Here is a 72,089-nt window from a genome sequence, read left to right on the forward strand (position 1 = left end):
AAACCTTAAACGTTGAGCAAATGAATGAACGTGCACTTCTGTACCCCGATCCTTCGTCATGAATTTGCAAGATAAAAAAGGATAACCAAAACAAAAATCAAAAGGAATTATTAACTTAAGAATTCAGAAGTAAACCTAAATTAAAAAAAAAAATCCAAAACCACCGCTCCATTTTTGTATTGAAAATTCATTTGCTCCTCTTGAAAGCTTATAGTCAAGTTTATGACGCCACGTTGTTGGAATTTTGTACCCATTTTTTTTCTGACGGTTTATTTCCTCTTTATAACCATTCCGCTCTGTTTGCAAAGCTAGAGACGTAGAGGAAATACTGATCATTATCAACAACAAAAATAGTGTAAGAACTTTTTGATATGTTCCTTTAGAAGATTTCAAAGTGCCGAAAACTTTGTGTAAGGTAAAAAAAATTGGTGTGTGAAAATGCAATTGACCACTTCTTTACAATGAAAAGAGACAACATCGAAGGATATGTTAGAGATTTCTTCTAAAGAGGTGATACAAACAAACAACCAAATAATTAGACTCTGCAACTTTGATAAATTGATCACCTATTGAGTAAGCCTATGAAGCCTATGAAGCCAAGAAAATGGATAATTGATTTTTTGTCATAAAATATAGCACATCAAATCAAACCTTGGTTTGAGGAGAAACAAACTTCTACATTTAAAAAAAGTCATGAGAATCTTCCATTGCGGTCCAAGAGAAACAAACTGAATCAGTTTTAGATACTTGCAAGCCTTCAGCCAGAAACAATGCGTTGTTTAATTTGGTGTACACGATTAAATAACAATAGCAAATTCAACGGAGAGATTGAGAGGAAGAGTTACCATCAGCATCGGCAGCAGTCATTTCGACATTCCCAGGATGAGTGACCCACTGGGAAGTTCTCGTGCGAGTTCCCAGAAACAAAATCGTGAAGGTGTGGTCGGGGCCCAAAGCGGACAATATTGTGCTACAATGGAGTCAAGTCAGGGATGTGACAACTAAGACATTCATTTGTAGTCAAGAAAACTAATTAATACGGTTTCGAATTTGGGTAATTTTTTAGTAAACATGATTTTGAGAGGAGATCTAAAAAATAGGCGGTTGGATCGTTGAAATACACTATAAAGGGCCCCTGCAAAGTGTGTAAAAAATATTGGGTGCCTGCTGTCCTAATCTATTAATTTTAGGGTATCTTTACTTACAGAAGAAAGAAGAAATCAGACAACTTAAATTAAGGGAAGTGAGAAAAAAAAATGGGGTCAACTTGCCCTCCCTAATTAACATGCTTCTTGAATTTTAGTATTTGATTATAGATTTAAAGGGGAAACAAACACATTTTAATTTTGTATTTGTTTGTAAACACATGAGAAAGTTAATAAATAAAATTATTTTCATACCGCATTTCGTATACGGAACAAATAGACTAATAAAACGATTCAAATTGTATTTCTTGTAAGTAAACATGTTGTTAAGGGAGTGTTTGGTTTTTTTTTTTTTTTCACACAATTTTTTACTTTGTGCACGTCCCTATTAAATTTTGGCTTTTGAGTTGAGAAAAGTGAATCATGCATGAATTAAAGAGATTGTATAAATTATTTCTCTAGCTTTGTTGTTTTTAATCTAACATTTTATTATGGGTCATTGCTTTATGTTAAAATGAAGCTTTTAGGGGAAGGGATCTCGATTTTTTTATATAAAAATGGGGATTAGAAATAGGGCCCACACCGCATCAAAATTTAACGATTTGAACAATTTATTTTTCAAGTTACACCTCATTGATCATCCTTACAAAATATTAGCCAAACTGAAAATATTTAAGGCATCTAATTAAGTTTAAAGAAATTGACAAATAATTTGTTCTCTAAGAAAAATTGAAATTTCATCATGATAATTAAACAGGCGGTTTGGATCCTTGATGTGACAACTCGTCCCTAATTTTACAATTTTATAAATTTCAAATGAGTGGTTTGACGAAAATGCCCTAGAAGCGAGATTTTTGACTTTTGCTGACCGTTGTATCGTAACACGTATGAACCATCCTCTTAGCATATTGTCATAGTACTCGTCCCTACGAATGCGTGGGCGTAAACGGAACCAAAATTGTAGCTACAGTTAAAATTTTGAGGAACTACGAATGTGAAGGACGTTTTAGTATAAATTTCTGTTTTGTCATTTGTGGCTTTGTTTTGCGAGCCAATAGGACCCACCCATATGGGTCACCTCTCCTCTTTGTCCCTGTGACTCCCTTCTTCTTGGAGCACCATCTCCCTTATTTTAAAACTCTCATTTCTCTCTCATCTAACTCTCAGCTTTCTCTCTCTCTGCAAACACAGAGAAACCGGTGACCCACACAACTTGCCACTCCGACGAGCTCCTTTGCCACCAGTGATGACCACCTCGCCATAACCTTATCCTTCCTCCTCCTCTCAAACTCTCTACACTCTCTTCCCTCTGTGCTTGCTACACGTGAACACTGGAATAAATTCGGCTGCCACCACACCACCACATTTGATGTCTCTCTCTCCCTCCTATGTTTCCTCCCTTCCACTGCGATGCACGTATGCACAAAAACATAGACCACTGCATAGCAGCAGTAGCACACCTAACCTTGCGAACTCCAGCGAGATCCTTCATTCTCTAACATTAGAAATGGCACGGGGGAAATTTCCCCATATTTTCCGACGAACTCGGGAAAGTTGCAGTTGCTTTTCTGACCCACTCTGGCCACGTTCGAGAGTTGTAATGGTATACTTTGATTCCTCGTCCTTTAATCTTTGATTTGGTATATTAGGTGATTAGGTTTAACGAAGATTTGTGGTTATTTGAACCTTGTTCTGTCCCTTGGTGAAATTTCCAGAATCCGACTGTTGTAGTGGCAATCGACCTATAATCCAAGCCCAGATTTGGCCCATACCCATTTCTGAGTTGGGTTTGGAATATTCTTTGGAATATCCATAATGTTGGCTTTTTGGAATTGTTTCGAAAACTCTCTTAGACTAATTTCGATGCTCCTGATGTGGTAAAAACTAACACACAAATTAAACCCTATATATTATGCAATTGTAGTACGAGTAAGTAGGGATTGTTCTATTCTGGGGATTAGAAGGGATGCTAATCTCCACATATGAAATATATGCATAGAAATCGATTTCTAGTTATTCTTCCTATAAACCATGAATGACAATACCCCAAATTAACTGCGAACAACACTAATTAACTCTAAGATTTTCCTAAGTTCATTGAATTGGACTCAGCGACACAACCAAATTATTCTTCTCAAGTTCCCTAACTATGAAAAGCATGATAGAGATACATCTCAAAGATCATTAAGTTCTGTGAAAATCATAAGCATTGACAAAGCATTCGTAACTATGAAAAGCATGATACTCCTGCCAAGAATTTACTTAACTCAATCATGACTAGTGACTTTTACTATTTGCAAATATAAGTTCATAACGATTAGGTGAAATTCCCTTTTCAATGGAGGTCCTAAATACATCCTTCTTGATAGGTGTTGAACGTTCCTGCCCTATATTTTTAATCACATTAATGGAAAAACAAGAACGAACATCATTAGGATACTTAACAGATTCAAAAACATTAAAATTAATCACATCGCCATCAAACTCCATTGTTAAAGCTCCCTTGGACACTTCAATCTTGGTTTGGGCTGTTGATAGGAGCATTTTTATGCGACTTAATTGGCTTGTTCTCATGCATTTATTTTGTTTTTCCTTAGTTAGTTTAGTGTTTAAAGTCATTTTCGTGTAATTTCAGGTTTTAGTGTCAAAGTATGCAAAAAGAAGCAATTTGGAGCATTCTAGAGCATTTTTGGGCCAAGATTGGATAGTGCAAGCATGGAGGCATGAGGATGGACGAATTTGAAGGCTTGAATTCAGTTAGGGAGCTGCAAGGGGGCCTAAAAACCTTATTTCTAGAAGGCTTTATCTATTCACACATGGTGCCTAATTTCTGTATTGGAAGAACAAGCCGTCCTAGCTTGTCACTAGCCGTCCTAGCTTGTCACTAGCCGTCCTACCTTGTCTCCTAGCCGTCCTAGCTTGTCTCCTAGCCGTCCTAGCTTGTCACTAGCCGTCCTACCTTGTCTCCTAGCCGTCCTACCTTGTCTCCTAGCCGTCCTACCTTGTCTCCTAGCCGTCCTAGCTTGTCACTAGCCGTCCTAGCTTGTCACTAGCCGTCCTAGCTTGTCTCCTAGCCGTCCTAGCTTGTCACTAGCCGTCCTAGCTTGTCACTAGCCGTCCTAGCTTGTCTCCTAGCCGTCCTAGCTTGTCTCCTAGCCGTCCTAGCTTGTCTCCTAGCCGTCCTATCTTGTCTCCTACCTTGTCCAAGCTACACACATATATCCTTTAAGTGTTTCATGTATAGAATTTCTGGTACAAAACCTTTTGGTTTCAACTAAGTTCTAAACCTTTCCTAGCCCTATAAATAAGGCTTTGCAGCAAGGCACTAAGGGGATCACTCATTCACCCAATTTTCGTCCATTCATCTAGCCACACCATTCTACACATCCTAAAATCCTAGAAACACAATTCCAGCCAAACACTACACCTTGCCGTGCCTATCCTCCATCCAATTCCATAATCCCTGATCCTAAAACACATCCCAACCACCCCATCCACCTTTGTGTCGTAGCAAGGAGAAAGAAGGAAGGACTCTTGGATGCTCAAGCTTCGTCGTTGGTGCATTCTAGGTGTAATTCGTTTTATGATTTCAATGTTTAATTTATTTTCCTTTCATTTTGCTATGAACATGAGTGGCTAAACCCCTATTGGTTAGGGGTGATTTCAAAGCCATAACTATGTGTGCAAGTTGATTTGATAAATTCCAGTTATGAGTTCTTGAATCGTGAATGCAATTGGCTTAACTGTGCGAGTAATAACGTATTTGTGTTTGTTAATTAGGGGTCGACACTTAATTGGCTTGCATGAATATGATGCTAGAATATAAGTTTGTTTCACATAATTGTCACACACTTATATTCACAAGTAGTGAAGGTTGCTAGTCACAATCGCGTTAAGTTCAATTCCTAGCATAAGTGTCATGATGTCATAGTCACAAGTGCTTTGTCAATGCTTATAGTTTTCATTGAACGTAATGATCTTTGATTGTATCTTTATTATGATGTCATGTAAGGAACTTTTGAAGAATGCTTTGGGTTGTCGTATGATGTCATCCAATTCAATAACACAAGGAAAACTTGAGAATTAACTAGTGATGTCACGGTTAATTTGGGGCATTGTCATTCATAATTCTATGAAGGAATAACTGGAAATTGAGTCATTTGCATACTTGTCATGTGTGGAGAAAGAACCCCTAACTAGTCCATCATCCATTAAAAACCCCAAAAACGTTTCAAAATCAGTTTTACTTTGCAATCTGTTTTCTCAACTTTAATTTCGTCCAAATCAAATCCCCCTTTACTTTGAAGTCTCAATTTAGTTAGAAATTGTTTTGGTTCATGTTTTTAAGTGTTTTGAGTCAAGTTTTCAACCAATTTCGTCCAAATTAGTGTAGGTGCTCAAAACTGCCCAGAAAGTGGTTTTTAGGCAGTTTTGAGTCTTCTAGTTGCTGTTTTGAGTTTTTGTTTTGTTTTAGTGTTTTAACTTTAGTTTTTCATTCTTTGAGTCCAAATTAGTGTTTTTTAACTTTGTTTTGGAGTTCTTAGGTCAGTTTTCAAGAGTTTAGCAATCCCTCCTAATCCCCGGTTTTGAACGATCCCTACTTACATACTTTGCTACAATTGTCAGAAGAGGGTTTAATTTGTGTGCTTAATATATTTCGCATCAAATTTTTGGCGCCGTTGCCGGGGATTAGCAACTTTGCTAATCCCTTGGATTATTTTATTTTCGTTTGTTTTATTTTATTCCAGATTCTTAATCTTGTTTTGTTTCTTGTTTTAGGTACTAGTTTATGACTCGGAGTTCTCATCCGATTCGTGAACATATCTTGGACTTTGTTTATTTTTCTTTTGATATTTGATTTAGTTTTATTTCTTTGATTTCAGGTACTAGAGAAGCAAGACATGGCAATTGCTAATCTTCAAGCTCAAATGGCGAATCTTACGTGTCAGTTATCACAGTATGCTGAAGGGTCCACAATGCAAAGTGTCCCTACATTTGGTGCTCCTTATAGGCAAGAATATCAAGCAAATCTATGTCCACAAAGAAGTTGGGAGAATGTCAATACCTGGGGTTATGAAGATCATAATCAATCAAGGAACAATTTGTTTTCCAACATGTACAATTCAGATTGGAGTGATCATTCAAACTCTATGTGGTGGGAATCCCAAAAAGTTCAACAAGAAGGATATTGGCAGCCATATGAGGAGTTATATTCAAGCCCTATGCAGCCACCACAACCTTATATACAACCTGCCCAAACAAATTCAGGTGCGTCTTTGTATAATGATACGCTTATTAAGTTACTCACCAATTTGTCTCAGGGGCAAGAAAATCAAAAGAAAGCAATGCAAAATCGAGACAAAAGGTTGGACCACTTGGAAAAGCAAATTGAGCAGATAGCGGAGTTCGTAGGACAATTTCAATATCAAGGCAAACTCCCTAGTTCAACCATTGCAAATCCAAAGGGAGGATTTGAAACTGCCAAGGAAATCATCTTGAGAAGTAGCAAGGAGGTTGGAACAGACCCTCAACCATCAAAATCACATCACAAGGACGATGAAAGATTGCAATTTGAGGAAGAGGAGTTGGACAAAGCCACGGCAAGGGTGGAAACACCTTTGCCGCGGCCACCTCAAGACCCCAATTCGTCCACCATAGGTAAGGTTGTTCCAAATTTAATTATTTCTAACCCCATTCCACCGAATGTCCCTATTCCTTGCAGATTCATGAATTCCAAGGAAGAAGAAAGTGAAAAAAACATCTTGGAAGCCCTTCCAAAGGTGAAAAGTAGGGAATATCAAGAATTCATCAAAGAGGATGTTCTTGAGGCAAACAACCCCAAAGAAGTTGAATTTTATGACACAGGACAAGGACCAATCCTCACACCAAATTTGGCCGAGTGCAAAGTCCCTGAAACGTTCAAAGAAGACGTGTTTATCCTTGAGTTCTTATTGGAGCACATAAGTAAGCCACCTCCTCCAATTTCAATTTCGTTTTATACTAATAGGTTGTTGATGATTCAGGCAGCCAATCTTGAATTTAAACCATTACCGGATCATTTCAAGTATCACCTCCCATTCAAAGATCACCTCCATGCCGTGGGCCCTAGTAAGGAGTGAATGAGGTCTTCGTCCGGCTGTACGACGTTAAAGCAAGCGCTACTTGGGAGGCAACCCATGCATTCAACAAAGGAAGACCTAGAAAGCACTCCAATTCCAGATTTGCGTTCCTAAACTCTTCTCTTTGTTGCTATTTCGTTTCTGCCATGTTAGGTTGTTAGATGTTGTTTTGTTTGTTTGTTTGTTTGTTATTTGTGTGAGTCTATGCTTGAAACATTGAGGACAATGTTTGATTTAAGTGTGGGGGGGTAACCAAAGTGTTTTGATGCAAATTCGTAGGGTTTTGTCACCCATAATTTCAAATGTTGTTTCTTGCTGTTTTTAGGTGTTTTTAGGCTGTTTTGGTGTGTTTTAGTATTTGTTGTTCTAAAAATCCGAAAATCCCAGAAAAAAAAAAAAAAAATTGTTTTGAAAACCCAAAAAGAGTTTTTTAAAGTTGTTTTTGTTTGTTTGTTTGTGTCTTAGGGTACCTTCCAACACAATGATGAGGATTTGGTTTTTAAATACATGGCTGTTAAAGAGAGTGATTAACATGGATGAAAGTTTGATTTACTCTATGTTTATGCTTGGTTGTGGTTATAACTTATGAATTCACATGCAATCATAAAAGAAAAAAAATCAGTTTTTGTAACATGCTTGAAGGAAGGAACTCAAATTAACGCTACAATCTTGTGAGACTTGAGCCTAAACGTTTATTTGGAGAGTTAAAATCTGTGCATTCTTTGTTTTCTAAAATCGTTGCATGATCTCATTATTCTTTGCTTGGTTGCTACTTAGAAGGCGTTTCATCATTTAGTTCCAAACACTAGAAGTCATGCCCATTTCATTCAAAGCATGGTATTGATTAGCATAACACATATTCAAGATGAAGTTGTGTAGTGACCACCACTTTAGCCAAAAAGCCGTGTGCCCTACTCCATTATATGTTTAGGTGTTAACCCCATTGAGCCTTGTTTAGCCTTTTCTTTGTTAACCCACACATTACCCTCACCTAGCTTAGATTAGGACTATCCATACCCTCGTTCTTAAAGTATAGTAAGCATGATTCAAATGGAATTCCTTTATGGCAGAAACCAAGTGTGGGGGAAGTTTTTATTTTGAGAATTATGTGCCATAAGCACGGGTAGAAAGAAAAGAAAAGAAAAATTTGTGAAAAAAAAAAAAAGAAAAAAAAATGAAAAAAAAAGAAGTATGAAAAGAGTTGAACAACATGAGAAACAGAGTTCCAAGGTGTTGTTTGTTGAAGAAAGGGTCCAAAAAGTTGAATTCGGCCCCAAGAAGTTGTTTAAAGTCTTCCCCTTGTGTTTTTAAGTTAATTTCTGCAAACTAAGTGAATTCGAAGCTTAATTTCATTACTTTGCTTACTAATGCTTGAAGAACGTTTGTTTTCCCTATCCTTTCTTTGTTAACCAATACCCCAAGCCCCGTTGCAACCCTTAAACTTCTATCTTGAGTGTTATGTGTTTCAATTTGTTGAGTTTGAATTTGGTATGAGCATATGGTGTCAATGGTTCTCGCATCTAAGTAGTAGCATTCCATTCATGAGATCATATCTAAACATGCCTATTAACTCCGGAAATTGCGTTCTTTGTGATACATATATGTGAGCATTCGTTTTTATATCTACATCAATTCTCTCACATATAACTAGTATAGGGTGTGTAGTTAGAAAATCTGAGTGAAAATAGAGTGCAAATCTATTAAGGATTGAGGGAATTCTCTAAGGCATGTTACTACATTCAAAACATTGTTTTAATTGGTTAATTGTGAACTAGTAAGTAGTGACTATGATTAAGCATGTGCTTAAGTGTTAAATTGACTCAAATCTGTGGGAATGATAATCTTTAACATGTCATGTGCATTGGAAATCCCTGAGGCAAACGTTGGAAGGTTTAGATTATGTTTGTTTGTTTTGTCTTGTATTATTTCTTTGTTTTGCTCGAGGACTAGCAAAAGCTAAGTGTGGGGGAATTTGATAGGAGCATTTTTATGCGACTTAATTGGCTTGTTCTCATGCATTTATTTTGTTTTTCCTTAGTTAGTTTAGTGTTTAAAGTCATTTTCGTGTAATTTCAGGTTTTAGTGTCAAAGTATGCAAAAAGAAGCAATTTGGAGCATTCTAGAGCATTTTTGGGCCAAGATTGGATAGTGCAAGCATGGAGGCATGAGGATGGACGAATTTGAAGGCTTGAATTCAGTTAGGGAGCTGCAAGGGGGCCTAAAAACCTTATTTCTAGAAGGCTTTATCTATTCACACATGGTGCCTAATTTCTGTATTGGAAGAACAAGCCGTCCTAGCTTGTCACTAGCCGTCCTAGCTTGTCACTAGCCGTCCTACCTTGTCTCCTAGCCGTCCTAGCTTGTCTCCTAGCCGTCCTAGCTTGTCACTAGCCGTCCTACCTTGTCTCCTAGCCGTCCTACCTTGTCTCCTAGCCGTCCTACCTTGTCTCCTAGCCGTCCTAGCTTGTCACTAGCCGTCCTAGCTTGTCACTAGCCGTCCTAGCTTGTCTCCTAGCCGTCCTAGCTTGTCACTAGCCGTCCTAGCTTGTCACTAGCCGTCCTAGCTTGTCTCCTAGCCGTCCTAGCTTGTCTCCTAGCCGTCCTATCTTGTCTCCTACCTTGTCCAAGCTACACACATATATCCTTTAAGTGTTTCATGTATAGAATTTCTGGTACAAAACCTTTTGGTTTCAACTAAGTTCTAAACCTTTCCTAGCCCTATAAATAAGGCTTTGCAGCAAGGCACTAAGGGGATCACTCATTCACCCAATTTTCGTCCATTCATCTAGCCACACCATTCTACACATCCTAAAATCCTAGAAACACAATTCCAGCCAAACACTACACCTTGCCGTGCCTATCCTCCATCCAATTCCATAATCCCTGATCCTAAAACACATCCCAACCACCCCATCCACCTTTGTGTCGTAGCAAGGAGAAAGAAGGAAAGACTCTTGGATGCTCAAGCTTCGTCGTTGGTGCATTCTAGGTGTAATTCGTTTTATGATTTCAATGTTTAATTTATTTTCCTTTCATTTTGCTATGAACATGAGTGGCTAAACCCCTATTGGTTAGGGGTGATTTCAAAGCCATAACTATGTGTGCAAGTTGATTTGATAAATTCCAGTTATGAGTTCTTGAATCGTGAATGCAATTGGCTTAACTGTGCGAGTAATAACGTATTTGTGTTTGTTAATTAGGGGTCGACACTTAATTGGCTTGCATGAATATGATGCTAGAATATAAGTTTGTTTCACATAATTGTCACACACTTATATTCACAAGTAGTGAAGGTTGCTAGTCACAATCGCGTTAAGTTCAATTCCTAGCATAAGTGTCATGATGTCATAGTCACAAGTGCTTTGTCAATGCTTATAGTTTTCATTGAACGTAATGATCTTTGATTGTATCTTTATTATGATGTCATGTAAGGAACTTTTGAAGAATGCTTTGGGTTGTCGTATGATGTCATCCAATTCAATAACACAAGGAAAACTTGAGAATTAACTAGTGATGTCACGGTTAATTTGGGGCATTGTCATTCATAATTCTATGAAGGAATAACTGGAAATTGAGTCATTTGCATACTTGTCATGTGTGGAGAAAGAACCCCTAACTAGTCCATCATCCATTAAAAACCCCAAAAACGTTTCAAAATCAGTTTTACTTTGCAATCTGTTTTCTCAACTTTAATTTCGTCCAAATCAAATCCCCCTTTACTTTGAAGTCTCAATTTAGTTAGAAATTGTTTTGGTTCATGTTTTTAAGTGTTTTGAGTCAAGTTTTCAACCAATTTCGTCCAAATTAGTGTAGGTGCTCAAAACTGCCCAGAAAGTGGTTTTTAGGCAGTTTTGAGTCTTCTAGTTGCTGTTTTGAGTTTTTGTTTTGTTTTAGTGTTTTAACTTTAGTTTTTCATTCTTTGAGTCCAAATTAGTGTTTTTTAACTTTGTTTTGGAGTTCTTAGGTCAGTTTTCAAGAGTTTAGCAATCCCTCCTAATCCCCGGTTTTGAACGATCCCTACTTACATACTTTGCTACAATTGTCAGAAGAGGGTTTAATTTGTGTGCTTAATATATTTCGCATCAGCTGTTTTCATGAAAGGTCTTCCAATTAAGATTGGCAATGGTGTCGAGTGGGCTGAATCCTCCATCTCAAGCACATAAAAATCTGCTGGAAAAATCAAATGGTTTACCTGCACCAAAACATCTTCCAAAACTCTTTCGGATATGCATTAGATTAATCAGCCAATTGAATAATGACACCATCATTTTTAAGCTCTCCTAGATTTATAGATGCATAAACAGAATATGGCATGACATTAATGGAAACACCTAAATCTAGCATAGCATGTTCAAACCTTGTATTACCAATAACACAAGGGATAGTGAAACTACCTGGATCTTTGCATTTAGGTGGCAGCTTTCTTTGCAAAATTGCAGAGATATTTTCACTTACATGTACCACCTCCTTCTTCGGAATCCGTTTCTTTGTTGTACAAAGCTTCTTCAAAAACTTAGCATACTTCTGAACTTGGTTTATTACATCAAGAAGTTGGATATTAACTTGTACCTTCCTGAAGGTTTCTAAGATGTCTTTTTCACTCTCTTCTTTCTTTGATTGCATAAACCTACGGGGAAAAGGTACATTTGGTGGAATAGGGTTAGAAAGAATTAAATTTGGAACAACCTTACCTGAATTGGGTGGCGTAGGGGCTTTAGAAGGCTATGGCAAGGTTTGTTCCTTCCTTGTCGTGGCCTTGTCTTCTTCCTCTTCTTCGAGCAGCAGCTGTTCGTCCTCTTTTTGACTTTGTTTTGACATTTTTGGATTAGTTCCAATCTCTTTACCACTTCTCAAAGTGATAGCTTTAGCAGTTTCAAAACCTCCCTTTGGATTGACAATGGTTGAACTAGGAAGTTTGCCTTGTTCTCTAATTTGTCCCATGAATTCTATGATCTGTCCAAGTTGATTTTTCAACTCGACCATCTCTTTAGCTTGGTTTTCTAGATCCTGAGTCAAAGAAGCACAAGAAATATTTAGTGCTTGAAGAATTTTAACATGATCCATTGACATACTTGAATTTGGTTGGAATTGTTATGGGGGAGATTGTGGTGGCTGCATAGGTCTTGAATAGAACTCTTGAGGTTGCTGCCAATATCTTTCTTGTTGAACTACATAAAATTTGAATGATCTCTCCCACCTGGATCGTAAGTGTTGGAAAACAAGTTGTTCCTTGATTGGTTATGGCCTTGATAACCCCAAGCATTGACACTATCCCAACCACCAATCTCAATTAATTGAGGATGTTGATTAGTTTGATATCCTTGCCTAGGACACACCAAATGTAGGGACACTTTGCATTATGGACATTTCGATATACTGCGACATAAGAGAAGTAAGATTCACCATTTGAGCTTGAAGATTAGCAATTGCCATGTCTTACTTCTCTAGTACCTGAAATAAAAAAAAAAAAAAAACTAAATCAAATATCAATAGTAAAATAAACAAAAAAAAAAAAAAAAAAATCAAAGTGATTAGCAATTTTACTGATCCCCGGCAACGACATCAAAATTTGTTGTGGTAGAAACCAACACACAAATTAAACCCTATATATTATGCAATTGTAGTACGAGTAAGTAGGGATCGTTCTATTCCAGGGATTAGAAGGGATACTAATCAACACAAATTAAACTTATAAAACTGAAAACTAAGTTAAACTAACATCAAAACAATGACTGGGGGGATTTTAGACGAATTTAATTAAAACAAAAGTAAAGTGTAGCACGTAAATTAAGTTATGAATGAGATATGGATGAAATGATAGCTAAATGATTCTTCTCCACACATGAAACATATGCATACAAATCGATTTCCAGTTATAATTCCTATAAACCATGAATGACAATGCACTGAACCACACTAATTAACTCTCAGATTTTCCTAAGTTCATTAAATTGGACTCAGCGACACAACCAAATTATTCTTCTCAAGTTCCCTAACTATGAAAAGCATGATAGAGATACATCTCAAAGATCATTAAGTTCTATGAAAATCATAAGCATTGACAAAGCATTCGTAACTATGAAAAGCATGATACTCCTGCCAAGAATTTACTTAACTCAATCGTGACTAGTGACTTTTACTACTTACAAATATAAGTTCATAATGATTAGGTAAAATTCCCTTATATTCTAGCTTCAAATCCCTGCATGCAAACTAAGTACGCATCTTTAATAAACATACAAGAATAAGTTCTCTATAAAGCAGATAAGTAAATCGCATTCATGTTTTATGAAACAATAACCAGATATAATCAATTTATATAAAACATATGATCATGGCTTCAAATTCACCTCTAGTTAAAAAGAAACTTAGTTACACATGTTCATCCTAATTGAAAAACAATCTAAAATAAACATTGAAACTTAAAACAAAGATAGAAAGAATTCTGAAAATTCCAGCAACTTCAATGGAAGAATTGTAGGCGCGGCACCCCCTAAATCATTGCAAGAATTTCATATATATAGGGGGAACGGCTAAATCCAAGGAGGAAAGTGAAGGAAAATTTGTGAAAAACAAGTTCATTTGAGCAACATCAACAACATGCAATTTAACAATTAAAAGGCGGAATCATGTTTATATGCACTCAAAAACAAAACTTAACCCATGAACTTCAAAGCCTAGTAGATGGGTGAACTAAGACTCAACTCAAAACAAAGTGAGTTGAGAAATCAATACCTTTGTAGATTCCTCTTTGCATAAGCAAAGGCTAATCACCCAAAGAGAGGGCCTTCATTCCTTGCATCTTAGATCCATGGATTTGTATGGATGAAAAAGTTTCTCCAAGTTCCCAAAATTGAGAACCTCTAATGATTCACCACCAAGGCATAATGAAGAAGAAATGAGTGACCTTGGAGGAGTTTGATTGCTAGATGATCCCTCCAAGGTGGCCGAAATTTTAGAGAGAAAGGAGAGCTTGTGTTCTCATCCTTTCCCCAAAAATTACCATATGTCAATTTGAGGCTATAAAGTCCTTTATATAGTCCCTTCAAATAAGTGACCTAATGGACCAAAAGCCCTATTCTTCTAACATGGCCGGCCTATAGGTTTCATTGGGCTTTCAAGCCCTTTGTTTATTCAAGTTGTCATACAACTTGAGTTAATGGGCTTGACATTCAAATCCCATTGGGCCTTGCGGCCCAAAACTAACCCGAGGTCTTTAACGAACTTATTCGTTTGATTAATTAACATATTAATTAATCCTAGCCTTAGATAAATAATTAAACCATTTAATTATTCTTACTCATCTCCGTTGTTTCTTCAAACTCTACCTTACTCGGTGAACGATCCATTAGGTTCCTTTTAGCGAGGCAGTGGGCGATTAAAAACTCTTTCTAATCGATTGTGAATTGAAACTTACTTTCAATTCTCCCGTTAGTGATTATACACGTTTAGGGCTTCCACAAACCATGGTTGACGCCTAGCAGCATGTCATGGTTACCCAAGCTAATCAGAAGAGGTGGAGAACCTATTCAGTTTTAGGATTACAAATGCAATACGGTCTTTCTCTAATACAATACTCTTGACCACATTGTTTGGTTTGATAGTTTATTCATGTCTACTATCCAATGTGAATCTTGTACTTATATGATTACCTTGAATGTGATCTGGAACGCATTCCAACATCTCATTCATACTCTGGCCAGAGATTCTAAATCATATCATAGAGTATTCTCCCTCAAACAGTTTGAAGGTTAGAGATCCCTTGTTGCGCATTCACTTGCCTCCATGGCTAAGTGGCTTAACCCCGACGATGCCGTGGACACCCTGATAGAGTGACTTTGACATAATCAAAGATCAAGTACCTAACCACAAGACAGCTGTGATGCCTCAGGTCAAAGGACTACTTTGCATTATTCCAACCATGAGTTCTCATGTGACATGAATATGAGAACTCCTCGTTGATCGTGTTCTGTGAACTCATTCTCTATTGAGCACCTACATGCTTGTCTTGGTGTCACTCACACCAATGACTCGAGACTAGTCACTCTCCCTGAGAGAAGACACAGCACGTACTGATCTTAACGGACTGTCAATGCCCAATTGGCAATCCTATGATCAGGAACGTTTAGGATGTGTCTACGAAAGAATGGTCTCATGAATCTAACTTCTTTAGATCGCATTCTCCCAATCACATATTCCTTGGACTTATCGTTTAAGCATATAACATTTATATGAGACGGCTCAAACAATAATGTTTGCCCTTAATATTAAACTAGATTATTTTAACATGTGAAATGTCCATAAAGTATCATCATATGATTGGTTTTAGGGCACATTTCCAACAATCTCCCACTTGCACTAAAGCCAATCAGCTTAGTCATCAGTGATGATACCTCTTCTGTAGTCATTTCATAAATGGCTGAGTAGTAGGCCTAGACAATGGATATCTATATGTTATCCATAGAAGCAACCTTGAGAATAACGACGTCACCATTATACATGATTCTTAATCATGTGGTTCAGTCTCTCATTTGAGTTCGGACCTTGATGAGACCTTGATTCCCTGGCTTGAGCTATCGCCCCATTAGTGTCATACACTTTCTGGTTAGAACCGAATGGAGAGTTCATAAATGAACTTTCCCATCCAAACAACAATGTTGTAAGCTTCTATATGGCAATATATTTTGCATACATGATGGAACACATTAAAGTCATTACTTTTAACGTTTCCACCCAAATATCTCTTTAGTCATAATAAAGAGATATCTCATTATCACTTCATTCATAATGAAGAGATATTCTATGATGGATTAGATTCATAATCTAATACATTTACGCTTCCATTACGTTACTCTAATTCTTCCTCATTCTTGAGGAATCCATCCTTAGTATTTCTTAAATACCTAAGGATTCACTTGACAGTTGCCATGGTTCTGATCCTGGGCTTGCACTGATATCATCTTGTACCTGTTCTAGGTACAACTTATATCAATGTTTTCATACAATATGTAATACATAAATCACCTTTCTGCGTATGTATAAAGGATTCTATTTACGCATTATTTCTTTGGGAGTCAAAGGGTACATTCCCTTTGAGAAGAACAACTTCCTAGTCTCACTATAATTGTCATTCTAATTGAAGTTTATCATAATATGAGAAACTTCCTAGCATCTCATTGTCTATTTTAGGGATTGATATAATCCAATTATATCTTGAAATCTATCATTATAGATTTCCATCCCATGTATATAGACTATGTCTCCCATATATATTCTATCATTATAGAATGTTTAAAGTCATAACTTTAACGATGAAGAATTTCTTTCATTTTCTAAATTAATATATATCATGTATATATATTCAAATTTAGGAATATGATCAACTCCCACTAATCTTTTGTAAACCTAGTAAACAAAAGATTCATTTACATCTTTATGAGAAATCAAACAATTGATCTTTTCTCATAAGACGCTTATAGCTCCCACTAGCTTGCTAAGATCCATGATGGATGGATCTCTACAACTAACCTGTCTTTGTGATTTATAGTTTTAGACATATATTATCAAGACTATCTTAATAATGGTTTCGGAAACCCATATTATGTCCAAACCATTCAACTAAGACGGTTTATAAATCCTTCTGGACTACCTTGGAGCTTGTGGTATAGGAACTAGGTTGTCTTAGAAGTATATATCATATATATATGGGTAATTGATAATGTCCAACGAACTAAATCTTATTCATGTTCATTCTTCTCCTAATGGAGAAATTCATTATCTTACGATGCTACTTTCCTTGATATTTTTCAAGGAAATTAATCTAAAGTGTTACTTTTACCTTGGATCAAATCTAAGGAGGTAAATACTTTAGACGTCTTACTCATCTACTTACATTTCTTGAATTCTTTGAAACCTTTTGCAAAGTATTCGGACTTGTGTTTATTCAAAATAAACTATAGTCCAACCGAGAGTGATCTTCGGTGAATGTCATACAACATGAGTAGTATTATGTTGTGGACAACTGCCACTAACATCTAAGTGAATTAACCTCAACAACTTTGTGATTCTTTCTTCTTTCCAAAAGAATAAAGATTCGAACATTTCGCCTCTATACAATTTTAACAAGAAGGCATTGGATCCGGATCTAACGATCCAAAGCATCCATCTATTACCAACTCGTAATTTATGTTTTAGAGGTGTCACAACTCAGTTGGGATTAGTCACTCCCTTGCAACCTTTTGGGTTTTAAGCATCGTTATATTCTTAAACAGTTAACACTACCACATCATCTCTACTATAGAGACAATTAATTAGATTACCATAATCTAATCATTCATTAATAAAGAACAATGTTTTGTCAAACAAAACATTCATCCATCTCTGCAACTGTGACGGAATTATGTTCCTTTAAAATTGGGACGTAAAGACAATCTTTGGTTTTTCCAATTTCTTTGGTAGTTCATATGAGGAAGTAAGTACAATCCGCTTTCGCAGAGATCTATATTCGATTCACGTTTGGAATGTGAAGTACTTTCTCTTCTCGCATTAATCTTCTACTTCTTATTAGCACACTTTTACAACAATTGTAAAACATAGTTACTAATACAGAATCATGCATTCAAGTAGAAGAACCACCTGTTATGAACTTTTCAAGAACATTTTACAACACCTTCAAAATGTGTGTTCTTGACACTTGCAAGACATTTCTTGCAAATACCCCTTCCAATGTCCATCCTTTCATAAAGAAAGTTTGTTCCCTTGGAGTTATTTTGCCTTCTTCATTTGACTTCCCTTTTGACTACAATAGTCATGGTCCCTAAACTCCCACTATCTCTCTTGAAACTTATTTCAAATGTGTTATACACATCAAACGATTTGGAGAGCGTGCAGTTATTGTTCACTATATAGTTTACAATAAACTTAGTGAACCATTAGGATAGGGACACAAAGGTGAAGTCCTTGCCTAGTTTCCGTCTCGTTAAGTGGTTTAACACTTCAACACTCAATGATTCAAAATCATCATAAGTCCATATAAATGGACTATTTTTGTCAACCAACCATTATGTTCTAAACATAATAACAAACTTTCAAGAGTTGTTCAAGGCAACTCTCATTTCTTCATACAACAATTTGTAAGTGAAGAATCATGGCACATAAAGTGTCCATGCCCTTGTGCTTTACTTCTCAAGTTCCTTGTTCGTGTAACAAAGAGACAAGCACTAAAGTTTGTGTTGATTAAGGGTTGTTCAAAGCAACTCTTATTTCTTCATACAACAATTTGTATTTGAAGAATTATGACATTAAAAGTGTTGTCCTTCTCATATTAGACTTATCTAACATATTCTTCCAATGATACATTATCAATAGGAAGATTGTGAGGATGAGACTACTTAGTTACATCTACAAGCCATTAAAGACAATCTATGGGATTGTAGAACTAAGTCCGGAAATTAAAGCATTCGGCTTTTCTTTGTCAAGTTTTGGATAGCGTTTGCAAATATATTGGTAAACAAATACATAACGAATATAAATTGATTGATTTTAAGCCATTTGATTCGGGTCTTTAAATCAAATAGCACCACCCACTATTTTTGGCAAATTCCATATCCCTCATCGGAATTCGAGAGTTTTGTTGAACTCTTAGCAGGGTATGGGAGACTCACCATTACCAAGCCCACCTCAGAATTATATCATTTTGGTTAGCAAAAATAATGATGAGAGAATAACACTTTAGTCATTTACAACTCTTGTAATTACCCATCTTGTTTGGCCTCTAGAGAATGAATGCCTCATAATTATATCATGTTGGCACCATTGCACTTAGTTAAGTTATTCCCACCATGCTTAGTTTATGTAGAGGTTCAAGCACAACCTCAGAATTATATCATGTTGGTCATACTCGTTGTCTACACTCACCTCATCATATGTTTATGGACTCCTCCTGGATGTAAGCACATACTTTGTACTTCCCCATTATAGGGTGAAGCCGGTGCATGAGTCACAAACGATTGGAGCCCACCACGGTGGAAGGCCTACGAAGAGCTATTCAAAGCATCTCTCGCTTATCAACTTAATAATGGTTTGTTGAGGGTTTTAGGTCTCATCACATATAAACATACATTTTAATCCAATTAAAACATTTTGGTCCTATTACAACTATTGGTCCATTTGATTGATTTAGTTGTATATAATACTCCCACTAAGCTTTTAAAACGGTTTTTAAAGCAAGAGTATATGATACTACTAACATAAGGTTTGCATTCATTGATGGACTATATAGTTGCCTTAGGGCCTTAGGATGACTATGAACCTTTGATTCGATTCAACACGAGCCTAGTGTTGAATCTCGGTCTAGGGATGGTGATTGATTTTAGTTACGCGTTTAATCACATTAAGGCGTGTTGTCTTATTGGGCGTTGGACCCAACTACTCCAATTTCATGCATATCGAATAAAACAAGAAAGGAGTACTTCAAAGTAAATAAGAGCTTATGCTCTTTTACAACAATTGATCAAATCAAATTACTCTAAAGTAAAGAAGAGCTTATGCTCTTTTACAACAATTGATCATATCAAATTACAACCAAAATTTAATCTACTCATTCCCATGGTTCAAACAAATTTGAAACGGCCTTTCACATAGCTCAATTATAGTAGGCTTAGGTTCATAATCACCCTTTCTTTAATTAATTAACGCTTTAACTAATTAAACTTGAATGCAACATTTTCATTTGGTTTTTGTATCCATAGAATTGATTTAAATGGAGCTAAATGAAATGAAAATCCAATTCTCATTTAAAGAGACAAAACAATTTTGTTCTCTACCTAATTTGGGCCAAAATGCTATGACCTCAACTTTTGGGCCATTTTGCAAAACTTAAACTTTTGGGGTCACTTTGTAAAAACACAAAACTCCACTACTTCATGTAATTACAACTAGAACCCAAAAATTTCCACAAAAGCTAAAACTTCATTAAAGGAGCAAAACAATTTGTCCTTTTAGTGATTTTGGACCTTTACGTAAAAACGTAAACTTTTGGGTCAAAGTACAAATACACAAAAGTATCAAAACTTTATGTAATTGCATGAAAGCCCCACAAGGACCCTAATTGAGTAGGGTGGCCGGCCATTGAAGCAAAGTATTAAAAAAAATTTCAAAGTTTTTGTAAGTGGGATGTGTGAAATGGAATAAATCATTACACACCTACCCACTAAAATTTCTTTAATTTTTCAAAATAAATATCTAATATATTTAAACATAAGAAATATTTCAAAACAAAAACTTTATGAAATAAATCAAAACTTTGAATCAAAACACCAAACCTTTTGTTCTTGGCAAGAACATATCAAGAACAATGAAGAACATCCATGAAAACCCATACGAGCTCCATGAACATTCTTCACCCAAAAACATACCAAAACCACTCAAACTTAAGGGAAATATCATACAACCATACTAGGGTACATAGGGGATTCCAAAAGTCACTTTAAAACACTTTTAACAAGTCAAACAAGAACCCAAAAATCCACCCTTTGGATTTGGCCGAATTTCCCCAAAAAAACATGGCACCAAATTTTAGCTCCAAAATTCATGCTCATATGAACTACATCTACAACATTTGAGATGGCAAATTTTCTAACAAAATTTACATTCAAAGAAGCAAGAATAAAGCTTGTAACAATTACAACATTCAAATCACAACCTATGAACTACATAACCCAAAAGGATTCACCAACTACTAGACTTAGGCTCTTGATACCACTTGAAGGAAAATTTGTGAAAAACAAGTTCATTTGAGCAACATCAACAACATGCAATTTAACAATTAAAAGGCGGAATCATGTTTATATGCACTCAAAAACAAAACTTAACCCATGAACTTCAAAGCCTAGTAGATGGGTGAACCAAGACTCAACTCAAAACAAAGTGAGTTGAGAAATCAATACCTTTGTAGATTCCTCTTTGCATAAGCAAAGGCTAATCACCCAAAGAGAGGGCCTTCATTCCTTGCATCTTAGATCCATGGATTTGTATGGATGAAAAAGTTTCGCCAAGTTCCCAAAATTGAGAACCTCTAATGATTCATCACCAAGGCATAATGAAGAAGAAATGAGTGACCTTGGAGGAGTTTGATTGCTAGATGATCCCTCCAAGGTGGCCGAAATTTTAGAGAGAAAGGAGAGCTTGTGTTCTCATCCTTTCCCCTAAAATTGAAAATTACCATATGTCAATTTTAGGCTATAAAGTCCTTTATATAGTCCCTTCAAATAACTGACCTAATGGACCAAAAGCCCTATTCTTTTAACATGGCCGACCTATAGGTTTCATTGGGCTTTCAAGCCCTTTGTTTATTCAAGTTGTCATACAACTTGAGTTAATGGGCTTGACATTCAAATCCCATTGGGCCTTGCGGCCCAAAACTAACCCGAGGTCTTTAACGAACTTATTCGTTTGATTAATTAACATATTAATTAATCCTAGCCTTAGATAAATAATTAAACCATTTAATTATTCTTACTCATCTCCGTTGTTTCTTCAAACTCTACCTTACTCAGTGAACGATCCATTAGGTTCCTTTTAGCGAGGCAGTGGGCGATTAAAAACTCTTTCTAATCGATTGTGAATTGAAACTTACCTTCAATTCTCCCGTTAGTGATTATACACGTTTAGGGCTTCCACAAACCATGGTTGACGCCTAGCAGCATGTCATGGTTACCCAAGCTAATCAGAAGAGGTGGAGAACGTATTCAGTTTTAGGATTACAAATGCAATACGGTCTTTCTCTAATACAATACTTTTGACCACATTGTTTGGTTTGATAGTTTATTCATGTCTACTATCCAATGTGAATCTTGTACTTATATGATTACCTTGAATGTGATCTGGAACGCATTCCAACATCTCATTCATACTCTGGCCAGAGATTCTAAATCATATCATAGAGTATTTTCCCTCAAACATTTTGAAGGTTAGAGATCCCTTGTTGCACATTCACTTGCCTCCATGGCTAAGTGGCTTAACCCCGACGATGCCGTGGACACCCTGATAGAGTGACTTTGACATAATCAAAGATCAAGTACCTAACCACAAGACAGCTGTGATGCCTCAGGTCAAAGGACTACTTTTCATTATCCCAACCATGAGTTCTCATGTGACATGAATATGAGAACTCCTCGTTGATCGTGTTCTGTGAACTCATTCTCTATTGAGCACCTACATGCTTGTCTTGGTGTCACTCACACCAATGACTCGAGACTAGTCACTCTCCCTAAGAGAAGACACATCACATACTGATCTTAACGGACTGTCAATGCCCAATTGGCAATCCTATGATCAGGAACGTTTAGGATGTGTCTACGAAAGAATAGTCTCATGAATCTAACTTCTTTAGATCGCATTCTCCCAATCACATATTCCTTGGACTTATCGTTTAAGCATATAACATTTATATGAGACGGCTCAAACAATAATGTTTGCCCTTAATATTAAACTAGATTAGTTTAACATGTGAAATGTCCATAAAGTATCATCATATGATTGGTTTTAGGGCACATTTCCAACAGAAAGGGATTAGGTGTTTTTAGGACTCTAAGAAATAGGTGGAAAGCGTTGGAATGGGATTAGGATTCTTCCTTGCAGTTAGAGATAAGATAAGATAATGTTGGATAAGATAGGATAATATAATATTCCTCTCCAACTAGGATTCCGCTTTCTTGTGTAATTCCTTGCCTTCCAAGCCTCAACTTTAATTTCTCCAGAGTTTAGCACATGTTTAACACCATTTAAACACCAAAAACGTCCAACCCATATACTATCCACGCATGCTATCCAATCTAAGTCCAAAACTGCTCCAAATTGCTCCAGTTTGCCATTTATTGTCATATTTACCAACTGGACCTACAATAATACGGAAATAACTTAAATTACCAAAATAAATGGAAATTAACTAAGTAAATGCAAAGAAATAAGATAACAAAGTCACATAAATATACTCCTATCACACCCCAAGTTCGTTTTTGACATCGATTTAGTGAAATTCCAAAGTTTTAACGTAGTTAACCATCGGGGCGTCTCGATTGACTTTTTTAGGGTTGACCGTCGACCTTCTTGTTGACTTTTTACAAAATTTGTCGGGGACCCTCCTTAGCGTATTGCGATACCCTAATTCCAAATTCGCACTCCGTTTTCCCAAATTTTATTGTTTTAGTGGAGTTTTACTAATGGGTCCTAATATTATGCTTAGGTGCGATTAAGGGTGGGCATGGTGCGTTTCGGTGTGGTTCCACCTCTAAACCGGAACTGGAATCGAAAAATATCAACGATTTGGTTTGGTGCGGTTCCGTTTAAATTTATTACTAGAACCTTACGGTTTGATCTACACCGGTTTCGATTCGGTTCTTGCCGGTTTACGGTTCCGAATACTAAATTATTTGAACATGAAATCATCATGCATTCAAATACATCTTCTAAAACTGATTATATAAAGCTGCATACAACACATATTCTTTTTAATGAAAATGTCTTTGGTTAGTGGCACCAAGTCAACAAAAGGAGAATTAAAAGAAATATGCATAAAAACACAAAGCAATACAGACTCTGGCTTTAGTCTTTACTCTGGCATATGACTTGCCTTGATTAATGGCAAGTGATTTCACCCAAAACTCGTTTGATGGACTCAAGAGACTTAAGTACTAAGTATATTAAATGTCTGTAAACAAATGCAAGTGGTTATGCCCCTTCATACGTGTGTTGGGGTGTTGAGTTTGTAAATGATTGAATAAAGCACGCATCCAATTGAAAGTGCAACCTAAAGGGTAAAGGCTTTCTTCTAGTTGATTGACCAGAAATGCTGATACATGACCCCTGCAACCTTCCTATTTTCCAGTTCCATGTCAACTCCAAGTATTCTAGACTTTTGTTATTGGTTTTATTCTTTATTGTGCCTCTGCAACTGTGTTTCTACAATAAGTCCAAATCGAAAGTTGTAATCAAGTAATGCAGTTAACTCTACTATAGGTATGAAAGCTTACGAGGCGATCAGCAATCAAGTGATGCCAAGCAATTGAAGTCTGTTCCTTTCAATGTAATTGTGACAGAGAAACCAGAGATTGTTGTAAAATTACAAAGACATAACAATCTTAGAATCAGGATGGCATTATCAGGTAAACGTCAAACACATGCCATCTCTTGTTTATTTTTCTTCTAGGGATTTGGGGTGAGGAGAGAATGGAAAACCAGTAGAACTCAACCATATTCCCAATCTCAAATATGAGAAAAGATAGAGAAAATACCAAAGAGAGACATAACAAAGATGCACTAAATAATCTCAAAAGTAGTATAACTTACATCTTCCTCCATTGGTCGGCTGTGAAGAGAGGGAGATAAACACAAAACCAAAGAAAGAGGAAAACTTATTAGTACTTCATTAAAGAAAAGCTAAGAAGAAATTCCATTGACACATCAAACTAATCATTACCTCATCTCGAACAGAGGTTTTTGGGAAGTTCTTAATCCAAAAGATGAACCTAGTCATATCTATATACACTCTCCAACCAAAGTTGAATAAACTATCATATTAAAATGTTGTTTTAAATTTCATGTTATTAAATATTTTAATTTTACTTGCATGTTAACAACTTAGACATTAAAATGAGGTAAGATAATATGAAAGGGTGAAAGGCATATGAGAAATGGTGTAGAAATAGTTAAGGTATTTATAGGAAAAAAATTAAAAATTTTAATTTTTTTTTAATTTCGTCTTTAATAAAAAAAAAAAAAAAAGGCTACATGATGTTAGTTAGTAGCAGGGCCCAACTTTCAAGGTTGGCTATGTTTGGCCAGCCTTTTGCCCATTTGGCTATATTTTGGCCTTGTGGGTCCCAAATTTTTTTGGCCTAACCCTCCTCCATTGGAGATGAGTTTTGTGTCAAAACGAGTTATGTTTTGGCCCAGGACCCTATGACAGGTTCGGTTGGAAATTATCTTAGTTGGCCCCTTATTAGTTTCTTTTTGGAGTCGTTGAAGCACATTGTAAATAAATGTCACCTTGATCGGCCACGAAGGATACTGTTGTGGTTTGGCATCCCAGGCGTGCAACTATAACTGGCTGCATCAATATCAAGTTATGATTTTGATATTTCTCCATTTGGCCTTGTTTAGCATTAAAGGATTAGATTGGATTAGAGAAGTCACTTTATTCCATGTAATTTTGAATCAAGAAATAGGGATATAGCGTCAATGCTACGAGTATATTACTTTTTGCGGGAAAATGTTCTTAATCAAACCCAACGAATTTACACAATTACTTACATCCTCTCTGTTGAAATAACGATAAGGGTTAGGGTCTAATATCTCAATCAATCTCCACAGTTGTATTTTTTGTTGATTTAACTGTTGCTGTAATTATTGTTAATTTTCATTAATTTGACTGATTAGAGGAACCCTGTAAAATTCATTTTGCTGTTATATAATTTAGTAGTTGAATTAAAATCCCTGTTTACCCTAATGATGCATTTTCCAAGCTCTGAATTTCAATTTTATAGATTTGAAATTCATCGATTTGAATGGTTTGCATTTCTAATTTGAAGAAATTCGAGCTTTGCCTTACCCACTGAAGTTTTTTCAATTGGGTGGAACTATGAGGCAAAGACAGAGTGTTGCTGTCTCACCATCAGCAGAATCAGGCAAAACCGAAAACCCAGTTCCGTCGAAATTAGGTCCACAACAAAAAGAAGCCTCAAAACTTGGCGTTCTAGGCTCCTCCAAGAAAGTTTTTGTACCCTGCTTGGCCTTTCAAATAGCAAATGCTCTGTTGATTCAGACCTATTTTAACCCTGATGAACACTGGCAAGCCCTTGAAGTTGCGCATCGCATAACTTTCGGGTACCCACTAATTTCACCTTTCTTTTACTAGGTAAAGGGTGAAGATTCTTGATTTAAAAGGGTAAGTACAATATAAATTGTTGTGCAAATGACAGGTATGGCCATTTGGCGTGGGAGTGGAGAAGGGGGATTCGTAGCTATTTGCATCCATTTCTCTTTGCTTTCCTTTACAAAGCGATTGCCATGATGGGTCTTGATACCCCATGGTTCATGGTAATGGCTTTTACAACATTAGACATTTTATGTTATATATATTTGTATGTAAGGAAGAACGGTTTCCTATGAACTGTATGTTAAGCTGAGTTGTGGAGCTAAAAGTTCTTACTTGTTACTAGTTAAGAAATGACTATTGGAAACAACAACAAGGGGTCAGTTGTATGAATGCTAGAACGCCACTGCGCTTAGTGTTGCACCAAGTTTGGAAAGATGCGTCACTTGAGAAAATAATCTTATTCTGATTTTAAATATTCATTGTTGCTCATAGAAGCTATTATGAAATGCTATCATCAAGTGATTCAGAAAACTTAAATAAGATTTTTCAGTTGCATTGGTATTTCTTCTAGTAAGGTTTCCCTTGATTTCCTTCTGCTTAACTGCACCCTCAAATGGCACCACACTTCTGCTGCACCACACTTCGGCTGTTTCAGTCCTTTTTTGCTGCATTTGGTGATTTATACTTGTATAAGCTCTCTGTCATCATCTTTGGTGACTGCGTTGCTAAATGGGCTGTATCCTTCTGTAGGAGGGGTTCTTTACTTCTGTAATGATAATATTTCATGTCTAACACTATGTTTATTTTAAATAGTGAATTTCAATTACTATTACCGGCTGAAAACACTATTGTAAACATCAGGCTCTTTCTGGTAAAGTATGTACTTAACTCAATTCCAGCTGTTTTCACAATTGACAAATCGGTTTATGTTTTACTGTATCACACGTACATTTTCAAATAGTTTGGAGACTGTTCTTACCCTTGTGAGCCTGTACTACTGGCCCTGTATAAGGCCTTCTTCCAGCAAACTTCCCTTGGAATCAAGGAAGTGGGGTTTGATTATTGCCGCATTAGCTTGTGCTATCAGACCAACGATTGCTATCATATGGCTGTATGTTGGCCTTCTTGAGCTATTTTTGACACGTGATAAACTGAGATTCATTTTTCTGGAAGTGGCTCCCATGGGGTAGGTATAGCCAATCTCCCTCGGAATACATTTCCATAGTGCTTAAAATTATTAGGAACTTTATCGTGAATTGTTTGTGCTTCTGAATTATATCATAGGTTATTCCCATAATGATATTTGTCCTGTTTGTTTTCTCTTTTATTTCGGCAGTGGACTTGTAATTTTTAATGGTAACATGGAGTTATAGTTGATGAGTGTGCAATGATGCGATTGGGATAGATGCAAACGAAGAGAAACTTGTTGTCGCACCAATTGGTCCTTGAATAAAAGAAGCGGCAGCTATAGGGTTATTGATGATTAATGAAATGTGATATGCAAGTGATAAAGGTGATGAAGACAGTAATGATACTTCGAAGTGTCTGTCATTTAAAACCAGTCTGGCCTTATATAATTCTCGAAATGAGTTTTTACCTGATTATGTAAATAATTTGGTAAATCATGTCTTATTTTCGTTTTAGTAGTCCCCGTGTTTTAAGTTAAGCAACATCTAGGAAAGATGGCAGCACCACTTCAAGGTGTGACAAAAAATCTTAATGAATTGTCTAAGCCCTTATGGAACCAGTCCATGCATTCATGTCAATTATGTGTAGCTTTGCATAATTGTATTGACATTATAATCGTTCTCTTTACTTTCTTTGTACCTCTTAATTTTCTAAGATTCAATTTTCTTTCTGCTGGTGGAGACTATTATGGGACTCACAAGTGGTACTGGTACTTCATTCAAGGATTTACAGTCATGATATTCTCTTTCTTACCATTTTCTGTTGCTGGAATCATGCAATCCAAACATTGGAAGCTTTCTGGCCTTATTTCATGGGTTTGAGGACTTTATAGTGTGCTAGGCCACAAAGAATTCAGGTACCTCTTCTATTATTTATACAATTAAAATGGTTCTTTGATCGTTCATTCTGTTTACAACTAATACTCTTCTAATTTGACTTTTGAGTTACAGGTTTGTTCTGCCCGTACTTCCTATAGCTTTGATGTTCTCTGGGCATTCCTTAGCTGCATTAAGAACATCGGTTTCTGCAAATGGTAAAGGAAAAGAACCATTGAATATCAATAACAAATGCCCTGCAAAAATGCAGTTGGCCATCTTTTTCTTGCTCGCTACCAATATTCCAATGGCCCTGTATATGAGTTTGGTTCATCAGGTACTCATTTTGCCTTCTGATGAACACAAGGGCTGGGTAACTTTTATTGTTCTTTGGCATGTACTCAACTTTAAATGCTGGACTCTACTACTATCTCGAATGTTTTTATTTAAGTTGTGTCCCTATTCCTCTTCCATCTTTCCTTTTCGATAACACTTTTGAACATGCCTAGACAGAGAGGAACCGAGGATGTTACATACTATTGATGCCTTGCCACGCTACACCTTACTACTCTACAGTTCACCGTGAGATTCCTAGACTGCTCACCAAGGTTTGATCTTTAACTACTCGGAAAGAATTATTTTCTTTGTTGCCGCTCTTCATGCAAATGGTTTTGTAACTTGTACACTGTTGGAAATTTTGTCGACAGTGAAGAAAAAGGAATCCTAGATGAATCAGACCGATGGATCCTGTTGGTTTTACGTCAGAACTTGCAAGGAATTGGTCTTTACCTAGTCACATTGTATTATTTGATTCGGAAGAAAAACAGTTGAGGGATTTTCTGATCTCACATTCTTTCAGAGAGGTGCATGCTACAACTCATAGTTTTACTGCTGCAGTGTTGCATTTATGCCAAATAAAAGAGTTACTTCTTAAATTGCTTGCCATGCTAGCACTGAAACTTATATCTGGCCTATGATGACAGATAGAAAGGTTTTTCCATGCTCACTTCAAAGTGGACCGCGATCTTCAAGTGTCAGTTATTGTGTATGGTTTGACAGGCGACTGATTATTGTTTATGAAACTATTATAACTCCAGCTGGAAGAAGTTATTGACTTTAGGTCTTGATGAATGGAGTGGATTGCCAGAGCTTGGGGTTATTGGAGACTCTGCTTGCCTCAGTAGATTCCAACTTCAGATCGTCAATTAGTATGTAACAATTTTTTCCATTCATTAATCCCGGATTTTATTAATTATTTTGTTTCCATTGTTTTTTCTGCGTTTTTGTTTGATACATCTACTTGACACTACATTTCATTTTGCCATCGAGTTGATAAAAGGACCTAATATGTTGAACACAGAGTCCTTAAGAATTTGCTAGCAATTATATAAAGATGGATGTTCAGCCTTTTACAGATTATTGAACATATATTTGTTAGTTTCTACTGAGAAAAAAAGAACTGCGGATAGCAATTATGATATAGAAAGACAATGGTAAAAGAAAAAGACATTGACACAATTCCGACATCTTGAGCTTAAAAGCTCTAACAATTCCCAAATGAGAGGAACACGTTCATACAATCTCCTTTTTCATCAGTATCACTACTCCAAATGATGCCCTGTAATTTCAAAAGTTCTATGGTGGTCCAGAATATTGTATACTTTATGTTTTTTAACCATTAGATCTTGGTTTTTGAATTTTGACCACACATCCAATGGTTATAAAAGCATGTCATTATAAAAGCACGTCGAAGGATGTTGATGCACAAAATTAGTGAGACTTTGGAACAACGTAAAGTGTTAAGTTTGTGAACTTCACATAGTAGGAGCGGTCATTAAGTGTTGGTGAATATGTTGAAAGATAAAGATGGGGAAGCAAACACAAGATGTACGTGGTTCACTTTAAGTTGGCCACGTCCACAAGGTGGAAGAGTTCTCATTAATAGTGAAGAGTTGACACAATACATAGGTTCAAGAAAAATCATCATAGTGAGTTCTAATAACGAGTTTAAGTATAATAATCGCATTAGGGATTAAGTGTAGGAGAATGGTATCCCTTGATAGTTGATGAGAGTCTTCAGCTTCCATCCACGAGTCATTTGGTTATATCTTTTGCAAGTGTTAAGACTGATATTAGCGATGTGGTCTAAAAATGTCGAACGGTTGTGTTGTTGTAGTACATAAGCTTCTGTATTCCTATAGTAATTACTTGTCTCGCTTTTTTCCCTCTCTGTTTTGGTTAATGATTAATGAGAGTTAACATAATTGCTGTTCATCCTTTCCATCTCTTTATTTGTTGTCACATTGTTGTTATGCTTTGAGATTATCCATTAGGTTCTTCAGCAGAAATGATTGTGTTAAAGCAGGAATGGTGAATTGATTTATAGTTACAAAAGTACAGGGAAAATATGCACATAGGTGCAGCAACACAATGATCTTTGTCATAGATGATATTTGTAAATGATCATCGAACACTAGTTCTTGTAGTATTGAAGATGGTATTTCGTAAACGAAGTAGAGACCAAGAGCATATGGTTAATGGTCGTCGCCCATGCCTTGTACCGCTGATAGTCGGCTTCCATGTCCAGCTTGAACATCCCCTTACTCGTCGTTAACACGATGAGATAACCTGTACCATTCTCACCGGCTTCTGAATCTTTATACAGCTCCGCATGCATGTCCAGTATGATACCTGAGACAACACAAAACAGCTCCACTGATTAGATTGTAGCGATAAAGTTGAGCTTGTTTATGAAATTTTTCATTTACTCAACGTACATTCCTTCTTGCTTTTCAACAGACCGAGCTTCCTCATTTGAACAAGAACCTGTGTAGTTGAATTAAGAATTGAAGGTTAAGCTCCAATTAATGCTTTAGTTGACAAAAATGGCAGAAAACATTTTAAACATGCAGACCTTGGCTTCATTGTTGAGGATGACAGACACCGATCTAACTGTGTACTTCCCTAAAAACACATAATTTGCAATTTCAATTAGCGCCCAGATGAGTAAAACAACATAGAAAATCAGGAATTCGAAACCGAAATCCAGGCTCATTCGAGAGTCGGAGAATCAGGATTGCAGTAAAATTACATATTTCAATTGCTGAAAAGATCACTTTCAGTATTTGATCGACATGTCATCAATGTTTGATTATGTCGAGAGTTAAATCATTTCAGCAATTGGGTTTTAGAAACTCGTCGTTTTGGTCAATTTCTTGAAAGAAATGGTTAAATTAATGAAGATCTAAAGTAGAAGTACAGACCGTCTGGTGTTTCAGTGGTGAGCTGGGCACCTGTTGCAAGCATTGATCTATACTTCTCAAAGTCGAAATCAACCTCCTCAGGGTTATCCTCGACAGGCATCACAGGTGCAGTCCCATTTAGTCTTTTGTTGCAGCATCCTGTTCTTTCTTTCAATGTCGCTGCTCCCTTCAATGCTATATTTCAAACACCACCAATGGAAAAATAAAGACCCAGAAAAAAGTTTGAGGAAAATACTGTTAATCGTTAAAAATCTTGAGTATCAGAGACTCAGAGCATCATAGAAAATCCCTTATTATTCGTATTGGTTTGAATATTTAATTCCTTCATTGTTGGATTAGGTATGAATGGTTGAGATGTACTTTTTGTGTCCATCTTTAACCGTTCATATGTAGTACTAGATGAGCTGTGCTACTGCCAGTAGTACATTTCTAACATTTGATGTATGTGGGGCCTACAATTCATCGCTCTTCAGGATTCACACGCATTAACCGTATCAATACCCAGATTACACAAGGCACCACCACATATAGCTCATTTATGTTTTAAACCAAGTTAGGGAACAAAGATAAGGGATATAGGATATTTACACGTTGTAGCTGCAGCTGTTAGAGTTAAGATGTCACTTGCACTTGTGCTATTCATGGCTGAACCTATTACACTGCTAAGCTGCTCCTTTGTTGCCCCCATTGCTTCTGCAACTTTTGCACACTGGGCCGCCACCAGTGCGGCTGCAGAAGCGACTGCAGCTTCCTTGGCAGTGCTTGACTCATCATTTTCTGATTTTTCAGCTGCAATAGCAGCAAGCGCAGCCGCTACCCCCGCCATTGATATTGCTGCATGGACTTCAGCTCTTTGCAGCCTGTGCTCCTCTTTCCGCCTTCGCTTAATGTCTTTAAGCCATTTCTTGATCGACATATTCTTAAATGGCACCATCTTCCATGACATCTGCATAACAGAAGAATGTATGAGCAACGTAATAGAGTGATACCTCCAATTTTTATACACGTATAGAAAAATGCAGTATATTACAACGTAGGAACCAATTCTACGTACCCATTTCTTCCGTAAAAAGCCGTTGTAGTTCAATTCTGGATGCATAGCTTGTTGCATCCATATAAACGACTAAAGAAAACAAAACTACAGTATGTTATCAACAAAATTGGTTTTAAGATATTCAATTAGCTGAGATGTATTTATATGCATCGTATATGTGTTTCACCTTCACATCATTGTATTTCCATGGTGGTGGAGGCTTGAGATCTGCATCATCCATCTTGTCTAGCTTCTGAGAGAGTTATAAAATCAATCTTGTAAACTTTCTTATGGTCTGACAAAATAAAAAACTAAAAGTGCGACGAATTCGACTTACAGTGTAAGGACTCTTGTTGTGGTTCTCAAACTTCACAATTGGATCGTCGAGTAGAACCACGGATCGATCTTGTTGGTCTGGTTGAAAAGCTTGCACTGCAAACTTGCACCATGCAAGGGAAAGAAAATCCATTATCTCAGGATGCGACTCCGAAGGAGTTGGAGTAGTGAAATGTGAATCCATGCACTTCAGCAGCAAATGGGAGCTAAAAGGGTACTTCGGAGATGGAGTTTAACAGAATATGAGATTGGAACTACTCGGTGTCAAATAAGCATATAAATAGACAAGCAAAAATCACTGAATAAATCTTGTTCCCTCTCCACTCGCTTTGCACGCCCAAAAGCTTCCACCAAAAGATATTTGGACAGATGAGATATTACAGTTGGAAAGGTTGTTTAGATATGAATAATAATAAAATCTAGTTGCCAACAAAGGAACTATCTTGATGTCACAAGTTGTCATAAAAGCAAAAATTGGTGTAGTTAAGTTGGTTAAAACAATGCGTTCTAATTATAATATTACAGGGGTCGAACATGATTGCCTAACTCTTTATATTTTTTAAGCCAATGTACTCATTTTCTGCACTCGAGTTTGAATTCATTTGGAGAAAAACAGGTTTTGATCAGGGCACCCAAACATGTTTTTTTTTGGGGTTTTTTTGAAATGGGTCCAAAGTAACTAAAAATTGGACCTATTTCAAAAGTCAAAAGTCAGTAAAAATTAGACCTATTTTAAAATTTCCCTTTTTTTTATCTTTTTTTTTTTGAACAAACGATATTATCTGTACTAAGGGGGAACTTAGTCTCACAATGGGCAAGCAATAATTTGATCCAAATTCACCTTTCGTAAGAATCGAACTTAAGACCTCTCATTTACAAGTGAAGAAAAATATCACTAGAATGTAGTACTAAGTGGCAGGGTATCCAAACATGTTATGAGAGAGAACACATGCTAACCACTATGGAATCATAAAGAGAATCGATAGGGCCTTTTGTTTTGTACCTTTAAATGAAAACCATGAATGGCTAAGCATGAAGGAAATTAAGCTTGATGGAGCTGGCCGGACCACCACATCAAAGCCTCTAAAACTATAACAGCCTAGAATTAGAAAAGGAAGAGAGAGGCGCAACAACCCTCCAAGCATGCACTTAGTGGCTTGGGTCAGCTTTGACATGATTGATGTGAACATTTGATAAAAAGCAAGTAAACATTTAATCATTCTTTCATTAGAATAAGGATGTGCTTGATTAACTAATGGGCAATGAACTTAACAAAGATTAGCTTTTTAAAGCTAAAAAGGGTTATCAAAGTTAGCTAAGTGACTTTAATGGATGTGGTTTAGGTTTGAGAAATGATTATGGGGTCACCTTAATCGATTTTTGTCGAGGGGTACTCATGGACTTTTGAAGATTTGGTTAAAGCTGTGCTCATTAGGCTCATGTGACAACCAAATACTCATTAGGCTTAGATGCTTAATTATTACATGTTTGTTTAATGGGGGATTATAATTCGATTCCAATGTGAGTCCAGGGACAATGTACTGCTTCTTGATTAGTTGAAAGGAAGTGATTTCTATGTAGTTATACAAAATTGCTTCTAGATTAAATAAATGAAAGTAAAATTAAGGAATAAAAATTACCAAGGATACGCAGAAGGAGAAAATGATGTCAAAAAATTATTTCCTTAGTTAGGTCTTTTGTTTTTTAAATTATCAAGATCATTTCCTTAGTTTAGTTTAATAACATGATGCCAAATACCAGTTTGATATTTCTGACAAAAAAAAAAAAAAAAAAACACCCAGTTTGATATATACAGAAACAAGGTAATAGATATCAAGAAAAATTTAAAAAGGAATGGAAAATTTTAGCATTAGATTTGGATGCTTAGGCTGAGTTTAATTCTTGCATATAGAAATCGTCAATTACTCGCCCTTAGTTTTAATAGTAGTGTGAGTTTGATAGCGGTGAGTTTTATCTATTAGTTGTGTACCCATTTAATTTCCTCTAAACCATTGGTTATTGTCTTCACCTTCTAAAAGAATTGGCGATTTATTGTATAGATCATTGAATATAAGAATTTAAGAATTGGAATCACTCATGATTTTCAACCAAATTGAAGTTTGAATTCTATAAAATTAGAACCAAACTCAAACTTTCGGAGTACTGTGGATGACCTTAGTCCCTTCTTGATTAGATTTAGGTGCAAATATTAACGTATCTACCAACTTTACAAATGGTCATACTTTAATTTACTTGAAGCAGTCATTATAATCATTGAAAAGCAACCCGCATAACCGTTTACCCGTTAGGTAATTGTCTAAACCGTTATACTCATACCCATATGTGATAGCCCGTTCCGAAAATTTTTAAAACGTACGCGTGAAAAGACGATTTTGCCCCTAGTGTGATTTTTTTTCGTTGTGTGGTTGTTTTGAGTTTGGTGTGGTTGGTTGTGGACCACACACATTCCCCCACACATTTCCTTCACCCTTCCCTGTCCCTGCATCCTGTCCCGTCCCATTTCCCTTCCCATTTTCCCCTCCATTTGTACGGACATACCCCAAAACCCTTGTAATCTTCACAGATCGAAGAAACAAAGTATATATTCATGCTTGTGAGGTCCGTAGAAGTTCAACCATACCCATTTCAGGTAAGGATACCTTCGTTTTCACGTCGAACTCGGGATACTCGATTTTTGTCACTGTTCATGCACACGTAAATTCTTATGTTTTTGGGAATTTCAAGCTTGTAGGAAGCTTGGTGAGGTCCTTAGGAGGCTCGGGGTGGTTTGTTTGAAGGTTTTGGACGTCGGGATCGTGAGTTTCGAGGTTGGCCGGAGTTGGTGGTGTTTTCCTAGCGAGATTTCGTAGATTTTAGCACTTGAAAGTGGTATGAACTTGTTCCTCTCGTTGTAAGCTTCATTTTGGTACCAATTTTGTGAAATTTGGTTGAAAAACGAAGAAGATAGGACGATTTGAAGTTTTCCCGATTTTCCGGCGCTGACGACGGCGCCGGAGCCTCGCCGGAGAAGACGACGGAATATTCCGTTAGTTTGGACGGAATATTCCTAACGACGTTAACGAAATCCGTTAAAGTTAACGGAATATTCCTGATGGCGTTAACTGACGCCGTCAGCGTGCCAGGCACGTGCCTGCGCGTGGGGGCGCGTGCGACGGTGAAATTTTTTTCTAAAAATATGGGGATGTTCCTGAGGTTGAGTAGATCATGTTGGTGTATTCATACACCCCATTTGAGCATTGTATGAGAAGTTATTTTTTAAGGTTGGTTATGTGTTTTAAAATTAACGTTTTTGTAGTTGTTTCGCATATAGGTGGTACCTATCCCGAGGACGAGCGTGGTCACTCGAGGCAAGGGGGTAACGACCCTTCTACATACCAGTGAGTGGGCTTTTGGTTTTCCGTATATACCTATATACTTATACTTTTCCCAGAAATTGATTTGAAACGTTTATTCGTTTATATGCCATGCATTATATTGCCGTTTGTTTATGCATTGTTAGTTGCATATATATATATATATATATATATATGTTTGGTGCTGTGGACGCACAGGTAAGTGCCAGGTGAGTATGATTATGTTTATGTTCAGTAGTGTTTTGAGATGCATATAGAGAGCTCATAACCTGCACCCCCGGTGTTAGTGCTCCCGCCCAGAGTTGGGCATAGTCCTTCACGTGATGTTCACCTCCCGCACCACACGCTCATCTTGGATCCAAGTTAGGTGCACAGTCCTGTCGTACAGACCACTTTAGGTGGTTCCGACTCGTAGGTGACCCGCGATTATTCGCCCAGCCTTCACGTGATCGTAGCACTTGAGCGTACTTATATTACACCCAGGCTTGTCGTACAGACCACTTTAGGTGGTTCCGACTCGTGTGCAGGTCTAGTTAGTGAGACGGAGATTTGAGCTCTAGATTCAGCCGTACAGGTCACGTTAGGTGACTACGGCTGACAGCTTATATGACACTGATGTGATATTACCTGAGCACTTGCATTTTCTTCGAGGTTTTGGCATAGCATATTTCTGTGCATGACTTATATATATATATATATTCTATTTTCTGGGAAGTATACAGGTTTTACGGCGAGGGGTTAGAACTTGTTTATGTAATGGTTTTTGAAAAGCTTTATTTTTGCCCACTCACGGTTTTGTTTTGCGCCCCTCCAGGTTCTAGTTGGCTAGCACGTTTGTGGCTTCCCTGAGGATTTCCCCGGCATATCTGACAGACTACTACCAGTGTAGGACCACCTTCGGGTGTACTTTTGTCGTGTCGTTTTCTCCCGAACTGCATTAGGTTTTCGTGCTCTGAACCTTGTGTTCACACTTACGATTGCACATGTTCGTTATTACTTGGTGTAAAATCGGTTTTTTATTTATTCGTACTACTTTTATTATTATTTTATTAGCTTCCGCACTGTGCACATGGTTACGTCACTTCCACGTGACGGCCAGCATGCCCTGATCTCGATCGGGGTGTGTCACATAACTGTTTATAAACGGTTAACCATATCCATAACCGCGTGCTCATTTAACTGTAACCATATACCCGTTTACCCATTTATCTATTTTTAACCCATTTACCCCCCTTTTCGCCCATTTACATGTTTTTTTTTTTGAAACGTAACCGTATATGACACACCCCGACCGAGATCAGGGCATGTTGGTCGTCATGTAGAAGTGACGTAACCATGTGCACAGTGTGGAAGCTAATAAATAATAATAAAAGTACGAATAAATAAAAACCAAGCTATACACTGCGTAAATAACATACATGTGCAAGCGTAAGTGTGAAGAACAATGTTCCGAGCACGGAAAACCTAGTGCAGTCCGGAAGAAACAAACACTAAATAACACACCCAAAGGTGGTCCTACACTGGTGATAATCTGTCAGATAAGCCGGGAAATCCTCTGGGGAGCCACCAAAAGTGCTAGCCAAATTAGAACCTAGAGGGGCGCAAAACAGAAAATGTGAGTGGGCAAAAACAAAGCTTTTCAAAAATCATTTCATAAACAAAGTTCTGACCCCTCGCCGTAAAACCTGTATACATTCCAGAAAAATAGAATATATACATATATATAAGTCATGTCAGAAATATGCCATGTCGAATGCATCTAAACAAAATGCAAGTACTCAGGTAATGCCAATCAATGCCATGTAATCTGTCAGCCGGAGTCACCTAACGTGACCTGTACGACTGAATCTAGAGCTCAAATCTCCAACTCACTAACTACACCTGCACACGAGTTGGAACCACCTAAAGTGGTATGTACGACAGGACTGGGTGTAAATAAGTACGCTCAAGTGCTACGATCACATGAAGACTGGGTGAATAATCGCGGGTCACCTACGAGTCCGAACCACCTAAAGTGGTCTGTACGACAAGACTGTGCACTTAACTTGGATCCAAGATGAGCGTGTGGTGCGGGAGGTGAACATCACGTGAAGGACTGTGCCCAACTTTGGGCGGGAGCACTAACACTGGGGGTGCAGGTTATGAGCTCTCTATGCATCTCATATCACCACTAAGCATAAACATAAACCATAACTTACCTTGCACTTACCTGTGCGTCCGCAGCACCAAACATATGTATATATGCAACGAATAATGCATAATTAAACGGGCAAACATAATGCATGGCATACAAACGTATAAACGTTTCACTTTACTATGGGAAAAACATAAGTATATAGGTATATATGGAAAACCAAAAGCCCACTCACTAGTATGTAGAAGGGTCGTAACCCCCTTGCCTCGAGTGACTGCACTCGTCCTCGGGATAGGTCTCACCTATATGCAAAACAACTATAAAAACGTTAATTTTAAAGCACATAACCAACATTACGAAATAACTTCTCATACAATGCTCAAATGGGGTGCATGAATACACCAACGTGATCTACTCAACCTCACGAACATCCCCATATTTTTAAAATAATTTTCTGACACCTCACGCGCCCCCACGTGCCGGCCAAGGCACGGCCACACGCGCCGCCCACGTGCAGGCACGTGCCTGGCATACTAACGGCGTTAGTTAACGCCGTCAGGAATATTCCATTAAGTCTGACAGATTCCATTAACGCTGTTAGGAATATTTCGTCCAAACTGACGGAATATTCTGTCATCTTCTCCGGCCAAACTCCGGCGTCGTCGCCGTCGCCGGAAAACCGGGAAAACTTCCAAACTTCGTATCTCACTCGTTTTTCATTCAAATTTCACAAAATTGGTACCAAAATGAAGCTTACAACTAGAGGAACAAATCCTTACCACTTTCAAGAACTAAAACCAATGGAATCTCGCCGGGAAAACTCCACCAAATCCGGCCAAACCTGTAACTCACGATCCCGATGTCCAAAACCTTCAAAGGAACCACCCCGAGCCTCCTAAGGACCTCACCAAGCTTCTTACAAGCTTGAAATTCCCAAAAACACAAGAATTAACGTGTGCATGAACAGTACCCCGATCCACACCTCTTGGGTTCGACGTGAAAATGAAGGTTCCTTTACCTGAAATGGGTATGGTTGAACTCCTAAGAACCTCACGAGCACAAATATGTAGTTTGTTTCCTCGATCCGTGAAGTTTCCAAAGGCTTTGGTGTTGTCCGTATGAAGAAGATAGGAAAGGGAGAGAGAGAGGGAGTCGGGACAGGGCAGAGAGAGAGAGAAATGAGTGTGGGTGTGTGTGTGGTCCAAAATCAACCAACCAAAATCCAAAAACGACCCCACAACGAAACAAACATACTAGGGGCAAAACCATCATTTCACCCCTACGGTACGAAAAGTTCGGGACGGGCTGTCATAGTATACAACTCCAATAATTGAAATAGTAATTTACAAAAGATATTTTTAATTGTTATCAATCAAGGTAATATAATATATTTGCTAAGAATTGATTTGTTACTAACAAAATACCTCTCATTACTTGCGCAAGCATTCTGGAAAGAAAATTAATGTAGTTTTAACATTTTTTTCTTCCATACCCAAACAATTCCTCAATTATAACATCCATATGATTACAAAGTAAAGTTTCCAAAAACTTAATTTGTAAGAGAATAGCACATTAAAACCTCAAACCGAAATACCCAGCAGTACTGTAGATGAATTTATTAGTGTCATGACTCTAATGCAATTTATGATGATACTGGTGACAAATCATCACCAATTCTGATAAAAAAAAACTTATGTGGGCTAATGTGGTGATGATGAAAAATCAATTCTGATCAAAAGCTTAGGTGTTTTTTTTTATTTTTTATTTTTTAATTATTTTTTAATTTTAATTATATGTGAATGCTCCTAGTCATAAGATTGTCGACTGAGAGTCTGAGACCAATCCCGAATAATATTGGAAGTTGGTTGTTCTCAACAACACCCAAGCGCTGAACTAACAAATCTAATAAAAAGAGGACGTTTTAAAATAGGTGTCTTAATTTTGATTTTTTTTTAAATTAAACATCCATGCCGTTTAGAGATTTAATTAAACTCTTCTTTTCATAATTTTGGTACCACATGTATTAGAATGAATATTTTTCTGTACCAAAATTACATAACCTGCCACTGCCCCATAGTTCTTAAAACCTCATGCCAAAATTCCTTATAATCTTGATTACTCTCTCCCTCTTTGGAGATAATTGTAAAAAAAGCGTAGTTAAATACAATTTATTTTCGCAATACTTCCTACAATTTAGCAATGATTATCTACGATTTAATATATATATATATATATATATAATTTTTTTTTTCAAAACGATTTAAAATATTTTTAAATCCAACGAAATTAAACGTACCAAAAATAGGACTGACAACAGTATGAATGTACCAATAAATAATGTGTACAAAATCGAATGTACCAAAGCTGAAAATAATGTACCAATATCAACAACATATACCAAATCAAATGTACCAAAACCGCAAATAAACGTACCAATCAACGTTTTTTTACAAATTCAAACGTACCCAGCGATACACATAATATGTTGTACTTGATAATAGTTTGTCAACAACTATAAGTAAAAAAAAAAAAATGCAAAGAAAAATAGTCTAACAATAAAATACGAAAAAATTACCGTGGATCACCAACGATTTGGAAAAAAAAAAAAATCCATAAAAACAAACCATTTGGAAAAGAGAGAATATTTAATGTTTGTAGGACAAAACAATTTATTTTGATCGAAAGAATATAATTGAAAAAAAGAGATAATAGAATTAATAACTATTATCCCACTAAATAAGGAAAAAATACACATCCAACAATTTAGAGGATAAATTCAGAAGTTAATAATTAACATTTTATTTTCAAAAAATACATAGTGATATTTTCGAAAGACACAAATGTTTAGTCTGAAAGATATAAAAGAATTATAGGGGATTCTAAGTTTCTCAAAAAAAAATTTGACACACCCCAACTGGAGTCGAGGCATGCTGGCCATCATCCGAAGGTGACATAACAAAAAATGTAAGTGATGTAAAAGTGTGAATAACTTAAAACCAAAACTAAAACTTATTTAAACTAATAAATGAGTGCGCAGTAGTGGGTAGAACCCATAAAATACAAATGTTTAGAGCATAGATAACATAAAGGTAATGCAGTTGAAACTATAAAAGTACTTATTACACAATCGGAAAAAGTTCCTACGTTAATTAGAGATATGTCAGAATCGTCGGGAAAACCTCATGTGCCACAGAGTAGGTTAGCTATCTAGGACCTGGAAGGGTGAAAAACAGAAGGGTGAGTGGGCAAAAACAAAGATTTAATAAACACAGCTATTTTCTGTACATACTAACCCCTCGCTGTAAAACATGTATAGTTTCCAGAAAATCATACTATGTTTAAGTATGAAAACAACTGTAAATCAACAATAATGCTAGAATACGCCAAATCACAATATCTTAACAGAAGCATAAAGGAAACAGCTGCTCATCCATCTACGCTAGCACATGGTAGATAATTTTTGACATGAACATGATTGGGTGTAATGTATATGTCCGCTTTAGTGCTACAATCACGTGCAGATTGATAGGAGCATATTTAGGCGACTTAGTTAGCTTGTTTCCTTACATTCACGTTGTTAGTTCATAGTTATTTTAGTATTTTGAGCTATTTTTGTGTGTTTGTAGGTCCAAATGGCTAAAGTAGTAAGAGAGTGCATTTTGGAGTAGTTTTGGGCTTGAAATGGATAGCATATGCTTGGAGTAAGGTGGATGGACGAAATTGAAGACCAAAGGAGGCTAGGAATGAATAAAGAGATGAAGAAATGAAAATGAAGAACAAAGAGTTCAAAATTGGAAACCAAAGTTTCTATTCTTGGCTTAGAAATTTCCTAATCCTACCTCACTTATGTTCTAGCCAAATTTGGACTCCAAAACATGTTAGGTTGCTAAATAACATGTTTCTAGAAATCCTAAAACCTGCCATAGAGGTTGCCGCACCTACCTATGGATCCCTTATTCCTTGCCGCACAAGGTAGCCTAAATCCTTACTTAATTTCAGCCTTAAAACACATTCCTATTCTATTCTAAGTCCTTACCATGCAAGGGGATTGTTTCTTCCCTATTTTGTGTCCCAATATCACATTCCCTTTTAATCCTAATCTCTGCCGCACCCTACATTTCTTTTCTCTGCTACTTTCTAACTTTAATCTTTCCTTCCCTTTTCTTGCCGCATGTCACCTTCCTATTACCTTTAATTTCTGATCTTACTTATTTTGATTAGATTATGACCCTTAATTCTCTTGGACAAAATAGCTCAGTCTCATTCATCTTCCCTAAGACCTTTACCGAGTTTTTGACCCTTATCACCCTTTGCCGCACCCATACACACATATATTCATTCACATACACAACCAGCCATTACTCACCTATTCAACCATCATCCTTCCTTTCCACACAACAACTTCCCTTCACCATTCAACCAACCATCTACCACAACCCAATTTCACACCCATTCACCCTTGTGCTGCAACAAAGAAGAAGGAGAGAAGATCCTTGGACGTTTTGGCCATTCAAGTTGGATTGTTGGAGCGTTTCTAGGTGTATTCAATCTTTGTTTTCAATGTTTAAATTAAGTTTTCTTTGTTTTGCTGTGAACATGAGAGGCTAAACTGGTTTTAGCTAGAGGAGAATTCAAAACCATGATTACATTTGCAATATGAATTGATTACTTTCAGTTGTGATTTCATAAATCGTGAATGCAATTTACTTAACTGTTGGATTAAGAACTTATTCTTGTATGTTGATTAAGAGGGCCCGCTTAGTTTGCATGCATGAATTTGATGCTAGAATATAAGGGAGTTTCACATAATCGTTATGAACTTATATTCACAAGTAGTGGAGGTCACTTATAAATGATCGCGTTAAGTAAATTCTTGGCAGGAGTATCATGCTATTCATAGTTACGAATGCCTTGTCAATGCTTATGGTTTTCACAAAGCTTAATGATCTTTGATTGTATCTCTATTATGCTTTTCATGTAGGGAACTTTTGAAGAATAATTTGGTTGACGATGTGTATCCCATCCAATTCAATGACTTAAGGAAAATCTGAGGGTTAATTAGTGATGTCACGGTTAATCTAGGGTGTTGAGTTTCATGGTTTATTGAAAAAACAACTGGAAATCAATTTGTATGCAAGTGTGTCATGTGTGGAGAAGGACCCTCTAGCTAGCTTATCACCCATAGTTTCCCCAAATTTGTCCAAAATTTGTTTAAGTCTTTAAGTTACTTGTTTTTACTTTAAATTCGTCAAAAACCCAATCCCCTTTACTTTGTTGTGTCAAATTAGTTAGAATCTGTCCTATTGTGTGTTTTAAGTGTTTTGAGTCAAAACTAATTCAATTTTCGTCCGAAGTAAGCCCTAGAGTCTAGTTTGAGTCTATTTGATTGTTTTGTGTTGTTTTGAGTCTTTTTAGTTTGTTTTGAGTCATATAAGTTTAGTTAAGAGTCTTTGAGTTTATTTACGTGTTTTTAAGCCTAGTTTTGTATTCTTGAGTCAGTTTTTATTAGATTAGCAATCCCTCCTAATCCCCGGCCTAGAACGATCCCTACTTACATCTTTACTACAATTGTCAATAAGAGTGTTTAATTTGAGTGCTATTATATATCACATCACAGATTGGCGATAATTGTGGTCACCTACGAGTTAGAGTTACCTAATGCAACCTGTGCGACAGGACTGGCACTTACTTGGATCCAAGCGAGCATGCGGTGTTGAGGTGAACATACATGTGAAGGACTGGCCTCGGCCTCGAGCAAGCACTAACATTGAGTGCAACAATGATGAGCATGTAAAATATGTATGAAAATGCCATGACAATAATATAAATCTTAACCACATAAAACATTTATGAAATTAAATGAAACATGGCATAATAAGCGTAAAATCAATCTAAAAGCATTGGTGGAAACTATAAAACTTTACACACACACACACACACACACACACACACACACACACACACACACACACACACACACGAAAACAAATGCCCACTCACTGATACGTGGTCGGATCGTAGCCTCCGAGCCGTGCTTGTCCTCGTACGTCCTCAGGATAATTTTCTCCTATATGTGAAATAACTAAAATAATTAGTTAATTAACACATACACTAAAAGCTAGGAAAACCCCTCCATAGTTTGCTCAAACAGAAGGTTTGAATATACAAAAACGTTCTACACAAAGTCATGGACCCGTACATGTCAAGCACTTGTCGGCCAGAGGCCGGACGCTCCCTCACGAACCGCCTAGCCCACGGCCACACGCACGTCCACGCGCAGGCCACAAGCTTGGCAGAGAATGACAGAAGACAGGAGTATTTCATTATAGTTGACGGAATATTCCGTCAACTTTGATGGAATATTCTCCTTCTTCTTCGGTGAACCTCCGCCGTCTGCCATCGTTCGATTTCGTCGAAAACTGGAAAAATTTTCAAATCTTCATAACTTACTCATTTCTTAACCATTTTAGATAAAATTTATATGGAAATAAAGCTCTTGAGGAGTAAAACGAGTCTATACCTTTTGGAAGTCCAAAAAGTGGACGGGAATAGACAGAAATTGGCTGGAAGGGTTCAAACCTAAACTTGTCGTCTCAAAACCGTGTGTTCTCGCTTCGACTCCACTCCAAACTTAGTCTAGGGACTCCACGGAGTTTGTAAGCTTCCAAACGTCCCAAAAACTTGTAACTTGGTGGGAACACGTCGAGGTAAAACCCATGGAGTCTGAGCTTCCGAGTTGGAGAGTCAAAACTCATCCATTTGAGAATCCGTTTGTACGGTTTGGTCGTGGGTTCGAAAGGAACACGATGGTGGGGTTTTTAAGTTCGATCTGTGAAGTATGGTGGTGTGTAAGTGTGTTGCAGAGAAGAGAGAGCTTCAGTGAGGGAGAGAGAACGAGAAGATGAGAAAGAGAGAAAGAGAGAGAAAGCTTTCTGATTGGCTGAGAAGGAGAAAAAAAATCTTATTGGCTGTAATAGTTTGGGAAAAGAAATGATTGGTGGTGAGGGATTTGAGGGCATTGGTCCAATTTTTAAAGAAGAAAAAAGTTAAGGTTTGTACAAATGAAATCCAATGAAATCTAACGTACTCATATCAAAAATAGTAATTTCCTACACTTAAATAATTTGCACACGTATGTACAAATCTACTCGTTGTTAATGCACTTTAACGTAACGTAATTTTTTCGTTACAAGTCCAATTTGGGTCTAATTTGCGCTCACGAGATCGTAACAACAAGTACTGTTTACTTACTGATAGGAGCATATTCATGCGACTTAAATGGCTTGTTCTCGTGCATTTACGTTATGTTTCTTTAGTTATTTTAGTCCTTTATGCTTCTTTTGTGTGTTTTCAGGTTCTAAGGGCAAAGTATGCAAAATGGTGCATTTTGGTGCATTTTGGAGTAGTTTGGGGCGTTAAATGGATTGCATATACTTGAAGCCAAGTAGATGGACGAAATTGAAGACCAAAGGAGGCCCTTTGTACCAGAAATTCACACCAACACATCCCATTTCAGATTGCATTCCAATCATTCTAGCCAAGCCACATGCACTCCCTTTAATTTATTCAACCTAGCTGTCAAAGCACATGCACATTCACCCTAATCATTCACATACACAATCTGCCATCATTCACACATTCATTCCACATGCATTCCCTTCACAAATCAGCCACATGCACTTTGCCTTTCATCATTGCACCATAAATCAGCCACATGCACCCATAATCATTCAACCAACTTTGCACATGCATTCATCATCATAACCTAGCTGTCATTACCCTTTAATCACATGCATAAATCAGCCACATGCATCTCCCATCACCATTCCAGATTTCCACCAAGTTCCTAGCTGTCATATTCCCTCCTTTTCACCTATAAATAAGCATCCATTGCAGCCACAATTCATTCATTCCCATTCATACACAATTCATTCACCATTCACGCCAGAAATTCATCCCCTCTCTATAACACATCCATACTTCACCATTCTTCATTTTTTCTGCCCAAAAAGAAGCCTTGAGGTCCCCTACATCCATCCCTATCCTAAACACATCATTCTACACCATCCATAACTCCCCATCCCTCCAAACCTATCCTTAGACCTTGTGCTACAACGAAGAGGAAGAGAAGAGGGCCTAAACGTTCATACAATTCAAGTTTGAGTTGTTGGAATGTTTAGGCGTTTCTTTGATTTCAATGTTTAATTTCAATTCTCTTTGTTTTGTACGTATGAGGAACTAAACCCCCCTTGGCTAGGGGGGGATTCGAAATATATGTTTATGCTTGCATTTTGATTTGATTACTTCTAATTGCGTTTCATAAGTTGTGGATTCAATTTGTTTAACTGTTTGATTGATAACTTATTTATGTATGTTTATTGAGAGTATACGCTTAATTTTCATGCATGAATATGATGCTAGAATATAAGTGAGTTTCACGTAATAGTTATGAACTTATATTCACAAGTAGTGGAGGTTGCTTATAAACAATCGCGTTAAACAAATTCTTGGCATAAGTTTCATGCAATCATAGTAACGAATGCCTCGTCAACACTTATAGTTTTCATGATGCTTAATGATTCTTGCTTGTATCTCTATTATGCAATTCATGTAGGGAACTTGTGAGGAATGCTTTGGGTTGTCGTATGCAATCATCCAATTCATTAACTTAAGGAAAACTTGACGGTTAATTTAAGCGGACCTAATTAACCCGGGGCGTTGAGAATTCATGGTTTATTGAAATGCATTTGGAAATCTTTTTATTATGCAAGTGTAACATATGTGGAGATGAACCCCTTAGCTAGCTTTTCATCTCATCCATTCTATTCCATCAATTTCATATTTACATTCTGTTTTTAATTAGAATCTGTGCAATTAGTGTAATTTCGTCCAAAACTCAATCCCCCCTTACTTTAATGTCCAAATTAGTTAGAAATCAATTTAGTTTGTGTTTTTAAGAGTCTTGAGTCAAGTTACAACTTAATTTCGTCCAAATTTGGGTTTAAGGTCAGAAACTGCCTAGTTAGTGTTTTTAGGCAGTTTTGAGTCTTTTGAACTTGTTTTGAGTCCTTTGAGTCTTTGTATTGTTCAAATTAGTTAGAAAGTGTTTTGGTTTGTGTTTATAAGTGTTTTGATTCAATTTGTTACCCAAATTCGTCCAAAGTACTCAAAGTGCTCAAAACTGCCCAGAAAGTGTTTTTAAGGCAGTTTTGAGTGTTTTGGGTGCTGTTTGAGTCTTTTGGTTTGTTTTGGTGTTTTAAAGTTTAGTTTTGCATTCTTTGAGTCTAGTATAGTGTTTTATATTGTGTTTTTACGTTTTTGAGTCAAATCCAAGTGATTAACAATCCCTCCTAATCCCCGGTCCAGAACGATCCCTACTTACGTACTTACTACAATTGATAAAAAGAGGGTTTAATTTGTGTGCGTATAATTCTCGCATCAAATTTTGGCGCCGTTGCCGGGGATTAGCAACTTTGCTAATCTCTTGGATTGTTTTATTTTTCGTTTGTGTGTATATATTTTTAGTTTTATTGATTTTAGAAGCAAGACATGGCACTTGATAGTGCTTCTCTTTTGTCACAGCTTATGGAAGAGTACCAAACGCAAAGAGTTGGTACATTTGATCATAATCAATCAAGGAACGACGTGTTTTCCAATACTTACAATTCCGATTGGAGTGATCATTCAAACTCTATATGGTGGGAACCTCAACATATTCAACAAGAAGGATATTGGCAGCCTTATAAGGAGTTCTATTCAACGTCTATGCATCCACCACAACCTCATATTCAATATGCCCAACCAAACTCAGGTTCGTCAATAGATTATAATCAAATTCTTAATGAATTAAACTCTTTGGTGCAGGGTTCACAAAATCAAGCTAAGGAGACTCACCAAGAAACATATTGGCAACCATATGAGGATTCATATGCACCACCACAGCCTTCCCCTCAATCTTCACATCCAAATTCAGGTATATCAAATTATTATAAGGAAGTTATTCAACAACTGAATTCTGTGGAGCAGGGCAGGGAAGCTCAACCATTTCAACAAGACGCATTTTGGCGACCAATTGAGGATTTCTATCAAGCAAAAAAGTTGGCTGAGTGGAACAGTCAATTTAGGCAGAATGCAGAATGCATGGAACAAATTCAAGAACAAATGGTTGAAGATGAGCCCATGGATGAGTTGCTACTGCTCGAAGAGGAGGAGGATGCACAAGGCACGGCAAGGGAAGAACAACCCTTGCCGCAACCTCCCAATATTCCTACACCACCCCATTCAAGTAAGGTTGTTCCAAATTTAATTATTTCTAACTTTGTTCCCCCAAATGCACCCTTCCCTGGCAGGTTCATGCAATCCATGAAAGATGAGGGGAAGAAAGACATCTTGGACACCTTTCCAACAATTCACGAGGAAAAAGTGGTTGAGGAGCATCTTGAATTCATCAAGGAGGAAATTGGAGTGGATCACACAGCCACAACCTTCAGAATGTCCAATCTGAATGAAAACATCCCTTGTGCATTTGTTGAATGTGCTGCGACTTTAGAGCCAATATTGCAGCCCATAGGTAAGCCACCAACTCAAATTCCAATTCCCACTTCAATTAATCGTGTGTTACATTCTTCATTGCAGGCACCTACTCAAATCCAATTTGGTGAAAGAGTTTACATGGATCTTAGGACAGATCTCTATTCCACTCCATACAAAGATCCAATTCTTGAATGTTTTGAGAAGCATTTCGTGGAGGATGTACTTAAATTCTTATTGGAGCATGTAGGTAAGCCACCAACTCAAAATCCAAAGTCGTTTTTGACTAATATGTTGTTGATGTCAATGATTAGGGCACCCACTCTTGAAATTCAACCATTGCCGGAACATTTCAAGTATCATCATCCATTCAATGATCAACTCCATGCCGTGGGTTCCATTAAGGCATGATTATGTTCTTCGTCCGGCTACAAGACGTAAAAGAAAGCGCTACTTGGGAGGCAACCCAATACAGTGAATAAAACAAAGCTTTTTCATTAATTTTCGAGAAATTACAAATGTATCTAACAAATGGAGCTTCACAAAGGTTGTTTTTGTTTTTGTTTGCGTGAAGACCCACCACGAGGCAAAACTCTAGAAGCAGAAGGCATCGAAGCAGGAGGCATCGGAGCAAGAGGCATCGGAGCAAGAGGCATCGGAGCAAGAGGCATAGGAGCGGGAGGCATAGGATATAGAGCATTCCAGGCCCCAATACTTGGCGGAACGCTGGATGACCCAGGAAAGAGGTGCCCCTGGAAGAAAGACGCAAGCCGTTGACGGTCACTTTGCATCCGACCTTGAGATTCTTGCATCTCATCAAGCTTCCTCTTCATGCCCGACGAATAGTTATTGGCAAGCACATGCAAAGTTCTATTCTCGTACTTAAGTTGTTTGATCTCTTGTTTCAGGTTCTCCACCTCCGCCATCAAGGATTCAACCTGTCGGTAGCGAGCAAGAAGACGTTGGCCCATGTTGGACACAGAGCCAGCGCACTGAACACTCAGAGCCAGGGATTCTTGAACGGCCAACTCATCGGACCGTCCTGAAAGCAGCTGACTGTCTTTGGGAGTGAGGAGGTTCCGAGCCACTATCGTAGCCGTTGTGGGATCCGTCATCACAGAGTCCTCATCTGTAAGAGGGCCATGGGAAGATAAGAAAGACGGGCACCATACCTTACCCTGACGAGACGCAACCGGATCACTGCTTAGACTCAAATCTAAGCAAAGGTTCGATGGGTTGGATGAGCTAGCCATTGTTCACGAAGTTAAAAGAGAAGGGGTGGACGGAGTAGATTTTCAAAGGGCCGGAGACGAGTTTCAAGAATGGAAAATCTTCAGAGTGTGTAAGTTGGCGGTGATCGATAGCTCTATAAAAAGCCAAGGCAACGCGTCCACCGATTCAAAAAGCCTTGGCTTTTCAGAAAACGCGTTCAACACGTGGAGGCCATCATCGCAACTACACGTCTTTAGCCGACAAGCGCAAAGTTCGGCGACGCTTTATCTGCTTTTCAGAAAACGCGTGCAGCTTTATCGAAGAGGCGTCTTCAAAGATCGAAGAGTCGTCACTATTCCAAAATGCCGGATTTGCGGGATCAAAATGTTTGTCGACAACGGTAAAAGAACAGTATCACCACTTGCTATTGAATTCCCTATATATGTCGACCTTCATTTTTTTTTGGCAAGACAGAACTGAAGAAAATGCCCAACTCTTTCTCACCTCTGAGGGCGCACTCCCAGCAAAGCCTTTCGAAATACTCCATTCTTTCTTCTTCCCCAAAGATGATACCAGATGCCTGGAGTACAGATGACCCAGGAGGAAACAGCACCACAAATACATGTGCTGATTCATTCACCGCTTCTTCAAAAGCAAAGGTATCTCATATCATCAAAGGCAAAAGCAAAGGTATCTCATATCATGCTCTTTCCCTGTCTTTTCCTTTGTCCTTGATATTACTTGCATGGCAAAGTTAAAGAAGCAATCAGCCGGCACTTGGAGTCTATCTGGACTCTATTCCCTGGTTGCTTACCTAGCTTTGCTGAGCTATCCTCTAACCCTCTTCAATACGAATTGGAGAGATTGAACAAAGAAACAGATAAGAGGAGGAAGCTCAGACCTTCGGGGGAGACCAAAGGAAGCCTGCTGCCCAGTTCAAGAGTAGCACAAAGGAAAATCAACGATGGGAGCAGCGCAGTTCAAGAGTAAGCCTGTGGAATCACAAAAGATCCAAGCCTCACTGCAATCACCAAGGAGAAGATGGAACGAACATTTCATAACCAGATTTGCATCTTTAAACTCTTCTCTTTGTTAGATACATTCTGCCATGTTTAGTATGTTTAGTTGCTGTTTATGTGTTTACTTTTGTTTGGTGTGTTTTAAGCTTAAAACATTGAGGACAATGTTTGATTTAAGTGTGGGGGGGTAACTAAGTATATTTGATGCAAATTCGCGGGATTTTATCACCCATAACTTCTAGTGTTGTTCCTTGCTGTTTTAAAATGTTTTTAAACTGATTTGGAGTGTTTTAGTGTGTTTTGTGTTATAACTCCGAAAATCACATAAAAATTTGAAAAACATGTTTTGAAAAGCCTAAAAAGAGTGTTTTGAGTCGTTTTTGTGTCGTAGGTACCTTCCAACACTTGCCTCAGGATTTGGTTTTTAATTGCATGACTGTTAAAAAGAGTTATAAACATAGAGAAAAGTTTGATTTACTCTTGGTATATGCTTGGTTATGGTTATAATGTATGACTTCACATGCAATCATAAAAGAAAAATTAGTTTTTGTAACATGCCTGAAGGAAGGAACTCAAACAAACGCTACAACCCTGAGAGACTTGAGCCTATAACGTTCTTTGGAGAGTATAATCTGTGATTTCTTGTTTTCTAAAGTCGTTGCATGATCTCATTATTCTTTGCTTGGTTACTACTTAGAAGGCGTTTCATCATATAGTTCCAAATGCTAGAACTCATGCCCATTTCATTCAAAGCTTGTTATTGATTTGCATAACACATATTCAAGAAGAAGTTGTGTAGTGACCACCACCATAGCCAAATAGCCTTACTTCCCATATTTCGTATATGTTGTAAGTTTTAACCCCGTTGAGCCTTGTTTAGCCTTTATTCTTTGTTTACCCACATTTTCTTCACCTAGCCTAGTTTAGGACAATCCCCACCCTTGTTCTTAAAAGATAGTGAGCATGACTTAATTGAATTCCTTTTGAGTTACATTATGAAAGAAAATGAGTGTGGGGGAGAGAATGTTTAAGTGTTTATGTATGTTTTGAGATTCAAAAGAAAAGAAAAAAAAAAAAAGAAAAGAAAGAAAGAAAGAGAAAAAAAAAAAAACTTGAAAAAAAAAATGAAAGAATGAGTGATTGAAGAAAGGGTCCAAAACACCAATTCTGGCCGTAAATTGTCTAAATTCTCCCTTTTTGTTCAAAAGTTGAGTTTTCATTCAAAAGTGAATTCTAAGTTGATTCAAGTGCTTTGCTCACTATTTCTTTAAGAACCTTTGTTTTCCATATCCCTTCTTTGTTATCCACACGCCCCGAACCCCATTACAACTCGTGACTTCAATCTTGAGTGTTATGTGTTTCAATTTGTGGAGTTTGAACTTGGTATGAGCATATGGTGTCACTGGTTCTCGCGTCTAAGTAGTAGCATTCCATTCATGAGATCATATCTAAACATGCTTATTAACTCCAGAAATTGCGTTCTTTGTGATACATATATGTGAGTGTTCGGTTTCATGTTTACATCAATCTTCTCACATATACTTAGTGTAGGGTGTGTAGTCAGAAAATCTGAGTAAAAATTGAGTGCATATCTTGTGAGGAATTGAGCAAATTCTCTAAGGCATGTTACTACATTCAAAACATGGTTTTAAATGCTTAATTGTGAAATAGTATGTGGTGACTGTGATTAAGAATGTAATTAAGTGTGAAGATGACTAAAATCTGTGGGAATGATGATTTTTAACATGTCATGTGCATTGGAAATCCCTAAGACGATTGTTGGAAGGTTTAGGTTGTGTTTTACTTGTTTTGTTTCGTTTCGTTTTGTTTTGTTTTTCTTTCTGTTTTGCTCGAGGACTAGCAAAAGATAAGTGTGGGGGTATTTGATAGGAGCATATTCATGCGACTTAAATGGCTTGTTCTCGTGCATTTACGTTATGTTTCTTTAGTTATTTTAGTCCTTTATGCTTCTTTTGTGTGTTTTCAGGTTCTAAGGGCAAAGTATGCAAAATGGTGCATTTTGGTGCATTTTGGAGTAGTTTGGGGCGTTAAATGGATTGCATATACTTGAAGCCAAGTAGATGGACGAAATTGAAGACCAAAGGAGGCCCTTTGTACCAGAAATTCACACCAACACATCCCATTTCAGATTGCATTCCAATCATTCTAGCCAAGCCACATGCACTCCCTTTAATTTATTCAACCTAGCTGTCAAAGCACATGCACATTCACCCTAATCATTCACATACACAATCTGCCATCATTCACACATTCATTCCACATGCATTCCCTTCACAAATCAGCCACATGCACTTTGCCTTTCATCATTGCACCATAAATCAGCCACATGCACCCATAATCATTCAACCAACTTTGCACATGCATTCATCATCATAACCTAGCTGTCATTACCCTTTAATCACATGCATAAATCAGCCACATGCATCTCCCATCACCATTCCAGATTTCCACCAAGTTCCTAGCTGTCATATTCCCTCCTTTTCACCTATAAATAAGCATCCATTGCAGCCATAATTCATTCATTCCCATTCATACACAATTCATTCACCATTCACGCCAGAAATTCATCCCCTCTCTATAACACATCCATACTTCACCATTCTTCATTTTTTCAGCCCAAAAATAAGCCTTGAGGTCCCCTACATCCATCCCTATCCTAAACACATCATTCTACACCATCCATAACTCCCCATCCCTCCAAACCTATCCTTAGACCTTGTGCTACAACGAAGAGGAAGAGAAGAGGGCCTAAACGTTCATACAATTCAAGTTTGAGTTGTTGGAATGTTTAGGCGTTTCTTTGATTTCAATGTTTAATTTCAATTCTCTTTGTTTTGTACGTATGAGGAACTAAACCCCCCTTGGCTAGGGGGGATTCGAAATATATGTTTATGCTTGCATTTTGATTTGATTACTTCTAATTGCGTTTCATAAGTTGTGGATTCAATTTGTTTAACTGTTTGATTGATAACTTATTTATGTATGTTTATTGAGAGTATACGCTTAATTTTCATGCATGAATATGACGCTAGAATATAAGTGAGTTTCACGTAATAGTTATGAACTTATATTCACAAGTAGTGGAGGTTGCTTATAAACAATCGCGTTAAACAAATTCTTGGCATAAGTTTCATGCAATCATAGTAACGAATGCCTCGTCAACACTTATAGTTTTCATGATGCTTAATGATTCTTGCTTGTATCTCTATTATGCAATTCATGTAGGGAACTTGTGAGGAATGCTTTGGGTTGTCGTATGCAATCATCCAATTCATTAACTTAAGGAAAACTTGACGGTTAATTTAAGCGGACCTAATTAACCCGGGGCGTTGAGAATTCATGGTTTATTGAAATGCATTTGGAAATCTTTTTATTATGCAAGTGTAACATATGTGGAGATGAACCCCTTAGCTAGCTTTTCATCTCATCCATTCTATTCCATCAATTTCATATTTACATTCTGTTTTTAATTAGAATCTGTGCAATTAGTGTAATTTCGTCCAAAACTCAATCCCCCCTTACTTTAATGTCCAAATTAGTTAGAAATCAATTTAGTTTGTGTTTTTAAGAGTCTTGAGTCAAGTTACAACTTAATTTCGTCCAAATTTGGGTTTAAGGTCAGAAACTGCCTAGTTAGTGTTTTTAGGCAGTTTTGAGTCTTTTGAACTTGTTTTGAGTCCTTTGAGTCTTTGTATTGTTCAAATTAGTTAGAAAGTGTTTTGGTTTGTGTTTATAAGTGTTTTGATTCAATTTGTTACCCAAATTCGTCCAAAGTACTCAAAGTGCTCAAAACTGCCCAGAAAGTGTTTTTAAGGCAGTTTTGAGTGTTTTGGGTGCTGTTTGAGTCTTTTGGTTTGTTTTGGTGTTTTAAAGTTTAGTTTTGCATTCTTTGAGTCTAGTATAGTGTTTTATATTGTGTTTTTACGTTTTTGAGTCAAATCCAAGTGATTAACAATCCCTCCTAATCCCCGGTCCAGAACGATCCCTACTTACGTACTTACTACAATTGATAAAAAGAGGGTTTAATTTGTGTGCGTATAATTCTCGCATCACTTACGATAGCGAGAAAAATAAATTGAAAGCCGAATACTACGTCCACGTCACTTTGCCAACAAGGGCATAAATGTTGATTTGTCGTTGACTATCTGCTAAGACTACTATGTATGGTATCTAGGATGACACTTCTCTTGTCATTGTGTTTGCACATTAAAACAAATTCATAGGTTCTTAATAGAGATTGAGTCCACTGACATGATCATTTAAAAGTTCTTATATGTAAATTAGATACATACTCATGTCAATAAGAATTCAATCTAACATGAGACATTATAGTTGTCTTGCGGATAGTACTCAGTGATTCAACACCATAGCTTAAGAGGCTTGTTCCATAACCGTTAAAGTTGTTGAGTTATTCATGGAACCATGTAAATGCACAACCAAGGAATCTCTGTCTTTCACATTGGAAGAAAATACTCATCCATATGATTTAATAGTCTTTGGGCAAGGCTTATAATCGCGATTTGAGAAATAAATTTCAAATCACAATTCGTGTGGACTCGTTAGATGATTACTTATGTAGTAGACATGAAATAGCAACTTTACATTGTATTTAACTAGGTGTCATCATAGTCTGTGAACCCTTGTATTATCTTTAGTAGGCAGTGAATTAAAATGAGCATTGTAAAATTAATCATCAAAATAATTAGAGTAATCGAGTGGCGTGGGGAGCAAGGGGGAGATGGATGGAGTGGGGAAGAAGGGTGAGTGTATGCCTTTTTATTATCTACATTCGACCATCAGAGGGGTCATTTTAGTCATACAATGGTTAAGGATCAAACTACAAACATGCATACTACCAAAGTTGTTGAAAGTTGAGAAGGGTAAGCGAACCTCCCAAGTCCTAAGCCTATGTTGGCGTTATGCGACAAAGAAATTAGTTGGCCCATTTATGCTCCACACTCAATAACTGGTGAGATGGGTGGGAGGTGTATGCTATGAAATTGGCGGGTATACAACTGGACCATTCTAACATTTTTAATCGAATATATATGGGGGATACAATGAGTCCTGGTTGGATATGGCAAGTTTTGTATGTGCACACGCATAAAATAAAGGGAGTTTCAACGAAATGCTCCCGGTACTGTTCACTTTAATGAAAAATGACATTTTTACTCTAAATTTTTTCTCCTGGTACTATTCACTTACAACACTTTTTTTGTCCTTTTCATTAGTTTTCCTTAAAATAAAAGAGGGCATGCTCTAAGAAAGTGCTTTTACAAAAAGTTTTTGTAGGTACAACATGTTGAGGTCTTGAGTGTTGGATATTTATAAACAATCAATGACAAATTTATATATAGAAATAAATTCGAATATGCTAATAAACAACAAATGCAACTCAATAATTTGACAGAGTATGAACAAAATGAAAGTAATATTAAACAAATAAACTGAAGATTGAGATTTGGGTGCCTGTTTGGACTCAAAATATTGGGCCTGGGACGAGTAGAACTTTGGGTTTGGCCCAAAATGAAGACCGTCAGTGCCCACATCTATTTTAAAGCCAAGTCTAGCCTAGGAAGAGATAATCAAGTCCTAATCAGCATTTGATTCGTTAGGAATCAGGATTGGATTCGGTTGAGTCCTAAAGTGAATGAAATTTTTAAGAATTAGAATGAACAATGATAAGATTCGTAATATGCCAAGTATCAATGTTCATAGCTGGTCAAGATCTATAATGAATAAAATACGAAAGAAGGCTACGTTTAGAGTCCTAAGTCTAGTAAGAGTGGTTGAGCTTTGCACATAGATTATGATGGTTTGGTGCCGAGGAAGTACAATCCAAATAGGACCCTACTTCGGCATGGGATAATCAGCGTGAAATCACTCCTATACATAGAAAAAGTTTCGCAACATTGGGGGATGTTTAACTCAACACACAAATCTGCCTTGCCCAATTTCTCGCTCTACGCGAAACACTCTGAAACCCTTGAGAAAAACTCTGACATTGCTTTCTTTGTCAAGAACATTTTTCAGTTTGTATAAACAGCTCTATGGTTGACAACCGGTGACATTTTACAGTTTGTTGAAACAACATGGAGTCGTAGATGTGGAGCCAAAAATAATCAAGAAAATTATGGAGGCGACACGTAGACTATTGGGTTAAAAAGACAAAATTACCCTTGAGGCACACCGTGATTCCCACGCGCATGCAATAGACAATAACGGCTCAATCACGGCCAAAGGTGATCAAAATGGTATTCTTTTAAAACCTTCTCATCACTCCTCATCAAATCCTTACCCACAAGGTAATTCCCAATTATTCTTTTTATATTGGGATTAATTAACAAATTAATTGATTAATTACCAAATTAATAACAAGATATTATTTCACATAATATCTTGCAATCAATCCGACAAATCAACCATATGTGGCCGGTCCTAGTCCTCCTAATAAGGTCGGCCACACCCCTATATATAGCCCCTCATTTTCTCCAAAAACCTAAGTCCAATTCTCTTCTAAAAAATTCTCTAAACACTTTCTCTCAAATTCTAACTTTGGCTTCGGCCAAAGCCCCCCATTCATCGTGGGTGCATGAGGCTCTTGGCCTTTATCTTAGGTGTTGATTGTTTTGTATGTGCATTTTCATCCAAGACGAAGAAGGCGGAAATTTGCATCCACAAATTGGTGCTTTCATTGAGAGTTTGATTCACACGCTCGAAGAAGACTCTTGCATTCAAGGTTTCTCATTTTTTGTTCATTCGTAGATTTTTCATATGTTCTTATTCCTAGAATTTTTTATAAAAATTCTTTGAATAAACGTAGAAAAGTACAATGACAAGAAATTCGAAAACCATGACGAACTAAACTTCCTATGTTCAAGGATTTGGACCAAGTGATGGAGATTGTGACGTAGCCTTACCACGATGATCCACGAGGCTCAACGCGATGACGAATGGAGTGGCACCACTGTGGCAGCCACCACGGTAGCAACCACGATGGCTGCTTTAGGCAAGCCCACTACCCACGGTGAGCAAGCCACCTTGTTGCAGCATGCCCATGTCCATGCCATAAGGCATCTAGCCAAGCGTAAGGTAGCCCATATTTAACAAGCCCACGGTGCTGCAACGGTAGCTAAGGTCCTAGCAGTTGCAGTAATTGGAGCAACCCAGAACTCGTGGGCCCAAGGCCAGCGCAAGCCTAGCGCCCTCCCAAGCCGAGCCCAAGACTTGCAAGCCCAAGTCGCGCCGAGGAGAGCCCAGCGGCTCAGCTTGCGCCCACGATTCGACCCGCTTTCGTGGTTCAACCCTAGGTCCAGCCCATTCCCTTAGCCCTTCTAGCATCCTAAACTGGTCCAATACCGGTTCAACTATTTTGGCTTCAAATTTCTGGACTAATAATTGAACAGGGGGTATTTCACCTTATTTCTCCGCAGATTTGACATATCCCATCTTAAATCTTGCGCCCGAAGTCCATTACACTTCCGTTACTCAAGGAAACGCATACCGTCCATGCTCTTCCAACCCAAATGGCAAACAATACTTGTCTCGACAAGTCATAGAGTTGACAAGCGCCCTCGTACAACACACGACCTTGGTGAATCAACTCTTGCAGCGCACCGAGATGCAAAGTGTTGATAGGAGCATATTTATGCGCCTTAGTTTGCTTGTTTTCTTGCATTTATGTTGCTAGTACTTAGTAATTTTAGTACTTTAAGCTATTTTCGTGTGTTTGTAGGTCCATAGGGCTAAAGGAGCAAAAAGATGCATTTTGGAGACTTTTGGAGCACTTTTGGGCTAAGGATGGATAGCTTATGCTTGGAGCCAAAGTGTTGGACGAAATTGAAGACCTAATTGAAGACCAAAGTGTTGGAACCTTGTTCTCTTTAGTTCTAGGACATTTAAACCTTTCTTATATCCATTGCACATGCATTCCTTTAATCCACATTCACTCACCACAAACATTCCACATGCACATTCAACATTCCAGAAATTCTCCCATGCCGTGCACATTCTCCTTTCATTTCTGTCAAAGCACATGCACTCCCATCCTTTAATCATTCAAACATGCAGCCACATTCCCTCCTAGCTGTCATGTTCCCCCCATTTCACCTATAAATAAGCATCCATTGCATTCATTCTCATTCACTCATCCATACACTCTTCCATTTCAGAAATTCATTCATTGTACATACCACAAATACTTCCCTTTGGCCGTGACTCTCCCTTACAATCCAAACACCATTCTTCCATTCCTCCACCACTCCCCAAACCATTCACACCATCAAAACATGTCCTTAGACCTTGTGCCACAACGAAGAGGAAGAGAAGAGTGCCTAAACGTTCATACAATTCAAGTTTGAATTGTTGGAATGTTTGGGTGTTTCTTTGATTTCAATGTTTAAATTCAATTCTCTTTGTTTTGTATGTTTGAGGAATGGAAGAAAAGAGTGCTTAAACGTTCATACACTTCAAGTTTGAGTTGTTGGAATGTTTAGGTGTTTCTTTGATTTCAATGTTATAAAGAACTAAATCCCCCTTCTTCTTAATCCTATGTTCACTCATGTTATATATTTTTATGTCAAACCTTTTGTAAACATGAAGTGTAACTAATCTCTCTCTAGGGATTCGATGTAGCCTTGCAAGATTGCCATGTAGTTAATTCAGAATTCTCATTTAGTCTATCTATTTCTTGTTTCATTCTCCAATTTAATTGTGACTTAGTGTGTTGATTTTAATGCTTGATCATCATTTGAATTAACCACAGGTTGTTTAGCCAAGATTAAAGCACACATCATGCATAATCTTGGTGGATATGTGAATGAATGAAGGGAATGTTTTGCAAACATCATGCCGAGTGTTCCCTTTGGTTTTATGAAAGTTTCTTGTGCACTACATATTCTTGATTAGGAACCAAAGTTGCACATCACAATTAGGTTCATGATTAGAGACATTTGATCAAATCCACACATCATATGGTTGATCATATCTAAGTGAAACAAACTCAAGAAATAGGTAGATGGCTGAGTATAAACTAACTTAACAAACATGGACTTGGTTTAGCAATGGTGAAACCGAATCCCTAGCTTCATCTCCATTGATACTATCCCATTTTATTAGTTGTTGATTCATTTATTTGTATTTACTTCATTTTCTTATGCTTTCAAGTTACAACTTAATTTCGTCCAAATTTGGGTTTAAGGTCAGAAACTGCCTAGTTAGTGTTTTTAGGCAGTTTTGAGTCTTTTGAACTTGTTTTGAGTCCTTTGAGTCTTTGTATTGTTCAAATTAGTTAGAAAGTGTTTTGGTTTGTGTTTATAAGTGTTTTGATTCAATTTGTTACCCAAATTCGTCCAAAGTACTCAAAGTGCTCAAAACTGCCCAGAAAGTGTTTTTAAGGCAGTTTTGAGTGTTTTGGTGCTGTTTTGAGTCTTTTAGGTTTGTTTAAGTGTTTTAACTTTTAGTTTTGCATTCTTTGAGTCAAGTTTAGTGTTTTAAACTTTGTTTTTGAGTTTTTAAGTCAGTTTCCAAGTGTTTAGCAATCCCTCCTAATCCCCGGTCTAGAACGATCCCTACTTACATCTTTACTACAATTAACAAAAAGAGGGTTTAATTTGTGCGCGTATAATTCTCGCATCAAGTGTCCCAGACAAGGTGTCCTGAAGTAGGATAAGGGCAGACGACAAACCTCTCGAGTAGCATCCCTACAAACAGCTACTCAACCAGTTATGTACACTCCCGATTGTGCCCTCGAGATAGCATATACTCTCGTCTTAGCACGTGTAGAAGTGTGCACTCTTAGTTAGGCTCACGGGCGAGCATACACTCATAGTTGGGGTCACACTCCGATAATCAACATGAGCAATCTTCCAAGCGAAGTGTTCATTCGCAGCTAGGCCCGCAAGGAACATCCTTCACCTTATATCGAAGTAGGCAGCACGACGGACAGAGCGTATCAGTCACTTAATTCAGCTCAAGTTCAACCAGCAGCCTGTGAGGAATTCCCTCGCTTGCCCGTACCACATGCACCGCAGCCGCAACATAGACGAGTCGAACACATAGAAGAGCAGCCTATACTAGCAGTTCATGATTGGAGGCAACCGAGAGCTCCGTTACCCCAACAAAGGCAAATTCAAGAATAAGTAAAGAGGCTCTTGACCGAGCGATTGTGCGATTTCCAATGCAACGAGGTCACCAATGAGGCCTTATGACGGGACATGACCAACATAAGTAGGTTACCCTTCACGGAGGAGATTGAGCAGGTAGAGCCTCCACGCAAGTTCAGCATGCCACATTTCACATCCTTCAAAAGAGATGGAAACCCAGATAGACACCTAAAGCACTATCGAAGCATAATGATCCTCTATCGAAACAACGAAGATCTCATGTGCAAGATATTCACCACCACTCTACAAGACAAGGCACAAGATTGGTTCTACACCCTACCGCCATAATCCATCCGGAGTTTGGACCAACTTTCTTTTGTTTTCAACAAAGAATATTCATCCTATCACTCAATCAAGAAGAAGTCCGACCACTTGTTCAACGTCAAGAAGAACCCAAAAGAGTCGCTTCGCGACTATGTCAAAAGGTTCAAAGCAAAGAAGGCAAAGATAGTTGGATGTAATGACTCAATAGCTAGAGCAGCCTTCCTAAAATGACTTCCAGCAGACCACCCGCTGTTCTAAAAGTTGATCATGAAAGAAGATATAACTATGACAGACTCTTTCGCTCTGGCAGAGAAGTATGCACTTTGGGATGAGGCTCGTTGATGCACATTCAAGGACTTGAAAAAGTACCCGACATCACATTTCTATTATCCAAACTGGAAGCAGCGGAAGACTTATGCATCTACTTAGCAGCCTTAGAAGTAGCGGTGAGCTCTGCCCTTATACGAGAAGAGTTGGGGCCCGACTACCTGTATTCCACAATTCAAAAGCTCTCATCGATGCGGAAACCAGCTACCAGAAATTCAAAAGCTAACTTTGGCGACAATTCTTGCAACCCGAAAGCTTAAGTTATACCTTCAGACGCATGTAGTCATCTTCATCACACACTATTCCGCCTAATCTAGATGTGCGACAATAAAGGCACAGACACTAGTGGATGCAAAGTTTTCTGACGAACGAAACAACTCAGCCCAAAAAGCATGCCAAGGGTACATGTTTTGTTCTCGTCGCCCCAGAAGATTCTACATATGAGCAACATGTACCGGCAGTTGAGCACCATTTCCTGATGCGTATCACACGACCCTAGCCGACCCTTACTCCATAATTCAGCTCTAGAGTGGCCCAATACTGGCAGTTGAGCACTTTCTGCTGCGTGTAACATGACCCCAGCACTATGGCTCTCTACCGCGCCTTCACGCCTAGCTTAGGTAACGCAATAAAGCGACCTAACGATGCCTCGGAGGCAACCGAGCACATCCTAGCCAATCCTGCTTCACCCAATGGAGATTTCTGGCATTTACATGTCGATGATGCATCCAACTACAAGGGCTCGGGAGCAGGCGTTATCCTTGTCACCCTAGACGGTTCGATGCTTGAGCATGCAATCACTCTAGGTTTCAAAGCATCCAACAACAAAGCAAAGTATGAAGCCCTACTAGCAGGCCTCCAAATAGCAAAAGACTTGGCTGTCAAAAAGATTGTAATTCATTCTGATTCTCAGCTAATCACTAGCCAAACTATTGGGGTGTCCACGGAAAAACATTGGAATGTGGTATAATACTTAAAAAAGGTACGAAAGCAACTTGAGGCATTTCAGACTTACACCCTCACTCAAGTTCCGCGGGCAGACAACATCCATGCAAACGCGCTAATCTGCCTAGGCTCCGCCCTCAACCACCAACTCAAATGCTCTATTCCGGTGGAATATCTAAACAAGCCAAGCATAGAGGTAGAGCTAGCAGCCGAGGTGTCACAGGTTACTACAACTCCAAACTGGTAAGATTTCATTATAGACTACTTGGTCAATGGCACACTCCCTATGGAAATATTGGAGTCTAGAAAGCTCCAAACAAAGGTAGCACGTTACTACATGTGGAACGACATTCTCGTTCAAAGATTCTACACTGGACCATATCTCCGCTGCTTAGCACCTCCAGACGACCTAAAGGTTTTAAGTTCAATCCACAAAGGTGTTTGGGGAAATCACTCTAGAGGTTAATCCTTAGCACAGAAAGCTCTTAATGCAGACTAGTATTGGCCTACCATGCATCAAGATGTTAAGGAGTTAGTACAAAAGTGCGACTGCTGCCAACACTACAAGCCAGTACTAACACTACCTACCAGCGAACTACACTCCCAGATGAGTCCTTGGTTGTTCATGCAATGGGCAATCGACTTGGTAGGTACAATGGCGCTTATTACTAGGGGTAGAGGCATGATGATTATGGCAACTGACTACTTCAATAAGTGGGTAGAGGCAGAGCTCATGACAACGATAACTCAGACGAACATAGAGCGCTTTATATGAAGGAGCATTATTTGCCAATTTGGCATCTCTCAATCCATTGTCACAGACAATCGTCTGCAATTCGTAGGTAAAGATTTGGCGAAGTTCTTCTAGAAATATAGCATCAAGTAGCACAAGTCCACGTTAAGGTATCCCTAAGGTAGGCCGAAACATCTAATAAGATAATTCTTTACTGCCTCAAAAAATCCCTATCCGACAAGAAGGGAAAATGGCCAGATGAACTCCCTGGATGTTTATGGGCGTATCATACAACTAAACGACGAGTAATTGGTGAGACCCTTTTCTTTTTGGCATTTGGTTCAGAAGCAATCATTCCTTCCAATGTCATCGTGCTAAGTATTAGCACTCTACTGCCAAGCATTGAGTAGAATAGAAAGGAGATGGCCACAAACTTAGATCTGGCAGAGGAGAAATGCGAGAAGGTTATCACTAGCGTCGTAGCCTACCAGTAACAGCTCATCTCAAACTATAACAAAAGGGCTAAGATCCGGCGGTTCCAGCATAGGGATCTAGTCCTAAGAAAAACCTTCACCATTGTTCCCAGAGAAGGCTTGATAGGAGCATATTTATGCTACTTAGTTATGTTGTTTCCTTGCATTTAGGGAGTTAATTACTATTTATTTCAGTCTTTTAAGTTATTTTCGTATGTTTTTAGGTCCTAATGGCGAAAGGAGCAAGAAAGGGCATTTTGGAGCTAAATGGAGCATTTTTGGGCATGGATTGGATAGCTTAACCATGGAGTAAAGAGGATGGACGAAATTGAAGTCAAGAAGGACTAGGAAAGACTACAAATCTAGTGGATGAAGTCCTAAAGCAAAGAAGATAAGGAAATAGCAAGAAATAAGGAACCTTATCCAACCTTATCTTATCCTACCCTAACCAACCTTATCCTTTCCTAACTCTAACATTATCCTATCTTATCCTATCCAAATTAGGTTGTACCTTGAAAGTAGCTATTTAGGTGGGATTAGATGTATATTTAAACACTTAGAACAGATTCTAGAACCTCATTCCTTTGTATGTCGCATAAACACCATTCCTTGTAGGTTAAGGAATTGCAATCTTTCCTCTACACCTATATCATATGTCCATATCCCTTTAGGACCAAAAATATGTTCTAAACCATTCTTTCTAGAAACCTTATCTTATCCCTACAAGTATGCCGCACCTATCCTTCTAGAAGGCCCTAAATCCATGCCGTGCACTACCTATCCCAATCCCCTTTGGTTTCTGCCTTGAATTAACCCTTTTTCAAAAGGATTGTGCAATCCTTCTCCTTCACTAAGTATGCCTAATTAGCCTATATAAACAGCCCTATGCCGCACCATTTAATCACCACCCTTCCACACAACATTCATTCATTCATTCAGAAATCCATCCTTTGCCGCAGCCTTACAACCAACTTTCCACCATTCCCCTACTTCCAAACCTTCATCCCAACCTCCATACACCACCATCAACCCTTGCCGCACCACCATACCTTCCTAAATCCATCCAAAACCCAGAAAATCATCCACAAAACCACCCTAGACCTTGTGCTGTGACTTAGCAAGGAAGAGGAGAAGGAAGACGAAGCCTTGGGCGTTTGTGCATTCGAGTTGGAGTGTTGGACGTTTTTAGGTGTAATCTATTTTTTATTTTCAATGTTTAATTCTATTTTCCTTAGTTTTGTTATGAATATGAGAGGCTAAACTCGTTTTAGCCTAGGGATGCTTTGAAACCATGATTACGTTTATAATATGAGTTGATAAATTCCAGTTGTGATTTCATAAATTGTGAATGCAATTTACTTAACCGTTTGATGGATAACTTATTCTTGTATGTTGATTAGGGAGGCCTACTTAATTTGCATGCTTGAATTTGGTGCTAGAATATAAGGGTGTTTCACATAATCGTCACACACTTATATTCACAAGTAGTTAAGGTTGTTTTCACAATCATGTTAAGTAAATTCCTAGCATGAGTATCATGATGTCATAGTTACAAGTGCTTTGTCAATACTTATGATTTCTATTGAACGTAATGATCTTTGATCGTATCACTATTATGATGTCATGTAGGGGACTTTTGAAGAATGCTTTGGGTTGTCGTATGATGTCATCCAATCCACTAACTTAAGGGAAATCTGAGGGTTAATTAGTGATGTCACGGTTAATCTGGGGTGTTGAGGTTCATGGTTTATCGGAAAAGCAACTGGAAATCAACTTATGTTTGAATGTATCATGTGTGGAGAAGTATCCCTTGGCTATCCCATCATCCATTGGTTTTTCTTAAATTCGTCCAAAATCTGTTTTAAAGTTTTAAGTTACTTGGTTTCTTTTAAATTCGTCCAAAATCAAAACCCCTTTTCTTACTTGTTCCAAATCTGTCCAAAAGAGTCTTTTTGAGTCTTTTGAGTCAAAACTAATTGTATTTTCGTCCAAATTGAGTCCTAGAGTCTAAATTGAGTCTTTTTGGTTGTTTTGAGTTGTTTTGAGTCTTTAAAGTTTGTTTTGAGTCATACAAGTTAGTTAAGAGTCTTTTGAGTTTATTTAAAGTGTTTTAAAGCATATTTTCACATCTTTGAGTCAATTTTCATTAGATTAGCAATCCCTCCTAATCCCCGACCTAGAACGATCCCTACTTATATCTGTACTACAATTGTCAAAAAGAGGGTTTAATTTGAGTGCTATCTTTTATCACATCAAGGCTCCAAAAAAATGGATCTCATCTGGGAAGGTCTATACAAGATCAGCAGAATAGGTGGCAAGGGTAGCTATACCCTCGCCACCATGAATGACAAAGAGATCGAAAAGCAGTGGAACGCCTACAATATAAGGAAGTACCATGCGTGACCTCCCGCTACATCAAAACCCGAAGACTCAAGCAGCTCGACAAGCACCACCTTGCAAGCTGAAGACTATCCAGTTGTTATGTAGTTATTACCTTATAGCTAAGTTCTCGTTCATTTCACTCATTTTTCAATGAGGAATTCAGAAGTAATCTACAACTTGGCTCAACTCCATGCTTACAACAACTAATCACTCATGTTGGAAATATGCCCTGAAAGTCAATCTTTGGAAGAAACCTTTCAGGACAATGAATTGATGTATATATAACTCTTATACATCGGAAGGCAAAGATACTAATTAGGACTATCTCAATGAACAAAATATGTCCTAAATAGTGAATCCATGGACAATGGATCGATGGAAGAAGTAACCTAATGATGTTAGATTACAGAGACCTTCTTCTCACAACCATCATGTCCAAAAAGGTTCCTGGTCATAAGGATTGTCGGAGGGATACTGACAATCCATAGACCGGTACATACTATGTCCGCTTCAATTGGAAGGATGGAAAGTATCATCCCATTCGTGTAGCGACACTAAGACAAGCATGTAGGTGCTCATTAAGGGAATGAGTTCACTGAACACAATCGAACGAGAGTACTTGCATGGAGGTCTACTCACATGTCAAGCAAGTAACTCTAATGGTTGAAATAATGTAAGTAATCCTTTGACCTGAGGCATCGTCGTTGTCTTGTGGTTAAGTACTTAATCTTTGATTATGTTAAAGTCATTCCGTTCGCGAGTGTCCAAGGCATCGTTGGGGTTAAGCCACTTAGCCATGAAGGCAAGTGAATGCGCAACAAGGAATCTCTAATCCTCGATAAGAGAGGATGAATACTCTAAGATATGATTCGGGAATCTTCGGCCGAAGTATCGAGCGTAATAAAGGAAAGCGTTCCTATACGTCTCAAATGAATCGTATAAGAAGGAATAATCACATTAGGGGTTTGACATTATAAATCCATACCCTAGTAATGTGATTGAGAGTATTGTTTTAGAGAAGGATCGAATTACATTGTAATTCCAACTGAATAGGTTCTCCGAATAACTTCTACATTAGCTTGGGTAGCCATGATTTATGGTTAGATGTCACTCATGGCTTGTGAGTTCTTCTAGATGATTAAATGTAGTCATCAAAAGGAAGGTGAATTAAAAGTAAGTTTTAATTCACAAAGTGATTGGATAATCAATTGGATTGGTGCCAATCACCTCATTGCCTTGCTAATTAGAACCTAAAAGATTGTTCACCAATACACTCTTGTAGTGAGTAACTAATGGATGAAGGAAATAATTAATTGGATTAATTAAGTGTTTTGATTAATTTAGAAAGTCTAAAGAAATCATAAAAGCGATAAAGATCGTTTTGGGCTTAAAGAAACGTTCGGGTTTAATTAGGCCCATTGGGCCAAAACCCATTGGGCTTTTATTCAAGCTGATGCGAACTAAGTAAGCACACAAATTAAAACCCTCTTGTGACAATTGTAGTATATGAATAAGTAGGGATCGTTCTTAACCGGGGATTAGGAGGGATTGCAAAATCACTTGGAAACTAACTCAAAAACGTAAAATAAAGTTTGAAACACTAAACTAGACTCAAAGAATGCAAAACTAAACAATAAAACACAAAAACAAATCAAAAGACTCAAAACAGCCCCAAAACACTCAAAACTGCCTTAAAATCACTTTCTGGGCAGTTTTGAGCACTTTGACAACTTTGGACGAAATTGGGTAATAGAATGAATCAAAATGCTTAAAAACACAAACTAAGACACTTTCTAACTAAATTGGACACTCAAGTAAAGGGGGATTGAGTTTTTGACGAAAATAAATTAAATGCACAAATTGTAATTTAAAGGAAGAATTTAAATATGAATGTGATGAAATATGGAATGAATGCTAGCTAGAAGGTTCTTCTCCACACATGTCACACTTGCATACAAAATGACTTTTAGTTGGTCTTTCGATAAATTATGAAACTCAACACCCCGGGTTAATTAGGTCCGCTTAAATTAACCGTCAAGTTTTCCTTAAGTTAATGAATTGGATGATTGCATGCGACAACCCAAAGCATTCCCCACAAGTTCCCTACATGAATTGCATAATAGAGAAACAAGCAAGAATCATTAAGCATCATGAAAACTATAAGTGTTGACGAGGCATTCGTTACTATGATTGCATGAAACTTATGCCAAGAATTTATTTAACGCGATTGTTTATAAGCAACCTCCACTACTTGTGAATATAAGTTCATAACTATTAGGTGAAATTCACTTATACTCTAGCATCATATTCATGCATGAAAATTAAGCGTGCACTCTCAATCAACATACATAAATAAGTTATCGAACAAGCAGTTAAACAAATTGAATTCACCATTCATGAAATTCCAACCAAAAATAATCAATTCATATTGCAAGCATAAACATGGTTTCGAATCACCCCCTAGCTAACTAGGGGGATTTAGCCTCTCATGTTCGCAAAAAGAGAAATACAATTGAATTTAAACATAAAGAACAAAGGATGGATTACACCTACAACGCTCAACGAATCCACGTGAATTTCTGCGCGTCTAAGTCCTCTTTCCTCTTCTCCTTGCTGCGGCAGTGAGGTTAAATGGATGATTTCGATGTTATTTTGGGTTGGGGATGGATTTAGGGAGGATTGGTGGTGCGGCAAGGTGGTGGAATTATGGGGGAAAGTTGCGGCTAGAATGAAAAATATGAGAGGATTAGGTTCTGAATGGATGCACGGTTGATGGTAAAAAAAATGCGGCTGTTTGGAAAATTATGGGATATGGTGCTGCTTTTGGAGAGAATGGGAAGATGATTTAGGGTGAATGGATGCCACGGCCTGAATGAATTAGGTTAGAAAAATGGAATGGTGGCCGAATAAAAAAATGCATGAATGGGAATTGCGGCTAGAATCATTTTTTTAGTTTTTTTTAGGGTTAATGGCAATGCACGGGTTGTATATGGATAATGGGAAGTGGTTTGCGGCTGTTATGTTTTTTGTATGAATCAAAGGCTTTTGATTAAAGGGAATTAGGGTTTATGGATGATGGATAGGAATGGTGGGATGCACGGCTTAGGAGGAAGATTGTGTGATGCACGGGTTTTTGTGTTGAACTAGGGTTATGGCTTGCGGCTTAGGTTAGATTAATGGGATAATGGGCTGCATAATCAATGGCATGAATTGAAAACCCACGGCTGGAATAAATATGGGATGGTTTTAGGTTACGGTTTTAAAATTGAATGGGAGGAAAAAGGGTGACGGCTTAAATGGAAATTATTTTATGGTGGCTAATATGAATAATGGAGCAATGGGAGATGCGGCTAGAATGGTAGAACCTAGGGTTTGAAAAATGTTTTTGTTCCAGAAATTAATCCCTAGCTTATTTTTATTAACTAAAATAAATTCAAAGGCTTCTAGAATTTAGGAAAAATTAGAAATTAAAGGGGGAAGATTAAAATGGTGCGGCTAGGGCCTTGGTTTTGTGTCCTAAAGCGCCTACAAGGACTTCAAAGTGGCTAGAAAATACGGACGTTTAAGATTAGGAAAGGTTACCAAAACGGGAAACTTAGGGTCAACTTTCCTAAAATAGGAAGCCTTGTTTGAGTAGGATTCTTCGTTTTGGTAAGAATTCATCGTTGGCGTAGGAATTCGTCGTTTCTTCAAGTCTTCAACTCATTCATTCCTCTTTCACTCCAAAAGACTCCAATTTGCATCTTCTTGCACACTTTGGCCTTATAATCTGAAAATACACAAAAGTGGCCTTAAACACTAAAATAACTAAGTAAACACAACATAAATGCACGAGAACAAGCTAATTAAGTCGCATGAATATGCTCCTATCAAATTCCCCCACACTTAACTTTTGCTAGTCCTCGAGCAAAACAAAACAACTAAAATAAACAAAACGAAAAAAAAAACAAACAAAACATAACCTAAACCTTCCAACGTTTGCCTCAGGGATTTCCAATGAAACATGACATGTCAAAGATCATTACTCACATAGCTTTTAGTCTTCCTTCCCCTCGAGCACATACTTAATCATAGTCACCATTCACTAGTTCGCATTTAATCAATTAAAACACATTTTGAATGTAGTAACATGCCTTAGAGAATTCCCTCAATTCTTCACTAGTTATGCACTCAATTTTCACTCAGATTTTCTGACTACACACCCTACACTAGTTATATGTGAGAAGATTGATGTAAACATGAAAGACTAGTACTCACATATGTTATAACAAAGAACGCAATTTCTGGAGTAATTAAACATGTTTAGATATGATCTCATGAATGGAATGCTACTACTTAGATGCGAGAACCAGTGACACCATATGCTCATACCAAATTCAAACTCCACAATTGAAATGCACAACACTCAAGATAGAAGTCAAGGGTTGTAACGGGGCTTGGGGTTTTGGCTAACAAGGGAAGGTAAGGATAAACAAACGTTCTTTAAGCAATAATAAGTAAAGTAATGAAATTAAGACCTAGAATTCCCTTAGAATGCAGAAATCAACTTTTAAACAAATAGGGGAGATTCAAACAACTCTTAGGGCCTAATTCATTGTTTTGGGCCCTTACTTCAACAACCAATACTTTTCAACTATTTTCAACTCTTTTTCCACTTTTTCTTTTCTTTTCTTTTTCTTTCTTATTTTTTTTTTTTTTTTTTTTTTTTTTTTAACCGTGCCTATGGCACAAAAACTCACATGAATACACTTTCCCCACACTTATTTTCTGCAACATAGTAATCAAAAGGAATTCATTCATGCTTACTATACTTCAAGAACAAGGGTACGGATAGTCCTAATCTAGGCTAGGTGAGGATAATGCGGGTTAACAAAGAAAGTAGGCTAAACAAGGCTCAACGAGGTTAAATCCTACAAAACAAATGAAAAGGGAAATATGGCAATTTGGCTATGGTGTTCACTACACAACTTCATCTTGAATACGTGTTATGCAAATCAATGACATGCTTTGAATGAAATGGGCATGAGTTCTAGCATTTGGAACTAAGTGATGAAACGCCTTCTAAGTAGTAACCAAGCAAAGAATAATGAGATCATGCAACGACTTAGAAAACAATGATGCAAAGATTATAACTCTCCAAATAACGTTTAGGCTCAAGTCTCACAGGGATGTAGCATTTGTTTAAGTTCCTTCCTTCAAGCATGTTACAAAAACTAATTTTTATCATTTGTGATTACATGTGAATTCGTAAACTATAACGACAACCAAGCATAAACCAAAGAGTATATCAAACGTCCATCCATGTTTGTAACTTTCTTTAACCATCATGCAATTAAAAACCGAATCCTCATCATTGTGTTGGAAGGTACCCTACGACACAAACAAACGCACAAAAACAACTCTTTTTGGGTTTTTCAAAACAATTTTTCAAATTTTTATGGTATTTTCGGATTTTTAAGACAACACACTCTAAAACACTCTAAAATAGCTTAAAAACAGTTAAAAACAGCAAAGAACAAGTTTAAACATGTTAGGTGGTAATACCCTACGAATTTCATGCACAAAGTCTCAAAACAGAATGTTACCCCCCCACACTTAAACTAAACATTGTCCTCAATGTTTTAGACACAATTAAAAACATTATACACATAACATAAAATAAGCAACAAAGGGAAGGGTTTAGGGACGCAAATCTGAGTGTGGAGCGATTCCCAAGTTCTTCCTTTGTTGATTGCATGG

At 37.6% G+C, this 72,089-nt stretch overlaps 1 protein-coding gene and 1 pseudogene across 1 annotated transcript; one reads left to right on the forward strand and one right to left on the reverse strand.

Annotated features, from left to right (window-relative positions):
• The first annotated feature begins 26,433 nt into the window (after positions 1-26,433).
• Positions 26,434-29,498, forward strand: LOC125474636 (annotated as a pseudogene).
• A 999-nt stretch (positions 29,499-30,497) lies between these two features.
• Positions 30,498-33,071, reverse strand: LOC103930983 (VAN3-binding protein-like). The gene is made up of 8 exons (XM_048578560.1): positions 32,775-33,071; positions 32,625-32,690; positions 32,459-32,527; positions 31,993-32,350; positions 31,405-31,578; positions 31,056-31,105; positions 30,919-30,967; positions 30,498-30,832 (listed from the first exon to the last, which is right to left on the reverse strand). Exons 1-8 carry the CDS (start codon positions 32,955-32,957, stop codon positions 30,615-30,617), a joined length of 1,167 nt encoding a protein of 388 aa, XP_048434517.1. The 5' UTR covers positions 32,958-33,071; the 3' UTR covers positions 30,498-30,614.
• Positions 33,072-72,089: the final 39,018 nt, after the last annotated feature.

This window comes from the organism of the source record quoted next, unplaced genomic scaffold (genome assembly GCF_019419815.1).
Source record: "Pyrus x bretschneideri cultivar Hongxiangsu unplaced genomic scaffold, Pyrus_bretschneideri_v1 Contig123, whole genome shotgun sequence".
Taxonomy (NCBI): domain Eukaryota; kingdom Viridiplantae; phylum Streptophyta; class Magnoliopsida; order Rosales; family Rosaceae; genus Pyrus; species Pyrus x bretschneideri.

Coding starts and splice junctions, on each gene's coding strand:
- LOC103930983 (XM_048578560.1), bottom strand. CDS start 32,957: ATGGATTCACATTTCACTACTCCAACTCCTTCGGAGTCGCATCCTGAG. Junction 32,691..32,774: donor ACAACAAGAGTCCTTACACT/GTAAGTCGAATT, acceptor TAACTCTCTCAG/AAGCTAGACAAGATGGATGA. Junction 32,351..32,458: donor GCTTTTTACGGAAGAAATGG/GTACGTAGAATT, acceptor TCTGTTATGCAG/ATGTCATGGAAGATGGTGCC.